The following is a 72089-nucleotide window of genomic DNA, read 5'->3' on the forward strand; positions in this document are numbered from 1 at the left end:
GTAAAGTTAGATCATGAGCTCATGTTTAGCTAAACAGCTGACCTTGTAAGACGCTTAGGTGTGAACGCTCGTACGCTTCAGCAGAAAGTCGGCAAAGATTTATTTGTGTCCCTGCAATGAGTTGCCCGCGAGAACCCCGTTTTCTACAAGTGTTGGTCCAATACTCCCTCAAGAGGCAGGGGAGTCCAACAGGGCTGCTTGGCGGCCCCCGGTCTGTGGCAGGGGCAGTGGGCGGCCTGTGTCCCAGGCAGGAGTCTATCTGCATGTGTCCCAGGGACCCATCTGCCTGCGAACTTCGGTCACCTGGCAGGAAGCTACGATGCCCAGACCTATGGTTATCTGTGCAGCGAGGTGTACTGCGCGGACAGTTTCCACACACACTTCAAGTAAGTGGTCGGCCTGAGTGGAAAGGTGAAGGTTTGGGCAGCTGTGCAGACAAAGAAGGCGCCCTTTGTTCTGGGCCTAAATGCTTGTGACACCCCACTGGGCCTGCCGGGCTCTGAGGGCCCTGCCCTGGGCCCCCTGCTCCCCTGCCCTTTGTTCAGTCACAGCAGAGATGGCCACACCCAATCCCTCAGTGAGGGCAGTGTTACAACCTCCCTCAGCCCCGCCCCCTCTCCGCAGGTTACCATGGACTACAGATGCTGCATTCTGAGGCCAGGGCGTTCCGAGAATGCCAAGGGCAGACATGATGACCTTAAATGATTTCCTCTTGTGTCAGGGTTGGTAAACTTTAGGAGCTAGGAAATGGTCCACTTTACAGAAATGTTCAAATTTACTGGCATTTCTTATATTATCTGCTATAACATTGTCCTGATTCTTTCTGAATATTCTTTACTTATGTTTTTGTTTTCCTTAATCAAAGTGTGTCTTTTCAATGTTTTCAAAGAAGATTCTTTGGACTTACTAAATCACCTCAATTTTATACGTTTTCTGTTCTATTAAGTTCTGCTCATATCTTTATTTATCTTTTTTCTATGTTCTCAGGGTTTATTGTTTTGATCTTCTGATGTCAATGAAAACACTTGGTTATTCATTTTAATAAATATTTTACTTATAAACATTTGAACTTTTGAAGATTCCAGCTTACTTGTACGTTTCTAAGGGTCAGGTCCTCTCCAATGTTGCTGGCCTAAGGTTTAGTTCACCATATAGCAATGTATATATTGACCTATTTTCCCCTCGACTTTCTGTGATTCCCTACATCTCACCTTTCTTTGCAGACAAGCCATTTGAAATACCCTTAACTTATTTCACAGCCAATAAGTCATTGAAATAATGTGTATTTTTTAGAGAAATCTTCTTCTATAATTAGGCAGAAAATCTCACCTGCCATAGTTTTCAAAACAGCATAATTTCACTCTTCTCAATGCTTAATCTGTTGTATTACACAACCTTTGAGTATTTAGCTTTATCAATGTCATGTACTTTAAAAATGTTTTAGAGATCCTACCAGTCTTTGAAAACATCCTTGTTCCTTGTTTCAGTTCCAGTTTTATGTATATTTTCTGCCTTGCACCTGATTATTCCAACAATTGATGGATGGCCTTGGGAATCTAATTCTGGTATTGATAGTTTTTGCTGATTGTCTCCCCTTGTAGCTGATTTCTTCATTATTGTGTAAATTTAGATCATGAGCTCATGTTTAGCTAAACAGCTGACCTTGTAAGACGCTTAGGTGTGAACGCTCGTAAGCTTCAGCAGAAAGTCGGCAAAGATTTATTTGTGTCCCTCCAATGAGTTGCCCGCGAGAACCCCGTTTTCTACAAGTGTTGGTCCAATACTCCCTCAAGAGGCAGGGGACTCCGACAGGGCTGCTTGGCGGCCCCCAGTCTGTGGCAGGGGCAGTGGGCGGCCTGTAGCCCAGGCAGGAGCCTCTCTGCATGTGTCCCAGGGACCCATCTGCCTGCGAACTTCGGTCGCCTGGCAGGAAGCTACGATGCCCAGACCTATGGTTAGCTGTGCAGTGAGGTGTACTGCGCGGACAGGTTCCACACACACTTCAAGTAAGCGGTCGGCCTGAATGGAAAGGTGAGAGTTTGGGCAGCTGTGCAGACAAAGATGGCGCCCTTTGGCCTGGATCTAAATGCTTGTGACACCCCACAGGACCTGCCGGGCTCTGAGGGCCCTGCCCTGGGCCCCCTGCTCCCCTGCCCTTTGTTCAGTCACAGCAGTGATGGCCACACCCACTACCTCAGTGAGGGCAGAGTTCCAACCTCCCTCAGCCCCGCCCCCTCTCCGCAGGTTACCATGGACTACAGATGCTGCATTCTGAGGCCAGGGCGTTCCGAGAATGCCAAGGGCAGACATGATGACCTTAAATGATTTCCTCTTGTGTCAGGTTTGGTAAACTTTAGGAGCTAGGAAATGGTCCACTTTACAGAAATGTTCAAATTTACTGGCATTTCATATATTCTCTGCGATAACATTGTCCTGATTCTTTCTGAATATTCTTTACTTATGTTTTTGTTTTCCTTAATCAAAGTGTGTCTTTTCAATGTTTTCAAAGAAGATTCTTTGGACTTACTAAATCACCTCAATTTTATACGTTTTCTGTTGTATTAAATTCTGCTCATATCTTTATTTATCTTTTTTCTATGTTCTCAGGGTTTATTGTTTTGATCTTCTGATGTCAATTAAAACACTTGGTTATTCATTTTAATAAATATTTTACTTATAAAGATTTGAACTTTTGAAGATTCCAGCTTACTTGTAAGTTTCTAAGGGTCAGGTCCTCTCCATTGTTGCTGGCCTAAGGTTTAGTTCACCATATAGCAATGTATATATTGACCTATTTTCCCCTCGACTTTCTGTGATTCCCTACATCTCACCTTTCTTTGCAGACAAGCCATTTGAAATACCCTTAACTTATTTCACAGCCAATAAGTCATTGAAATAATGTGTATTTTTTAGAGAAATCTTCTTATATAATTAGGCAGAAAATCTCACCTGCCATAGTTTTCAAAACTGCATAATTTCACTCTTCTCAATGCTTAATCTGTTGTATTACACAACCTTTGAGTATTTAGCTTTATCAATGACATGTACTTTAAAAATGTTTTAGAGATCCTACCAGTCTTTGAAAACATCCTTGTTCCTTGTTTCAGTTCCAGTTTTATGTATATTTTCTGCCTTGCACCTGATTATTCCAACAATTGATGGATGGCCTTGGGAATCTAATTCTGGTATTGATACTTTTTGCTGATTGTCTCCCCTTGTAGCTGATTTCTTCATTATTGTGTAAATTTAGATCATGAGCTCATGTTTGGCTAAACAGCTGACCTTGTAAGACGCTTAGGTGTGAACGCTCGTAAGCTTCAGCAAAAAGTCGGCAAAGATTTATTTGTGTACCTCCAATGAGTTGCCAACGAGAACCACATTTTCTACAAGAGATGGTCCAATACTCCCTCAAGAGGCAGGGGACTCCGACAGGTCTGCTTGGCGGCCCCCGATCTGGGGCAGGGGCAGTGGGCGGCCTGTGGCCCAGGCAGGAGCCTCTCTGCATGTGTCCCAGCGACCCATCTGCCGGCGAACTTCAGTCACCTGGCAGGAAGCTATGATGCCCAGACCTATGGTTAGCTGTGCAGCGAGGTGTACTGCGCAGACAGGTTCCACACACACTTCAAGTAAGCGGTCGGCCTGAATGGAAAGTTGAGAGTTTGGGCAGCTGTGCAGACAAAGAAGGCGCCCTTTGGCCTGGGCCTAAATGCTTGTGACACCCCACTGGACCTGCCGGGCTCTGAGGGCCCTGCCCTGGGCCCCCTCCTCCCCTGCCCTTTGTTCAGTCACAGCAGAAATGGCCACACCCACTACCTCAGTGAGGGCAGAGTTCCAACCTCCCTCAGCCCCGCCCCCTCTCCGCAGGTTACCATGGACTACAGAGGCTGCATTCTGAGGCCAGGGCGTTCCGAGAATGCCAAGGGCAGACATGTTGACCTTAAATGATTTCCTCTTGTGTCAGGTTTGGTAAACTTTAGGAGCTAGGAAATGGTCCACTTTACAGAAATGTTCAAATTTACTGGCATTTCATATATTCTCTGCTATAACATTGTCCTGATTCTTTCTGTATATTCTTACTTATGTTTTTGTTTTCCTTAATCAAAGTGTGTCTTTTCAATCTTTTCAAAGAAGATTCTTTGGACTTACTAAATCACTTCAATTTTATACGTTTTCTGTTGTACTAAGTTCTGCTCATATCTTTATTTATCTTTTTTCTATGTTCTCAGGGTTTATTGTTTTGATCTTCTGATGTCAATTAAAATACTTGGTTATTCATTTTAATAAATATTTTACTTATAAAGATTTGAACTTTTGAAGATTCCAGCTTACTTGTAAGATTCTAAGGGTCAGGTCCTCTCCATTGTTGCTGGCCTAAGGTTTAGTTCACCATATAGCAATGTATATATTGACCTATTTTCCCCTCGACTTTCTGTGATCCCCTACATCTCACCTTTCTTTGCAGACAAGCCATTTGAAATACCCTTAACTTATTTCAAGCAAATAAGTCATTGAAATACTGTGTATTTTTTAGAGAAATCTTCTTATATAATTAGGCAGAAAATCTCACATGCCATAGTTTTCAAAACAGCATAATTTCACTCTTCTCAATGCTTAATCTGTTGTATTACACAACCTTTGAGTATTTAGCTTTATCAATGACATGTACTTTAAAAATGTTTTAGAGATCCTACCAGTCTTTGAAAACATCCTTGTTCCTTGTTTCAGTTCCAGTTTTATGTATATTTTGTGCCTTGCACCTGATTATTCCAACAATTGATGGATGGCCTTGGGAATCTAATTCTGGTGTTGATAGTTTTTGCTGGTTGTCTCCCCTTGTAGCTGATTTCTTCATTATTGTGTAAATTGAGATCATGAGCTCATGTTTAGCTAAACAGCTGACCTTGTAAGACACTTAGGTGTGAACGCTCGTAAGCTTCAGCAGAAAGTCGGCAAAGATTTATTTGTTTCCCTCCAATGAGTTGCCCGCGAGAACGCCGTTTTCTACAAGAGATGGTCCAATACTCCCTCAAGAGGCAGGGGACTCCGACAGGGCTGCTTGGCGGCCCCAAGTCTGTGGCAGGGGCATTGGGCGGCCTGTAGCCCAGGCAGGAGCCTCTCTGCATGTGTCCCAGGGACCAATCTGCCTGTGAAGTTCGGTCACCTGGCAGGAAGCTACGATGCCCAGACCTATGCTTAGCTGTGCAGCGAGGTGTACTGCACTGACAGCTTCCACACACACTTCAAGTAAGAGGTCGGCCTGAATGGAAAGGTGAGAGTTTGGGCAGCTGTGCAGACAAAGAAGGCGCACTTTGGTCTGGGCCTAAATGCTTGTGACACCCCACTGGGCCTGCCGGGCTCTGAGGGCCCTGCCCTGGGCCCCCTGCTCCCCTGACCTTTGTTCAGTCACAGCAGAGATGGCCACACCCACTCCCTCAGTGAGGGCAGTGTTCCAACCTCCCTCAGCACCGCGCCCTCTCCGCAGGTTACCATGGACTACAGATGCTGCATTCTGAGGCCAGGGCGTTCCGAGAATGCCAAGGGCAGACATGATGACCTTAAATGATTTCCTCTTGTGTCAGGTTTGGTAAACTTTAGGAGCTAGGAAATGGTCCACTTTACAGAAATGTTCAAATTTACTGGCATTTCTTATATTATCTGCTATAACATTGTCCTGATTCTTTCTGAATATTCTTTACTTATGTTTTTGTTTTCATTAATCAAAGTGTGTCTTTTCAATGTTTTCAAAGAAGATTCTTTGGACTTTCTAAATCACCTCAATTTTATACGTTTTCTGTTCTATTAAGTTCTGCTCATATCTTTATTTATCTTTTTTCTATGTTCTCAGGGTTTATTGTTTTGATCTTCTGATGTCAATGAAAACACTTGGTTATTCATTTTAATAAATATTTTACTTATAAAGATTTGAACTTTTGAAGATTCCAGCTTACTTGTACGTTTCTAAGGGTCAGGTCCTCTCCATTGTTGCTGGCCTAAGGTTTAGTTCACCATATAGCAATGTATATATTGACCTATTTTCCCCTCGACTTTCTGTGATTCCCTACATCTCACCTTTCTTTGCAGACAAGCCATTTGAAATACCCTTAACTTATTTCACAGCCAATAAGTCATTGAAATAATGTGTAGTTTTTAGAGAAATCTTCTTATATAATTAGGCAGAAAATCTCACCTGCCATAGTTTTCAAAACAGCATAATTTCACTCTTCTCAATGCTTAATCTGTTGTATTACACAACCTTTGAGTATTTAGCTTTATCAATGACATGTCCTTTAAAAATGTTTTAGAGATCCTACCAGTCTTTGAAAACATCCTTGTTCCTTGTTTCAGTTCCAGTTTTATGTATATATTCTGCCTTGCACCTGATTATTCGAACAATTGATGGATGGCCTTGGGAATCTAATTCTGGTATTGATAATTTTTGCTGATTGTCTCACCTTGTAGCTGATTTCTTCATTATTGTGTAAATTTAGATCATGAGCTCATGTTTGGCTAAACAGCTGACCTTGTAAGACGCTTAGGTGTGAACGCTCGTAAGCTTCAGCAGAAAGTCGGCAAAGATTTATGTGTGTACCTCCAATGAGTTGCCAACGAGAACCACGTTTTCTACAAGAGATGGTCCAATACTCCCTCAAGAGGCAGGGGACTCCGACAGGGCTGCTTGGCGGCCCCCGATCTGGGGCATGGTCAGTGGGCGGCCAGTGGCCCAGGCAGGAGCGTCACTGCATGTGTCCCAGCGACCCATCTGCCTGCCAACTTCGGTCACCTGTCAGGAAGCTCCGATGCCCAGATCTATGGTTAGCTGTGCAGCGAGGTGTACTGCGCAGACAGGTTCCACACACACTTCAAGTAAGCGGTCGGCCTGAATGGAAAGGTGAGAGTTTGGGCAGCTCTGCAGACAAAGAAGGCGCCCTTTGGCCTGGGCCTAAATGCTTGTGACACCCCACTGGACCTGCCGGGCTATGAGGGCCCTGCCCTGGGCCCCCTGCTCCCCTGCCCTTTGTTCATTCACAGCAGAGATGGCCACACCCACTCCCTCAGTGAGGGCAGAGTTCCAACCTCCCTCAGCCCCGCCCCCTCTCCGCAGGTTACCATGGACTACAGATGCTGCATTCTGAGGCCAGGGCGTTCCGAGAATGCCAAGGGAAGACATGATGACCTTCAATGATTTCCTCTTGTGTCACGTTTGGTAAACTTTAGGAGCTAGGAAATGGTCCACTTTACAGAAATGTTCAAATTTACTGGCATTTCATATATTCTCTGCGATAACATTGTCCTGATTCTTTCTGTATATTCTTTACTTATGTTTTTGTTTTCCTTAATCAAAGTGTGTCTTTTCAATCTTTTCAAAGAAGATTCTTTGGACTTACTAAATCACCTCAATTTTATACGTTTTCTGTTGTATTAAATTCTGCTCATATCTTTATTTTTCTTTTTTCTATGTTCTCAGGGTTTATTGTTTTGATCTTCTGATGTCAATGAAAACACTTGGTTATTCATTTTAATAAATATTTTACTTATAATGATTTGAACTTTTGAAGATTCCTGCTTACTTGTAAGTTTCTAAGGGTCAGGTCCTCTCCATTGTTGCTGGCCTAAGGTTTAGTTCACCATATAGCAATGTATATATTGACCTATTTTCCCCTCGACTTTCTGTGATTCCCTACATCTCACCTTTCTCTGCAGACAAGCCATTTGAAATACCCTTAACTTATTTCACAGCCAATAAGTCATTGAAATAATGTGTAGTTTTTAGAGAAATCTTCTTATATAATTAGGCAGAAAATCTCACCTGCCATAGTTTTCAAAACAGCATAATTTCACTCTTCTCAATGCTTAATCTGTTGTATTACACAACCTTTGAGTATTTAGCTTTATCAATGACATGTACTTTAAAAATGTTTTAGAGATCCTACCAGTCTTTGAAAACATCCTTGTTCCTTGTTTCAGTTCCAGTTTTATGTATATTTTCTGCCTTGCACCTGATTATTCCAACAATTGATGGATGGCCTTGGGAATCTAATTCTTGTATTGATACTTTTTGCTGATTGTCTCCCCTTGTAGCTGATTTTTTCATTATTGTGTAAATTGAGATCATGAGCTCATGTTTAGCTAAACAGCTGACCTTGTAAGACGCTTAGGTGTGAACGCTCGTACGCTTCAGCAGAAAGTCGGCAAAGATTTATTTGTGTCCCTCCAATGAGTTGACCGCGAGAACGCCGTTTTCTACAAGTGTTGGTCCAATACTCCCTCAAGAGGCAGGGGACACCGACAGGGCTGCTTGGCGGCCCCCGGTCTGTGGCAGGGGCAGTGGGCGGCCTGTGGCCCAGGCAGGAGTCTATCTGCATGTGTCCCAGGTACCCATCTGCCTCCGAACTTCGGTCACCTGGCAGGAAGCTACGAAGCCCAGACCTATGGTTAGCTGTGCAGCGAGGTGTACTGCGCGGACAGCTTCCACACACTCTTCAAGTAAGAGGTCTGCCTGAATGGATAGCTGAGAGTTTGGGCAGCAGTGCAGACAAAGAATGCTCCCTTTAGTCTGGGCCTAAATGCTTGTGACACCCCACTGGACATGCCGGGCTCTGAGGGCCCTGCCCTGGGCCCCCTGCTCCCCTGCCCTTTGTTCAGTCACAGCAGAGATGGCCACTCCCACTCCCTCAGTGTGGGCAGTGTTCCAACCTCCCTCAGCCCCGCCCCCTCTCCGCAGGTTACCATGGACTACAGATGCTGCATTCTGAGGCCAGGGCGTTCCGAGAATGCCAAGGGCAGACATGATGACCTTAAATGATTTCCTCTTGTGTCAGGTTTGGTAAACTTTAGGAGCTAGGAAATGGTCCACTTTACAGAAATGTTCAAATTTACTGGCATTTCATATATTCTCTGCGATAACATTGTCCTGATTCTTTCTGTATATTCTTTACTTATGTTTTTGTTTTCCTTAATCAAAATGTGTCTTTTCAATCTTTTCAAAGAAGATTCTTTGGACTTACTAAATCACCTGAATTTTATACGTTTTCTGTTGTATTAAGTTCTGCTCATATCTTTATTTATCTTTTTTCTATGTTCTCAGGGTTTATTGTTTTGATCTTCTGATGTCAATGAAAACACTTGGTTATTCATTTTAATAAATATTTTACTTATAAAGATTTGAACTTTTGAAGATTCCAGCTTACTTGTAAGTTTCTAAGGGTCAGGTCCTCTCCATTGTTGCTGGCCTAAGGTTTAGTTCACCATATAGCAATGTATATATTGACCTATTTTCCCCTCGACTTTCTGTGATTCCTTACATCTCACATTTCTTTGCAGAGAAGCCATTTGAAATACCCTTAACTTATTTCACAGCCAATAAGTCATTGAAATAATGTGTATTTTTTAGAGAAATCTTCTTATATACTTAGGCAGAAAATCTCACCTGCCATAGTTTTCAAAACAGCATAATTTCTCTCTTCTCAATGCTTAATCTTTTGTATTACACAACCTTTGAGTATTTAGCTTTGTCAATGACATGTCTTTAAAAATGTTTTAGAGATCCTACCAGTCTTTGAAAACATCCTTGTTCCTTGTTTCAGTTCCAGTTTTATGTATATTTTCTGCCTTGCACCTGATTATTCCAACAATTGATGGATGGCCTTGGGAATTTAATTCTGGTATTGAAAGTCTTTACTGATTGTCTCCCCTCGTAGCTGATTTCTTCATTATTGTGTAAATTTAGATCATGAGATCATGTTTAGCTAAACAGCTGACCTTGTAAGACGCTTAGGTGTGAACGCTCGTAAGCTTCAACAGAAAGTCGGCAAAGATTTATTTGTGTCCCTCCAATGAGTTGCCCACGAGGACACCGTTTTCTACAAGTGTTGGTCCAATACTCCCTCTAGAGGCAGGGGACTCCGACAGGGCTGATTGGCGGTCCCCGATCTGGGGCAGGGGCAGTGGGCAGCCTGTGGCCCGGGCAGGAGCCTCTTTGCATGTGTCCCTGGGACACATCTGCCTGCGAACTTCGGTCACCTGGCAGGAAGCTACGATGCCCAGACCTATGGTTTGCTGTGCAGCGAGGTGTACTGTGAGGACAGGTTCCACACACACTTCAAGTAAGAGGTCGGCCTGAGTGGAAAGGTGAGTGTTTGGGCAGCTGTGCAGACAAAGAAGGCGCCCTTTGGCCTGGGCCTAAATGCTTGTGACACCCCACTGGACCTGCCGTGCTCTGAGGGCCCTGCCCTGGGCCCCCTGCTCCCCTGCCCTTTGTTCAGCCACAGCAGAGATGGCCACACCCACTCCTTCAGTGAGGGCAGAGTTCCAACCACCCTCAGCCCCGCCCCCTCTCCGCAGGTTACCATGGACTACACAGGCTGCATCCTGAGGCCAGGGCGTTCCGAGAATGCCAAGGGCAGACATGATGACCTTAAATGATTTCCTCTTGTGTCAGGTTTGGTAAACTTTAGGAGCTAGGAAATGGTCCACTTTACAGAAATGTTCAAATTTACTGACATTTCATATATTCTCTGCTATAACATTGTCCTGATTCTTTCTGTATATTCTTTACTTATGTTTTTGTTTTCCTTAATCAAAGTGTGTCTTTTCAATGTTTTCAAAGAAGATTCTTTGGACTTACTAAATCACCTCAATTTTATACGTTTTCTGTTGTATTAAGTTCTGCTCATATCTTTATTTATCTTTTTTCTATGTTCTCAGGGTTTATTGTTTTGATCTTCTGATGTCAATTAAAACACTTGGTTATTCATTTTAATAAATATTTTACTTATAAATATTTGAACTTTTGAAGATTCCAGCTTACTTGTAAGTTTCTAAGGGTCAGGTCCTCTCCATTGTTGCTGGCCTAAGGTTTAGTTCACCATATAGCAATGTATATATTGACCTATTTTCCCCTCGACTTTCTGTGATTCCCTACATCTCACCTTTCTTTGCAGACAAGCCATTTGAAATACCCTTAACTTATTTCACAGCCAATAAGTCATTGAAATAATGTGTATTTTTAGAGAAATCTTCTTCTATAATTAGGCAGAAAATCTCACCTGCCATAGTTTTCAAAACAGGATAATTTCACTCTTCTCAATGCTTAATCTGTTGTATTACACAACCTTTGAGTATTTAGCTTTATCAATGACATGTCCTTTAAAAATGTTTTAGAGATCCTACCAGTGTTTGAAAACATCCTTGTTCCTTGTTTCAGTTCCAGTTTTATGTATATATTCTGCCTTGCACCTGATTATTCCAACAATTGATGGATGGCCTTGGGAATCTAATTCTGGTATTGATAGTCTTTACTGATTGTCTCCCCTCATAGCTGATTTTTTCATTATTGTGTAAATTTAGATCATGAGCTCATGTTTAGCTAAACAGCTGACCTTGTAAGATGCTTAGGTGTGAATGCTCGTAAGCTTCAGCAGAAAGTCGGCAAAGATTTATTTGTGTCCCTCCAATGAGTTGCCCACGAGGACACCGTTTTCTACAAGTGTTGGTCCAATACTCCCTCTAGAGGCAGGGGACTCCGACAGGGCTGCTTTGCGGCCCCCGATCTGGGGCAGGGGCTGTGGGCAGCCTGTGGTCCGGGCTGGAGCCTCTTTGCATGTGTCCCTGGGACACATCTGCTTGCGAACTTCGGTCACCTGGCAGGAAGCTACGATGCCCAGACCTATGTTTAGCTGTGCAGCGAGGTGTACTGTGAGGACAGGTTCCACACACACTTCAAGTCATAGGTCGGCCTGAGTGGAAAGGTGAGAGTTTGGGCAGCTGTGCAGACAAAGAAGGCGCCCTTTGGCCTGGGCCTAAATGCTTGTGACACCCCACTGGACCTGCCGTGCTCTGAGGGCCCTGCCCTGGGCCCCCTGCTCCCCTGCCCTTTGTTCAGTCACAGCAGAGATGGCCACACCCACTCCTTCATTGAGGGCAGAGTTCCAACCACCCTCAGCCCCGCCCCTTCTCCGCAGGTTACCATGGACTACAGAGGCTGCATCCTGAGGCCAGGGCGTTCCGAGAATGCCAAGGGCAGACATGATGACCTTAAATGATTTCCTCTTGTGTCAGGTTTGGTAAACTTTAGGAGCTAGGAAATGGTCCACTTTACAGAAATGTTCAAATTATCTGGCATTTCTTATATTCTCTGCTCTAACATTGTCCTGATTCTTTCTGTATATTCTTTACTTATGTTTTTGTTTTCCTTAATCAAAGTGTGTCTTTTCAATCTTTTCAAAGAAGATTCTTTGGACTTACTAAATCACCTAAATTTTATACCTTTTCTGTTGTATTAAGTTCTGCTCATATCTTTATTTATCTTTTTTCTATGTTCTCAGGGTTTATTGTTTTGATCTTCTGATGTCAATGAAAACACTTGGTTATTCATTTTAATAAATATTTTACTTATAAAGATATGAACTTTTGAAGATTCCAGCTTACTTGTAAGTTTCTAAGGGTCAGGTCCTCTCCATTGTTGCTGGCCTAAGGTTTAGTTCACCATATAGCAATGTATATATTGACCTATTTTCCCCTCGACTTTCTGTGATTCCTTACATCTCACATTTCTTTGCAGAGAAGCCATTTGAAATACCCTTAACTTATTTCACAGCCAATAAGTCATTGAAATAATGTGTATTTTTTAGAGAAATCTTCTTATATACTTAGGCAGAAAATCTCACCTGCCATAGTTTTCAAAACAGCATAATTTCTCTCTTCTCAATGCTTAATCTTTTGTATTACACAACCTTTGAGTATTTAGCTTTGTCAATGACATGTCTTTAAAAATGTTTTAGAGATCCTACCAGTCTTTGAAAACATCCTTGTTCCTTGTTTCAGTTCCAGTTTTATGTATATTTTCTGCCTTGCACCTGATTATTCCAACAATTGATGGATGGCCTTGGGAATTTAATTCTGGTATTGAAAGTCTTTACTGATTGTCTCCCCTCGTAGCTGATTTCTTCATTATTGTGTAAATTTAGATCATGAGATCATGTTTAGCTAAAGAGCTGACCTTGTAAGACGCTTAGGTGTGAATGCTCGTAAGCTTCAACAGAAAGTCGGCAAAGATTTATTTGTGTCCCTCCAATGAGTTGCCCACGAGGACACCGTTTTCTACAAGTGTTGGTCCAATACTCCCTCTAGAGGCAGGGGACTCCGACAGGGCTGATTGGCGGTCCCCGATCTGGGGCAGGGGCAGTGGGCAGCCTGTGGCCCGGGCAGGAGCCTCTTTGCATGTGTCCCTGGGACACATCTGCCTGCGAACTTCGGTCACCTGGCAGGAAGCTACGATGCCCAGACCTATGGTTTGCTGTGCAGCGAGGTGTACTGTGAGGACAGGTTCCACACACACTTCAAGTAAGAGGTCGGCCTGAGTGGAAAGGTGAGTGTTTGGGCAGCTGTGCAGACAAAGAAGGCGCCCTTTGGCCTGGGCCTAAATGCTTGTGACACCCCACTGGACCTGCCGTGCTCTGAGGGCCCTGCCCTGGGCCCCCTGCTCCCCTGCCCTTTGTTCAGCCACAGCAGAGATGGCCACACACACTCCTTCAGTGAGGGCAGAGTTCCAACCACCCTCAGCCCCGCCCCCTCTCCGCAGGTTACCATGGACTACACAGGCTGCATCCTGAGGCCAGGGCGTTCCGAGAATGCCAAGGGCAGACATGATGACCTTAAATGATTTCCTCTTGTGTCAGGTTTGGTAAACTTTAGGAGCTAGGAAATGGTCCACTTTACAGAAATGTTCAAATTTACTGGCATTTCTTATATTCTCTGCTCTAACATTGTCCTGATTCTTTCTGTATATTCTTTACTTATGTTTTTGTTTTCCTTAATCAAAGTGTGTCTTTTCAATCTTTTCAAAGAAGATTCTTTGGACTTACTAAATCACCTCAATTTTATACCTTTTCTGTTGTATTAAGTTCTGCTCATATCTTTATTTATCTTTTTCTATGTTCTCAGGGTTTATTGTTTTGATCTTCTGATGTCAATGAAAACACTTGGTTATTCATTTTAATAAATATTTTACTTATAAAGATTTGAACTTTTGAAGATTCCAGCTTACTTGTAAGTTTCTAAGGGTCAGGTCCTCTCCATTGTTGCTGGCCTAAGGTTTAGTTCACCATATAGCAATGTATATATTGACCTATTTTCCCCTCGACTTTCTGTGATTCCTTACATCTCACATTTCTTTGCAGAGAAGCCATTTGAAATACCCTTAACTTATTTCACAGCCAATAAGTCATTGAAATAATGTGTATTTTTTAGAGAAATCTTCTTATATACTTAGGCAGAAAATCTCACCTGCCATAGTTTTCAAAACAGCATAATTTCTCTCTTCTCAATGCTTAATCTTTTGTATTACACAACCTTTGAGTATTTAGCTTTGTCAATGACATGTCTTTAAAAATGTTTTAGAGATCCTACCAGTCTTTGAAAACATCCTTGTTCCTTGTTTCAGTTCCAGTTTTATGTATATTTTCTGCCTTGCACCTGATTATTCCAACAATTGATGGATGGCCTTGGGAATTTAATTCTGTTATTGAAAGTCTTTACTGATTGTCTCCCCTCGTAGCTGATTTCTTCATTATTGTGTAAATTTAGATCATGAGATCATGTTTAGCTAAACAGCTGACCTTGTAAGACGCTTAGGTGTGAACGCTCGTAAGCTTCAACAGAAAGTCGGCAAAGATTTATTTGTGTCCCTCCAATGAGTTGCCCACGAGGACACCGTTTTCTACAAGTGTTGGTCCAATACTCCCTCTAGAGGCAGGGGACTCCGACAGGGCTGATTGGCGGTCCCCGATCTGGGGCAGGGGCAGTGGGCAGCCTGTGGCCCGGGCAGGAGCCTCTTTGCATGTGTCCCTGGGACACATCTGCCTGCGAACTTCGGTCACCTGGCAGGAAGCTACGATGCCCAGACCTATGGTTTGCTGTGCAGCGAGGTGTACTGTGAGGACAGGTTCCACACACACTTCAAGTAAGAGGTCGGCCTGAGTGGAAAGGTGAGTGTTTGGGCAGCTGTGCAGACAAAGAAGGCGCCCTTTGGCCTGGGCCTAAATGCTTGTGACACCCCACTGGACCTGCCGTGCTCTGAGGGCCCTGCCCTGGGCCCCCTGCTCCCCTGCCCTTTGTTCAGCCACAGCAGAGATGGCCACACCCACTCCTTCAGTGAGGGCAGAGTTCCAACCACCCTCAGCCCCGCCCCCTCTCCGCAGGTTACCATGGACTACACAGGCTGCATCCTGAGGCCAGGGCGTTCCGAGAATGCCAAGGGCAGACATGATGACCTTAAATGATTTCCTCTTGTGTCAGGTTTGGTAAACTTTAGGAGCTAGGAAATGGTCCACTTTACAGAAATGTTCAAATTTACTGACATTTCATATATTCTCTGCGATAACATTGTCCTGATTCTTTCTGTATATTCTTTACTTATGTTTTTGTTTTCCTTAATCAAAGTGTGTCTTTTCAATGTTTTCAAAGAAGATTCTTTGGACTTACTAAATCACCTCAATTTTATACGTTTTCTGTTGTATTAAGTTCTGCTCATATCTTTATTTATCTTTTTTCTATGTTCTCAGGGTTTATTGTTTTGATCTTCTGATGTCAATTAAAACACTTGGTTATTCATTTTAATAAATATTTTACTTATAAATATTTGAACTTTTGAAGATTCCAGCTTACTTGTAAGTTTCTAAGGGTCAGGTCCTCTCCATTGTTGCTGGCCTAAGGTTTAGTTCACCATATAGCAATGTATATATTGACCTATTTTCCCCTCGACTTTCTGTGATTCCCTACATCTCACCTTTCTTTGCAGACAAGCCATTTGAAATACCCTTAACTTATTTCACAGCCAATAAGTCATTGAAATAATGTGTATTTTTAGAGAAATCTTCTTCTATAATTAGGCAGAAAATCTCACCTGCCATAGTTTTCAAAACAGCATAATTTCACTCTTCTCAATGCTTAATCTGTTGTATTACACAACCTTTGAGTATTTAGCTTTATCAATGACATGTCCTTTAAAAATGTTTTAGAGATCCTACCAGTGTTTGAAAACATCCTTGTTCCTTGTTTCAGTTCCAGTTTTATGTATATATTCTGCCTTGCACCTGATTATTCCAACAATTGATGGATGGCCTTGGGAATCTAATTCTGGTATTGATAGTCTTTACTGATTGTCTCCCCTCATAGCTGATTTTTTCATTATTGTGTAAATTTAGATCATGAGCTCATGTTTAGCTAAACAGCTGACCTTGTAAGATGCTTAGGTGTGAACGCTCGTAAGCTTCAGCAGAAAGTCGGCAAAGATTTATTTGTGTCCCTCCAATGAGTTGCCCACGAGGACACCGTTTTCTACAAGTGTTGGTCCAATACTCCCTCTAGAGGCAGGGGACTCCGACAGGGCTGCTTTGCGGCCCCCGATCTGGGGCAGGGGCTGTGGGCAGCCTGTGGCCCGGGCTGGAGCCTCTTTGCATGTGTCCCTGGGACACATCTGCTTGCGAACTTCGGTCACCTGGAAGGAAGCTACGATGCCCAGACCTATGGTTAGCTGTGCAGCGAGGTGTACTGTGAGGACAGGTTCCACACACACTTCAAGTAATAGGTCGGCCTGAGTGGAAAGGTGAGAGTTTGGGCAGCTGTGCAGACAAAGAAGGCGCCCTTTGGCCTGGGCCTAAATGCTTGTGACACCCCACTGGACCTGCCGTGCTCTGAGGGCCCTGCCCTGGGCCCCCTGCTCCCCTGCCCTTTGTTCAGTCACAGCAGAGATGGCCACACCCACTCCTTCATTGAGGGCAGAGTTCCAACCACCCTCAGCCCCGCCCCTTCTCCGCAGATTACCATGGACTACAGAGGCTGCATCCTGAGGCCAGGGCGTTCCGAGAATGCCAAGGGCAGACATGATGACCTTAAATGATTTCCTCTTGTGTCAGGTTTGGTAAACTTTAGGAGCTAGGAAATGGTCCACTTTACAGAAATGTTCAAATTTACTGGCATTTCATATATTCTCTGCTATAACATTGTCCTGATTCTTTCTGTATATTCTTTACTTATGTTTTTGTTTTCCTTAATCAAAGTGTGTCTTTTCAATCTTTTCAAAGAAGATTCTTTGGACTTACTAAATCACCTCAATTTTATACGTTTTCTGTTGTATTAAGTTCTGCTCATATCTTTATTTATCTCTTTTCTATGTTCTCAGGGTTTATTGTTTTGATCTTCTGATGTCAATTAAAACACTTGGTTATTCATTTTAATAAATATTTTACTTATAAAGATTTGAACTTTTGAAGATTCCAGCTTACTTGTAAGTTTCTAAGGGTCAGGTCCTCTCCATTGTTGCTGGCCTAAGGTTTAGTTCACCATATAGCAATGTATATATTGACCTATTTTCCCCTCGACTTTCTGTGATTCCCTACATCTCACCTTTCTTTGCAGACAAGCCATTTGAAATACCCTTAACTTATTTCACAGCCAATAAGTCATTGAAATAATGTGTATTTTTAGAGAAATCTTCTTATATAATTAGGCAGAAAATCTCACCTGCCATAGTTTTCAAAACAGCATAATTTCACTCTTCTCAATGCTTAATCTGTTGTATTACACAACCTTTGAGTATTTAGCTTTATCAATGACATGTACTTTAAAAATGTTTTAGAGATCCTACCAGTGTTTGAAAACATCCTTGTTCCTTGTTTCAGGTCCAGTTTTATGTATATATTCTGCCTTGCACCTGATTATTCCAACAATTGATGGATGGCCTTGGGAATCTAATTCTGGTATTGATAGTCTTTACTGATTGTCTCCCCTCGTAGCTGATTTCTTCATTATTGTGTAAATTTAGATCATGAGCTCATGTTTAGCTAAACAGCTGACCTTGTAAGACGCTTAGGTGTGAACGGTCATAAGCTTCAGCAGAAAGTCGGCAAAGATTTATTTGTGTCCCTCCAATGAGTTGCCCGCGAGAACGCCGTTTTCTACAAGTGTTGGTCCAATACTCCCTCTAGAGGCAGGGGACTCCGACAGGGCTGATTGGCGGCCCCCGATCTGGGGCAGGGGCAGTGGGCAGCCTGTGGCCCGGGCAGGAGCCTCTTTGCATGTGTCCCTGGGACACATCTGCCTGCGAACTTCGGTCACCTGGCAGGAAGCTACGATGCCCAGACCTATGTTTAGCTGTGCAGTGAGGTGTACTGTGAGGACAGGTTCCACACACACTTCAAGTAAGAAGTCGGCCTGAGTGGAAAGGTGAGAGTTTGGGCAGCTGTGCAGACAAAGAAGGCGCCCATTGTTCTGGGCCTAAATGCTTGTGACACCCCACTGGACCTGCCGTGCTCTGAGGGCCCTGCCCTGGGCCCCCTGCTCCCCTGCCCTTTGTTCAGTCACAGCAGAGATGGCCACACCCACTCCTTCAGTGAGGGCAGAGTTCCAACCACCCTCAGCCCCGCCCCCTCTCCGCAGGTTACCATGGACTACAGATGCTGCATCCTGAGGCGAGGGCGTTCCGAGAATGCCAAGGGCAGACATGATGACCTTAAATGATTTCCTCTTGTGTCAGGTTTGGTAAACTTTAGGAGCTAGGAAATGGTCCACTTTACAGAAATGTTCAAATTTACTGGCATTTCATATATTCTCTGCTATAACTTTGTCCTGATTCTTTCTGTATATTCTTTACTTATGTTTTTGTTTTCCTTAATCAAAGTGTGTCTTTTCAATCTTTTCAAAGAAGATTCTTTGGACTTACTAAATCACCTCAATTTTATACGTTTTCTGTTGTATTAAGTTCTGCTCATATCTTTATTTATCTTTTTTCTATGTTCTCAGGGTTTATTGTTTTGATCTTCTGATGTCAATTAAAACACTTGGTTATTCATTTTAATAAATATTTTACTTATAAAGATTTGAACTTTTGAAGATTCCAGCTTACTTGTAAGTTTCTAAGGGTCAGGTCCTCTCCATTGTTGCTGGCCTAAGGTTTAGTTCACCATATAGAAATGTATATATTGACCTATTTTCCCCTCGACTTTCTGTGATTCCCTCCATCTCACCTTTCTTTGCAGACAACCCATTTGAAATACCCTTAACTTATTTCACAGCCAATAAGTCATTGAAATAATGTGTATTTTTTAGAGAAATCTTCTTATATAATTATGCAGAAAATCTCACCTGCCATAGTTTTCAAAACAGCATAATTTCACTGTTTTCAATGCTTAATCTGTTGTGTTACACAACCTTTGAGTATTTAGCTTTATCAATGACATGTATTTTAAAAATGTTTTAGAGATCCTACCAGACTTTGAAAAAATCCTTGTTGCTTGTTTCAGTTCCCGTTTTATGTATATTTTGTGCCTTGCACCTGATTATTCCAACAATTGATGGATGGCCTTGGGAATCTAATTCTGGTATTGATAGTCTTTACTGATTGTCTCCCCTCGTAGCTGATTTCTTCATTATTGTGTAAATTTAGATCATGAGCTCATGTTTAGCTAAACAGCTGACCTTGTAAGACGCTTAGGTGTGAACGCTCGTAAGCTTCAGCAGAAAGTTGGCAAAGATTTATTTGTGTCCCTCCAATGAGTTGCCCACGAGGACACCGGTTTCTACAAGTGTTGGTCCAATACTCCCTCTAGATGCAGGGGACTCCGACAGGGCTGATTGGCGGCCCCCGATCTGGGGCAGGGGCAGTGGGCAGTCTGTGGCCCGGGCAGGAGCCTCTTTGCATGTGTCCCTGGGACACATCTGCCTGCGAACTTCGGTCACCTGGCAGGAAGCTACGATGCCCAGACCTATGTTTAGCTGTGCAGCGAGGTGTACTGTGAGGACAGGTTCCACACACACTTCAAGTAAGAGGTCGGCCTGAGTGGAAAGGTGAGAGTTTGGGCAGCTGTGCAGACAAAGAAGGTGCCCTTTGGCCTGGACCTAAATGCTTGTGACACCCCACTGGACCTGCCGTACTCTGAGGGCCCTGCCCTGGGCCCCCTGCTCCCCTGCCCTTTGTTCAGTCACAGCAGAGATGGCCACACCCACTCCTTCAGTGAGGGCAGAGTTCCAACCACCCTCAGCCCCGCCCCTTCTCCGCAGGTTACCATGGACTAAAGAGGCTGCATCCTGAGGCCAGGGCGTTCCGAGAATGCCAAGGGCAGACATGATGACCTTAAATGATTTCCTCTTGTGTCAGGTTTGGTAAACTTTAGGAGCTAGGAAATGGTCCACTTTACAGAAATGTTCAACTTTACTGGCATTTCATATATTCTCTGCTATAACACTGTCCTGATTCTTTCTGTATATTCTTTACTTATGTTTTTGTTTTCCTTAATCAAAGTGTGTCTTTTCAATCTTTTCAAAGAAGATTCTTTGGACTTACTAAATCACCTCAATTTTATACGTTTTCTGTTGTATTAAGTTCTGCTCATATCTTTATTTATCTCTTTTCTATGTTCTCAGGGTTTATTGTTTTCATCTTCTGATGTCAATTAAAACACTTGTTTATTCATTTTAATAAATATTTTACTTATAAAGATTTGAACTTTTGAAGATTCAAGCTTACTTGTAAGTTTCTAAGGGTCAGGTCCTCTCCATTGTTGCTGGCGTAAGGTTTAGTTCACCATATAGCAATGTATATATTGACCTATTTACCCCTCGACTTTCTGTGATTCCCTACATCTCACCTTTCTTTGCAGACAACCCATTTGAAATACCCTTAACTTATTTCACAGCCAATAAGTCATTGAAATAATGTGTATTTTTAGAGAAATCTTCTTATATAATTAGGCAGAAAATCTCACCTGCCATAGTTTTCAAAACAGCATAATTTCACTCTTTTCAATGCTTAGTCTGTTGTATTACACAACCTTTGAGTATTTAGCTTTATCAATGACATGTCCTTTAAAAATGTTTTAGAGATCCTACCAGTCTTTGGAAACATCCTTGTTCCTTGTTTCAGTTCCAGTTTTATGTATATTTTGTGCCTTGCACCTGATTATTCCAACAATTGATGGATGGCCTTGGGAATCTAATTCTGGTATTGATAGTCTTTACTGATTGTCTCCCCTCGTAGCTGATTTCTTCATTATTGTGTAAATTTAGATCATGAGCTCATGTTTAGCTAAACAGCTGACCTTGTAAGACGCTTAGGTGTGAACGCTCGTAAGCTTCAGCAGAAAGTTGGCAAAGATTTAATTGTGTCCCTCCAATGAGTTGCCCACGAGGACACCGTTTTCTACAAGTGTTGGTCCAATACTCCCTCTAGATGCAGGGGACTCCGACAGGGCTGATTGGCGGCCCCCGATCTGGGGCAGGGGCAGTGGGCAGCCTGTGGCCCGGGCAGGAGCCTCTTTGCATGTGTCCCTGGGACACATCTGCCTGCGAACTTCGGTCACCTGGCAGGAAGCTACGATGCCCAGACCTATGTTTAGCTGTGCAGCGAGGTGTACTGTGAGGACAGGTTCCACACACACTTCAAGTAAGAGGTCGGCCTGAGTGGAAAGGTGAGAGTTTGGCCAGCTGTGCAGATAAAGAAGGCGCCCTTTGGCCTGGGCCTAAATGCTTGTGACACCCCACTGGACCTGCCGTGCTCTGAGGGCCCTGCCCTGGGCCCCCTGCTCCCCTGCCCTTTGTTCAGTCACAGCAGAGATGGCCACACCCACTCCTTCAGTGAGGGCAGAGTTCCAACCACCCTCAGCCCCGCCCCTTCTCCGCAGGTTACCATGGACTACAGAGGCTGCATCCTGAGGCCGGGGCGTTCCGAGAATGCCAAGGGCAGACATGATGACCTTAAATGATTTCCTCTTGTGTCAGGTTTGGTAAACTTTAGGAGCTAGGAAATGGTCCACTTTACAGAAATGTTCAACTTTACTGGCATTTCATATATTCTCTGCTATAACACTGTCCTGATTCTTTCTGTATATTCTTTACTTATGTTTTTGTTTTCCTTAATCAAAGTGTGTCTTTTCAATCTTTTCAAAGAAGATTCTTTGGACTTACTAAATCAACTCAATTTTATACGTTTTCTGTTGTATTAAGTTCTGCTCATATCTTTATTTATCTCTTTTCTATGTTCTCAGGGTTTATTGTTTTCATCTTCTGATGTCAATTAAAACACTTGTTTATTCATTTTAATAAATATTTTACTTATAAAGATTTGAACTTTTGAAGATTCAAGCTTACTTGTAAGTTTCTAAGGGTCCGGTCCTCTCCATTGTTGCTGGCGTAAGGTTTAGTTCACCATATAGCAATGTATATATTGACCTATTTACCCCTCGACTTTCTGTGATTCCCTACATCTCACCTTTCTTTGCAGACAAGCCATTTGAAATACCCTTAACCTATTTCACAGCCAATAAGTCATTGAAATAATGTGTATTTTTTAGAGAAATCTTCTTATATACTTAGGCAGAAAATCTCACCTGCCATAGTTTTCAAAACAGCATAATTTCACTCTTCTCAATGCTTAATCTGTTGTATTACACAACCTTTGAGTATTTAGCTTTGTCAATGACATGTCCTTTAAAAATGTTTTAGAGATCCTACCAGTCTTTGAAAACATCCTTGTTCCTTGTTTCAGTTCCAGTTTTATGTATATTTTCTGCCTTGCACCTGATTATTCCAACAATTGATGGATGGCCTTGGGAATCTAATTCTGGTATTGAAAGTCTTTACTGATTGTCTCCCCTCGTAGCTGATTTCTTCATTATTGTGTAAATTTACATCATGAGCTCATGTTTAGCTAAACAGCTGACCTTGTAAGACGCTTAGGTGTGAACGCTCGTAAGCTTCAGCAGAAAGTCGGCAAAGATTTATTTGTGTCCCTCCAATGAGTTGCCCACGAGGACACCGTTTTCTACAAGTGTTGGTCCAATACTCCCTCTAGAGGCAGGGGACTCCGACAGGGCTGATTGGCGGCACCCGATCTGGGGCAGGGGCAGAGGGCAGCCTGTGGCCCGGGCAGGAGCCTCTTTGCATGTGTCCCTGGGACACATCTGCCTGTGAACTTCGGTCACCTGGCAGGAAGCTACGATGCCCAGACCTATGGTTAGCTGTGCAGCGAGGTGTACTTTGAGGACAGGTCCCACACACACTTCAACTAAGAGGTCGGCCTGAGTGGAAAGGTGAGAGTTTGGGCAGCTGTGCAGACAAAGAAGGCGCCCTTTGGCCTGGGCCTAAATGCTTGTGACACCCCACTGGACCTGCCGTGCTCTGAGGGCCCTGCCCTGGGCCCCCTGCTCCCCTGACCTTTGTTCAGTCACAGCAGAGATTGCCACAACCACTCCCTCAGTGAGGGCAGAGTTCCAACCACCCTCAGCCCCGCACCCTCTCCGCAGGTTACCATGGACTACAGAGGCTGCATCCTGAGGCCAGGGCATTCCGAGAATGCCAAGGTCAGACATGATGACCTTAAATGATTTCCTCTTGTGTCAGGTTTGGTAAACTGTAGGACCTAGGAAATGTTCCACTTACAGAAATGTTCAAATTTACTGGCATTTCATATATTCTGTGCTATAACATTGCCCTGATTCTTTCTGTATATTCTTTACTTATGTTTTTGTTTTCCTTAATCAAACTGTGTCTTTTCAATCTTTTCAAAGAAGATTCTTTGGACTTACTAAATCACCTCAATTTTATACGTTTTCTGTTGTATTAAGTTCTGCTCATATCTTTATATTTCTTTTTTCTATGTTCTCAGGGTTTATTGTTTTGATCTTCTGATGTCAATTAAAACACTTGGTTATTCATTTTAATAAATATTTTACTTATAAAGATTTGAACTTTTGAAGATTCCAGCTTACTTGTAAGTTTCTAAGGGTCAGGTCCTCTCCATTGTTGCTGGCGTAATGTTTAGTTCACCATATAGCAATGTATATATTGACCTATTTTCCCCTCGACTTTCTGTGATTCCCTACATCTCACCTTTCTTTGCAGACAAGCCATTTGAAATACCCTTCACTTATTTCACTGCCAATAAGTCATTGAAATAATGTGTAGTTTTTAGAGAAATCTTCTTATATAATTAGGCAGAAAATCTCACCTGCCATAGTTTTCAAAACAGCATAATTTCACTCTTCTCAATGCTTAATCTGTTGTATTACACAACCTTTGAGTATTTAGCTTTATCAATGACATGTCCTTTAAAAATGTTTTAGAGATCCTACCAGTCTTTGAAAATATCCTTGTTCCTTGTTTCAGTTCCAGTTTTTTGGATATTTTCTGCCTTGCACCTGATTATTCCAACAATTGATGGATGGCCTTGGGAATCTAATTCTGGTATTGATAGTCTTTACTGATTTTCTGCCCTCGTAGCTGATTTCTTCATTATTGTGTAAATTTAGATCATGAGCTCATGTTTAGCTAAACAGCTGACCTTGTAAGACGCTTAGGTGTGAACGCTCGTAAGCTTCAGCAGAAAGTCGGCAAAGATTTATTTGTTTCCCTCCAATGAGTTGCCCACGAGGACACCGTTTTCTACAAGTGTTGGTCCAATACTCCCTCTAGAGGCAGGGGACTCCGACAGGGCTGATTGGCGGCCCCCGATCTGGTGCAGGGGCAGTGGGCAGCCTGTGGCCCGGTCAGGAGCCTCTTTGCATGTGTCCCTGGGACACATCTGCCTGCGAACTTCGGTCACATGGCAGGAAGCTACGATGCCCAGACCTATGGTTAGCTGTGCAGCGAGGTGTACTGTGAGGACAGGTTCCACACACACTTCAAGTAAGAGGTTGGCCTGAGTGGAAAGGTGAGAGTTTGGGCAGCTGTGCAGACAAAGAAGGCGCCCTTTGGCCTGGGCCTAAATGCTTGTGACACCCCACTGGACCTGCCGTGCTCTGAGGGCCCTGCCCTGGGCCCCCTGCTCCCCTCCCCTTTGTTCAGTCACAGCAGAGATGGCCACACCCACTCCTTCAGTGAGGGCAGAGTTCCAACCACCCTCAGCCCCGCCCCCTCTCTGCAGGTTACCATGGACTACAGAGGCTGCATCCTGAGGCCAGGGTGTTCCGAGAATGCCAAGGGCAGTCATGATGACCTTAAATGATTTCCTCTTGTGTCAGGTTTGGTAAACTTTAGGAGCTAGGAAATGGTCCACTTTACAGAAATGTTCAAATTTACTGGCATTTCATATATTCTCTGCTCTAACATTGTCCTGACTCTTTCTGTATATTCTTTACTTATGTTTTTCTTTTCCTTAATCAAAGTGTGTCTTTTAAATCTTTTCATAGAAGATTCTTTGGACTTACTAAATCACCTCAATTTTATACGTTTTCTGTTGTATTAAGTTCTGCTCATATCTTTATTTATCTTTTTTCTATGTTCTCAGGGTTTATTGTTTTGATCTTCTGATGTCAATTAAAACACTTGGTTATTCATTTTAATAAATATTTTACTTATAAAGATTTGAACTTTTGAAGATTCCAGCTTACTTGTAAGTTTCTAAGGGTCAGGTCCTCTCCATTGTTGCTGGCCTAAGGTTTAGTTCACCATATAGCAATGTATATATTGACCTATTTTCCCCTCGACTTTCTGTGATCCCCTACATCTCACCTTTCTTTGCAGACAAGCCATTTGAAATACCCTTAACTTATTTCACAGCCAATAAGTCATTGAAATAATGTGTAGTTTTTAGAGAAATCTTCTTATATAATTAGGCAGAGAATCTCACCTGCCATAGTTTTCAAAACAGCATAATTTCACTCTTCTCAATGCTTAATCTGTTGTATTACACAACCTTTGAGTATTTAGCTTTATCAATGGCATGTACTTTACAAATGTTTGAGAGATCCTACCAGTCTTTGAAAACATCCTTGTTCCTTGTTTCAGTTCCAGTTTTATGTATATATTCTGCCTTGCACCTGATTATTCCAACAATTGATGGATGGCCTTGGGAATCTAATTCTGGTATTGATAGTCTTTACTGATTGTCTCCCCTCGTAGCTGATTTCTTCATTATTGTGTAAATTTAGATCATGAGCTCATGTTTAGCTAAACAGCTGACCTTGTAAGACGCTTAGGTGTGAAGGCTCGTAAGCTTCAGGAGAAATTCGGCAAAATTTATTTGTTTCCCTCCAATGAGTTGCCCACGAGGACACCGTTTTCTACAAGTGTTGGTCCAATACTCCCTCTAGAGGAAGGGGACTCCGACAGGGCTGATTGGTGGCCCCGATCTGGGGCAGGGGCAGTGGGCAGCCTGTGGCCCGGGCTGGAGCCTCTTTGCATGTGTCCCTTGGACACATCTGCCTGCGAACTTCGGTCACATGGCAGGAAGCTATGATGCCCAGACCTATGGTTAGCTGTGCAGCGAGGTGTACTGTGAGGACAGGTTCCACACACACTTTAAGTAAGAGGTCGGCCTGAGTGGAAAGGTGAGAGTTTGGGCAGCTGTGCAGACAAAGAAGGCACACTTTGGCCTGGGCCTAAATGCTTGTGACACCCCACTGGACCTGCCGTGCTCTGAGGGCCCTGCCCTGGGCCCCCTGCTCCCCTGCCCTTTGTTCAGTCACAGCAGAGATGGCCACACCCACTCCCTCAGTGAGGGCAGTGTTCCAACCACCCTCAGCCCCGCACCCTCTCCGCAGGTTACCATGGACTACAGAGGCTGCATCCTGAGGCCAGGGCGTTTCGAGAATGCCAAGGTCAGACATGATGAACTTAAATGATTTCCTCTTGTGTCAGGTTTGGTAAACTTTAGGACCTAGGAAATGTTCCACTTACAGAAATGTTCAAATTTACTGGCATTTCATATATTCTGTGCTATAACATTGCCCTGATTCTTTCTGTATATTCTTTACTTATGTTTTTGTTTTCCTTAATCAAAGTGTGTCTTTTCAATCTTTTCAAAGAAGATTCTTTGGACTTACTAAATCACCTCAATTTTATACGTTTTCTGTTGTATTAAGTTCTGCTCATATCTTTATTTATCTTTTTTCTATGTTCTCAGGGTTTATTGTTTTGATCTTCTGATGTCAATTAAAACACTTGGTTATTCATTTTAATAAATATTTTACTTATAAAGATTTGAACTTTTGAAGATTCCAACTTACTTGTAAGTTTCTAAGGGTCAGGTCCTCTCCATTGTTGCTGGCGTAATGTTTAGTTCAACATATAGCAATGTATATATTGACCTATTTTCCCCTCGACTTTCTGTGATTCCCTACATCTCACCTTTCTTTGCAGACAAGCCATTTGAAATACCCTTAACTTATTTCACAGCCAATAAGTCATTGAAATAATGTGTAGTTTTTAGAGAAATCTTCTTATATAATTAGGCAGAAAATCTCACCTGCCATAGTTTTCAAAACAGCATAATTTCACTCTTCTCAATGCTTAATCTGTTGTATTACACAACCTTTGAGTATTTAGCTTTATCAATGACATGTCCTTTAAAAATGTTTTAGAGATCCTACCAGTCTTTGAAAATATCCTTGTTCCTTGTTTCAGTTCCAGTTTTATGGATATTTTCTGCCTTGCACCTGATTATTCCAACAATTGATGGATGGCCTTGGGAATCTAATTCTGGTATTGATAGTCTTTACTGATTTTCTGCCCTCGTAGCTGATTTCTTCATTATTGTGTAAATTTAGATCATGAGCTCATGTTTAGCTAAACAGCTGACCTTGTAAGACGCTTAGGTGTGAACGCTCGTAAGCTTCAGCAGAAAGTCGGCAAAGATATATATGTGTCCCTCCAATGAGTTGCCCACGAGGACACCGTTTTCTACAAGTGTTGTTCCAATACTCCCTCTAGAGGCAGGGGACTCCGACAGGGCTGATTGGTGGCCCCCGATCTGGGGCAGGGGCAGTGGGCAGACTGTGGCCCGGGCAGGAGCCTCTTTGCATGTGTCCCGGGACACATCTGCCTGCGAACTTCGTTCACCTAGCAGGAAGCTACGATGCCCAGACCTATGGTTAGCTGTGTAGCGTGGTGTACAGTGAGGACAAGTTCCACACACTCTTCAAGTAAGAGGTCGGCCTGAGTGGAAAGGTGAGAGTTTGGGCAGCTGTGCAGACAAAGAAGGCGCCCTTTGGTCTGGGCCTAAATGCTTGTGACACCCCACTGGTCCTGCCGTGCTCTGAGGGCCCTGCCCTGGGCCCCCTGCTCCCCTGCCCTTTGTTCAGTCACAGCAGAGATGGCCACACCCACTCCTTCAGTGAGGGCAGAGTTCCAACCACCCTCAACCCCGCCCCCTCTCCGCAGGTTACCATGGACTACAGAGGCTGCATCCTAAGGCCAGGGCGTTCCGAGAATGCCAAGGGCAGACATGATGACCTTAAATGATTTCCTCTTGTGTCAGGTTTGGTAAACTTTAGGAGCTAGGAAATGGTCCACTTTACAGAAATGTTCAAATTTACTGGCATTTCATATATTCTCTGCTATAACATTGTCCTGATTCTTTCTGTATATTCTTTACTTATGTTTTTGTTTTCCTTAATCAAAGTGTGTCTTTTCAATCTTTTCAAAGAAGATTCTTTGGACTTACTAAATCACCTCAATTTTATACGTTTTCTGTAGTATTAAGTTCTGCTCATATCTTTATCTTTTTTCTATGTTCTCAGGGTTTATTGTTTTGATCTTCTGATGTCAATTAAAACACTTGTTTATTCATTTTAATAAATATTTTACTTATAAAGATTTGAACTTTTGAAGATTCCAGCTTACTTGTAAGTTTCTAAGGGTCAGGTCCTCTCCATTGTTGCTGGCGTAAAGTTTACTTCACCATATAGCAATGTATATATTGACCTATTTTCCCCTCGACTTTCTGTGATTCCCTATATCTCACCTTTCTTTGCAGACAAGCCATTTGAAATACCCTTAACTTATTTCACAGCCAATAAGTCATTGAAATAATGTGTAGTTTTTAGAGAAATCTTCTTATATAATTAGGCAGAAAATCTCACCTGCCATAGTTTTCAAAACAGCATAATTTCACTCTTCTCAATGCTTAATCTGTTGTATTACACAACCTTTGAGTATTTAGCTTTATCAATGACATGTCCTTTAAAAATGTTTTAGAGATCCTACCAGTCTTTGAAAACATCCTTGTTCCTTGTTTCAGTTCCAGTTTTATGTATATATTCTGCCTTGCACCTGATTATTCCAACAATTGATGGATGGCCTTGGGAATTTAATTCTGGTATTGATAGTCTTTACTGATTGTCTCCCCTCGTAGCTGATTTGTTCATTATTGTGTAAATTTAGATCATGAGCTCATGTTTAGCTAAACAGCTGACCTTGTAAGACGCTTAGGTGTGAACGCTCGTAAGCTTCAGCAGAAAGACGGCAAAGATTTATTTGTGTCCCTCCAATGACTTGCCCACGAGGACACCTTTTTCTACAAGTGTTGGTCCAATACTCACTCTAGAGGCATGGGACTCTGATAGGGCTGATTGGCGGCCCCCGATCTGGTGCAGGTGCAGTGGGCAGCCTGTGGCCCGGTCAGGAGCCTCTTTGCATGTGTCCCTGGGACACATCTGCCTGCGAACTTCGGTCACCTGGCAGGAAGCTACGATGCCCAGACCTATGGTTAGCTGTGCAGCGAGGTGTACTGTGAGGACAGGTTCCACACACACTTCAAGTAAGGGGTTGGCCTGAGTGGAAAGGTGAGAGTTTGGGCAGCTGTGCAGACAAAGAAGGCGCCCTTTGTCCTGGGCCTAAATGCTTGTGACACCCCACTGGACCTGCCGTGCTCTGAGGGCCCTGCCCTGGGCCCCCTGCTCCCCTGCCCTTTGTTCAGTCACAGCAGAGATGGCCACACCCACTCCTTCAGTGAGGGCAGAGTTCCAACCACCCTCAGCCCCGCCCCTTCTCCGCAGGTTACCATGGACTACAGAGGCTGCATCCTGAGGCCAGGGCGTTCCGAGAATGCCAAGGGCAGACATGATGACCTTAAATGATTTCCTCTTGTGTCAGGTTTGGTAAACTTTAGGAGCTAGGAAATGGTCCACTTTACAGAAATGTTCAAATTTACTGGCATTTCATATATTCTCTGCTATAACATTGTCCTGATTCTTTCTGTATATTCTTTACTTATGTTTTTGTTTTCCTTAATCAAAGTGTGTCTTTTCAATCTTTTCAAAGAAGATTCTTTGGACTTACTAAATCACCTCAATTTTATACGTTTTCTGTTGTATTAAGTTCTGCTCATATCTTTATTTTTCTCTTTTCTATGTTCTCAGGGTTTATTGTTTTCATCTTCTGATGTCAATTAAAACACTTGTTTATTCATTTTAATAAATATTTTACTTATAAAGATTTGACTTTTGAAGATTCCAGCTTACTTGTTAGTTTCTAAGGGTCAGGTCCTCTCCATTGTTGCTGGCCTAAGGTTTAGTTCACCATATAGCAATGTATATATTGACCTATTTTCCCCTCGACTTTCTGTGATTCCCTACATCTCACCTTTCTTTGCAGACAAGCCATTTGAAATACCCTTAACTTATTTCACAGCCAATAAGTCATTGAAATAATGTGTAGTTATTAGAGAAATCTTCTTATATAATTAGGCAGAAAATCTCACCTGCCATAGTTTTCAAAACAGCATAATTTCACTCTTCTCAATGCTTAATCTGTTGTATTACACATCCTTTTAGTATTTAGCTTTATCAATGACATGTCCTTTAAAAATGTTTTAGAGATCCTACCAGTCTTTGAAAATATCATTGTTCCTTGTTTCAGTTCCAGTTTTATGGATATTTTCTGCCTTGCACCTGATTATTCCAACAATTGATGGATGGCCTTGGGAATCTAATTCTGGTATTGATAGTCTTTACTGATTTTCTGCCCTCGTAGCTGATTTCTTCATTATTGTGTAAATTTAGATCATGAGCTCATGTTTAGCTAAACAGCTGACCTTGTAAGACGCTTAGGTGTGAACGCTCGTAAGCTTCAGCAGAAAGTCGGCAAAGATATATTTGTGTCCCTCCAATGAGTTGCCCACGAGGACACCGTTTTCTACAAGTGTTGTTCCAATACTCCCTCTAGAGGCAGGGGACTCCGACAGGGCTGATTGGTGGCCCCCGATCTGGGGCAGGGGCAGTGGGCAGCCTGTGGCCCGGGCAGGAGCCTCTTTGCATGTGTCCCGGGACACATCTGCCTGCGAACTTCGGTCACCTAGCAGGAAGCTACGATGCCCAGACCTATGGTTAGCTGTGTAGCGAGGTGTACTGTTAGGACAGGTTCCACACACACTTCAAGTAAGGGGTCGGCCTGAGTGGAAAGGTGAGAGTTTGGGCAGCTGTGCAGACAAAGAAGGCGCCCTTTGGCCTGGGCCTAAATGCTTGTGACACCCCACTGGACCTGCCGTGCTCTGAGGGCCCTGCCCTGGGCCCCCTGCTCCCCTGCCCTTTGTTCAGTCACAGCAGAGATGGCCACACCCACTCCTTCAGTGAGGGCAGAGTTCCAACCACCCTCAGCCCCGCCCCCTCTCCGCAGGTTACCATGGACTACAGAGGCTGCATCCTGAGGCCAGGGCGTTCCGAGAATGCCAAGGGCAGACATGATGACCTTAAATGATTTCCTCTTGTGTCAGGTTTGGTAAACTTTAGGAGCTAGGAAATGGTCCACTTTACAGAAATGTTCAAATTTACTGGCATTTCATATATTCTCTGCTATAACATTGTCCTGATTCTTTCTGTATATTCTTTACTTATGTTTATGTTTTCCTTAATCAAAGTGTGTCTTTTCAATCTTTTCAAAGAAGATTCTTTGGACTTACTAAATCACTTCAATTTTATACGTTTTCTGTTGTATTAAGTTCTGCTCATATCTTTATCTTTTTTCTATGTTCTCAGGGTTTATTGTTTTGATCTTCTGATGTCAATTAAAACACTTGTTTATTCATTTTAATAAATATTTTACTTATAATGATATGAACTTTTGAAGATTCCAGCTTACTTGTAAGTTTCTAAGGGTCAGGTCCTCTCCACTGTTGCTGGCGTAAAGTTTACTTCACCATATAGCAATGTATATATTGACCTATTTTCCCCTCGACTTTCTGTGATTCCCTACATCTCACCTTTCTTTGCAGACAAGCCATTTGAAATACCCTTAACTTATTTCACAGCCAATAAGTCATTGAAATAATGTGTAGTTTTTAGAGAAATCTTCTTATATAATTAGGCAGAAAATCTCACCTGCCATAGTTTTCAAAACAGCATAATTTCACTCTTCTCAATGCTTAATCTGTTGTATTACACAACCTTTGAGTATTTAGCTTTATCAATGACATGTCCTTTAAAAATGTTTTAGAGATCCTACCAGTCTTTGAAAACATCCTTGTTCCTTGTTTCAGTTCCAGTTTTATGTATATATTCTGCCTTGCACCTGATTATTCCAACAATTGATGGATGGCCTTGGGAATTTAATTCTGGTATTGATAGTCTTTACTGATTGTCTCCCCTCGTAGATGATTTCTTCATTATTGTGTAAATTTAGATCATGAGCTCATGTTTAGGTAAACAGCTGACCTTGTAACACGCTTAGGTGTGAACGCTCGTAAGCTTCAGCAGAAAGACGGCAAAGATTTATTTGTGTCCCTCCAATGACTTGCCCACGAGGACACCGTTTTCTACAAGTGTTGGTCCATTACTCACTCTAGAGGCAGGGGACTATGATAGGGCTGATTGGCGGCCCCCGATCTGGTGCAGGTGCAGTGGGCAGCCTGTGGCCCGGTCAGGAGCCTCTTTGCATGTGTCCCTGGGACACATCTGCCTGCGAACTTCGGTCACCTGGCAGGAAGCTACGATGCCCAGACCTATGGTTAGCTGTGCAGCGAGGTGTACTGTGAGGACAGGTTCCACACACACTTCAAGTAAGAGGTTGGCCTGAGTGGAAAGGTGAGAGTTTGGGCAGCTGTGCAGACAAAGAAAGCGCCCTTTGTCCTGGGCCTAAATGCTTGTGACACCCCACTGGACCTGCCGTGCTCTGAGGGCCCTGCCCTGGGCCCCCTGCTCCCCTGCCCTTTGTTCAGTCACAGCAGAGATGGCCACACCCACTCCTTCAATGAGGGCAGAGTTCCAACCACCCTCAGCCCCGCCCCCTCTCCGCAGGTTACCATGGACTACAGAGGCTGCATCCTGAGGCCAGGGCCTTCCGAGAATGCCAAGGGCAGTCATGATGACCTTAAATGATTTCCTCTTGTGTCAGGTTTGGTAAACTTTAGGAGCTAGGAAATGGTCCACTTTACAGAAATGTTCAAATTTACTGGCATTTCATATATTCTCTGCTATAACATTGTCCTGATTCTTTCTGTATATTCTTTACTTATGTTTTTGTTTTCCTTAATCAAAATGTGTCTTTTCAATCTTTTCAAAGAAGATTCTTTGGACTTACTAAATCACCTCAATTTTATACGTTTTCTGTTGTTTTAAGTTCTGCTCATATCTTTATTGATCTTTTTTCTATGTTCTCAGGGTTTATTGTTTTGATCTTCTGATGTCAATTAAAACACTTGGTTATTCATTTTAATAAATATTTTACTTATAAAGATTTGAACTTTTGAAGATTCCAGCTTACTTGTAAGTTTCTAAGGGTCAGGTCCACACCTTTGTTGCTGGCGTAAGGTTTAGTTCACCAAATAGCAATGTATATATTGACCTATTTTCCCCTCGACTTTCTGTGATTCCCTACATCTCACCTTTCTTTGCAGACAAGCCATTTGAAATACCCTTCACTTATTTCACAGCCAATAAGTCATTGAAATAATGTGTAGTTATTAGAGAAATCTTCTTATATAATTAGGCAGAAAATCTCATCTGCCATAGTTTTCAAAACAGCATAATTTCACTCTTCTCAATGCTTAATCTGTTGTATTACACAACCTTGAGTATTTAGCTTTATAAATGACATGTCCTTTAAAAATGTTTTAGAGATCCTACCAGTCTTTGAAAACACCCTTGTTCCTTGTTTCAGGTCCAGTTTTATGTATATATTCTGCCTTGCACCTGATTATTCCAACAATTGAAGGATGGCCTTGGGAATCTAATTCTGGTATTGATAGTCTTTACTGATTGTCTCCCCTCATAGCTGATTTCTTCATTATTGTGTAAATTTAGATCATGAGCTCATGTTTAGCTAAACAGCTGACCTTGTAAGACGCTTAGGTGTGAACGCTCGTAAGCTTCAGCAGAAAGTCGGCAAAGATTTATTTGTGTCCCTCCAATGAGTTGCCCACGAGGACACCGTTTTGTACAAGTGTTGGTCCAATACTCCCTCTAGAGGCAGGGGACTCCGACAGGGCTGATTGGCGGCCCCCGATCTGGGGCAGGGGCAGTGGGCAGCCTGTGGCCCGGGCTGGAGCCTCTTTGCATGTGTCCCTGGGACACATCTGCCTGCGAACTTCAGTCACCTGGCAGGAAGCTACGATGCCCAGACCTATGTTTAGCTGTGCAGTGAGGTGTATTGTGAGGACAGGTTCCACACACACTTCAAGTAAGAGGTCGGCCTGAGTGGAAAGGTGAGAGTTTGGGCAGCTGTGCAGAGAAAGAAGGCGCCCTTTGGACTGGGCCTAAATGCTTCTGACAGCCCACTGGACCTGCCGAGCTCTGAGGGCCCTGCCCTGGGCCCCCTGCTCCCCTGCCCTTTGTTCAGTCACAGCAGAGATGGCCACACCCACTCCTTCAGTGAGGGCAGAGTTCCAACCACCCTCAGCCCCGCCCCTTCTCCGCAGGTTACCATGGACTACAGAGGCTGCATCCTGAGGCCAGGGCGTTCCGAGAATGCCAAGGGCAGACATGATGACCTTAAATGATTTCCTCTTGTGTCAGGTTTGGTAAACTTTAGGAGCTAGGAAATGGTCCACTTTACAGAAATGTTCAAATTTACTGGCATTTCATATATTCTCTGCTATAACATTGTCCTGATTCTTTCTGTATATTCTTTACTTATGTTTTTGTTTTCCTTAATCAAAGTGTGTCTTTTCAATCTTTTCAAAGAAGATTCTTTGGACTTACTAAATCACCTCAATTTTATACGTTTTCTGTTGTATTAAGTTCTGCTCATATCTTTATTTATCTCTTTTCTATGTTCTCAGTGTTTATTGTTTTCATCTTCTGATGTCAATTAAAACACTTGTTTATTCATTTTAATAAATATTTTACTTATAAAGATTTGACTTTTGAAGATTCCAGCTTACTTGTAAGTTTCTAAGGGTCAGGTCCTCTCCATTGTTGCTGGCCTAAGGTTTAGTTCACCATATAGCAATGTATATATTGACCTATTTACCCCTCGACTTTCTGTGATTCCCTACATCTCACCTTTCTTTGCAGACAAGCCATTTGAAATACCCTTAACTTATTTCACAGCCAATAAGTCATTGAAATAATGTGTATTTTTAGAGAAATCTTCTTATATAATTAGGCAGAAAATCTCACCTGCCATAGTTTTCAAAACAGCATAATTTCACTCTTCTCAATGCTTAATCTGTAGTATTACACAACCTTTGAGTATTTAGCTTTGTCAATGACATGTCCTTTAAAAATGTTTTAGAGATCCTACCAGTCTTTGAAAACATCCTTGTTCCTTGTTTCAGTAACAGTTTTATGTATATTTTCTGCCTTGCACCTGATTATTCCAACAATTGATGGATGGCCTTGGGAATCTAATTCTGGTATTGAAAGTCTTTACTGATTGTCTCCCCTCGTAGCTGATTTCTTCATTATTGTGTAAATTTAGATCAAAAGCCCATGTTTAGCTAAACAGCTGACCTTTTAAGACGCTTAGGTGTGAACGCTCGTAAGCTTCAGCAGAAAGTCGGCAAAGATTTATTTGTGTCCCTCCAATGAGTTGCCCACGAGGACACCGTTTTCTACAAGTGTTGGTCCAATACTCCCTCTAGAGGCAGGGGACTCCGAAAGGGCTGATTGGCGGCCCCCGATCTGGGGCAGGGACAGTGGGCAGCCTGTGGCCCGGGCAGGAGCCTCTTTGCATGTGTCCCTGGGACACATTTGCCTGTGAACTTCGGTCACCTAGAAGGAAGCTACGATGCCCAGACCTATGGTTAGCTGTGCAGCGAGGTGTACTGTGAGGACAGGTTCCACACACACTTCAAGTAAGAGGTCGGCCTGAGTGGAAAGGTGAGAGTTTGGGCAGCTGTGCAGAGAAAGAAGGCGCCCTTTGTCCTGGGCCTAAATGCTTGTGACAGCCCACTGGACCTGCCGTGCTCTGAGAGCCCTGCCCTGGGCCCCCTGCTCCCCTGCCCTTTGTTCAGTCACAGCAGAGATGGCCACACCCACTCCTTCAGTGAGGGCAGAGTTCCAACCACCCTCAGCCCCGCCCCCTCTCCGCAGGTTACCATGGACTACAGAGGCTGCATCCTGAGGCCAGGGCGTTCCGAGAATGCCACTGGCAGACATGATGACCTTAAATGATTTCCTCTTGTGTCAGGTTTGGTAAACTTTAAGAGCTAGGAAATGTTCGACTTTACAGAAATGTTCAAATTTACTGGCATTTCATATATTCTTTGCTATAACATTGCCCTGATTCTTTCTGTATATTCTTTACTTATGTTTTTGTTTTCCTTAATCAAAGTGTGTCTTTTCAATCTTTTCAAAGAAGATTCTTTGGACTTACTAAATCACCTCATTTTATACGTTTTCTGTTGTATTAAGTTCTGCTCATATCTTTATTTATCTTTTTTCTATGTTCTCAGGGTTTATTGTTTTGATCTTCTGATGTCAATTAAAACACTTGGTTATTCATTTTAATAAATATTTTACTTATAAAGATTTGAACTTTTGAAGATTCCAGCTTACTTGTAAGTTTCTAAGGGTCAAGTCCTCTCCATTGTTGCTGGCCTAAGGTTTAGTTCACCATATAGCAATGTATATATTGACCTATTTTCCCCTCGACTTTCTGTGATTCCCTACATCTCACCTTTCTTTGCAGACAAGCCATTTGAAATACCCTTAACTTATTTCACTGCCAATAAGTCATTGAAATAATGTGTAGTTTTTAGAGAAATCTTCTTATATAATTAGGCAGAAAATCTCACCTGCCATAGTTTTCAAAACAGCATAATTTCACTCTTCTCAATGCTTAATCTGTTGTATTACACAACCTTTGAGTATTTAGCTTTATCAATGACATGTCCTTTAAAAATGTTTTAGAGATCCTACCAGTCTTTGAAAACATCCTTGTTCCTTGTTTCAGTTCCAGTTTTATGTATATATTCTGCCTTGCACCTGATTATTCCAACAATTGATGGATGGGTTGGGAATCTAATTCTGGTATTGAAAGTCTTTGCTGATTGTCTCCCCTTGTAGCTGATTTCTTCATTATTGTGTAAATTTAGATCATGAGCTCATGTTTAGCTAAACAGCTGACCTTGTAAGACGCTTAGGTGTGAACGCTCGTAAGCTTCAGCAGAAAGTCGGCAATGATTTATTTGTGTCCCTCCAATGAGTTGCCCACGAGGACACCGTTTTGTACAAGTGTTGGTCCAATACTCCCTCTAGAGGCAGGGGATTCCGACAGGGCTGATTGGCGGCCCCCGATCTGGGGCAGGGGCAGTGGGCAGCCTGTGGCCCGGGCAGGAGCCTCTTTGCATGTGTCCCTGGGACACATTTGCCTGCGAACTTCGGTCACCTGGGAGGAAGCTACGATGCCCAGACCTATGGTTAGCTGTGCAGCGAGGTGTACTGTGAGGACAGGTTCCACACACACTTCAAGTAAGAGGACGGCCTGAGTGGAAAGGTGAGAGTTTGGGCAGCTGTGCAGACAAAGAAGGCGCCCTTTGGCCTGGGCCTAAATGATTGTGACACCCCACTGGACCTACCGTGCTCTGAGGGCCCTGCCCTGGGCCCCCTGCTCCCCTGCCCTTTGTTCAGTCACAGCAGAGATTGCCACACCCTCTCCCTCAGTGAGGGCAGAGTTCCAACCATCCTCAGTCCCGCACCCTCTCTGCAGGTTACCATGGACTACAGATGCTGCATCCTGAGGCCAGGGCGTTCCGAGAATGCCAAGGTCAGACATGATGACCTTAAATGATTTCCTCTTGTGTCAGGTTTGGTAAACTTTAGGAGCTAGGAAATGTTCCACTTACAGAAATGTTCAAATTTACTGGCATTTCTTATATTCTGTGCTATAATATTGCCCTGATTCTTTCTGTATATTCTTTACTTATGTTTTTGTTTTCCTTAATCAAAGTGTGTCTTTTCAATCTTTTCAAAGAAGATTCTTTGGACTTACTAAATCACCTCAATTTTATACATTTTCTGTTGTATTAAGTTCTGCTCATATCTTTATTTATCTTTTTTCTATGTTCTCAGGGTTTATTGTTTTGATCTTCTGATGTCAATTAAAACACTTGGTTATTCATTTTAATAAATATTTTACTTATAAAGATTTATACTTTTGAAGATTCCAGCTTACTTGTAAGTTTCTAAGGGTCAGGTCCTCTCCATTGTTGCTGGCCTAAGGTTTAGTTCACCATATAGCAATGTATATATTGACCTATTTTCCCCTCGACTTTCTGTGATTCCCTACATCTCACCTTTCTTTGCAGACAAGCCATTTGAAATACCCTTAACTTATTTCACAGCCAATAAGTCATGGAAATAATGTGTATTTTTTAGAGAAATCTTCTTATAGAATTAGGCAGAACATCTCACCTGCCATAGTTTTCAAAACAGCATAATTTCACTCTTCTCAATGCTTAATCTGTTGTATTACACAACCTTGGAGTATTTAGCTTTATCAATGACATGTACTTTAAAAATGTTTTAGAGATCCTACCAGTCTTTGAAAACATCCTTGTTCCTTGTTTCAGTTCCAGTTTTATGTATATTTTCTGCCTTGCACCTGATTATTCCAACAATTGATGGATGGCCTTGGGAATCTAATTCTGGTATTGATAGTTTTTGCTGGTTGTCTCCCCTTGTAGCTGATTTCTTCATTATTGTGTAAATTGAGATCATGAGCTCATGTTTAGCTAAACAGCTGACCTTGTAAGACACTTAGGTGTGAACGCTCGTAAGCTTCAGCAGAAAGTCGGCAAAGATTTATTTGTGTCCCTCCAATGAGTTGCCCGCGAGAACCCCGTTTTCTACAAGTATTGGTCCAATACTCCCTCAAGAGGCAGGGGAGTCCAACAGGGCTGCTTGGCGGCCCCCGGTCGGTGGCAGGGGCTGTGGGCGGCCTGTGGCCCAGGCAGGAGTCTATCTGCATGTGTCCCAGGGACCCATCTGCCTGCGAACTTCGGTCACCTGGCAGGAAGCTACGATGCCCAGACCTATGGTTATTTGTGCAGCGAGGTGTACTGCGCGGACAGGTTCCACACACACTTCAAGTAAGTGGTCGTCCTGAGTGGAAAGGTGAAGGTTTGGGCAGCTGTGCAGACAAAGAAAGCGCCCTTTGGCCTGGGCCTAAATGCCTGTGACACCCCAGTGGACCTGCCGGGCTCTGAGGGCCCTGCCCTGGGCCCCCTCCTCCCCTACCCTTTGTTCAGTCACAGCAGAGATGGCCACACCCACTCCCTCAGTGAGGGCAGTGTTCCAACCTCCCTCAGCCCCGCCCCCTCTCTGCAGGTTACCATGGACTACAGAGGCTGCATTCTGTGGCCAGGGCCTTCCGAGAATGCCAAGGGCAGACATGATGACCTTAAATGATTTCCTCTTGTGTCAGGTTTGGTAAACTTTAGGAGCTAGGAAATGGTCCACTTTACAGAAATGTTCAAATTTACTGGCATTTCTTATATTCTCTGCTCTAACATTGTCCTGATTCTTTCTGTATATTCTTTACTTATGTTTTTGTTTTCCTTAATCAAAGTGTGTCTTTTCAATCTTTTCAAAGAAGATTCTTTGGACTTACTAAATCACCTAAATTTTATATGTTTTCTGTTGTATTAAGTTCTGCTCATATCTTTATTTATCTTTTTTCTATGTTCTCAGGGTTTATTGTTTTGATCTTCTGATGTCAATTAAAACACTTGGTTATTCATTTTAATAAATATTTTACTTATAAAGATTTGAACTTTTGAAGATTCCACTTTACTTGTATGTTTCTAAGGGTCCGGTCCTCTCCATTGTTGCTGGCCTAAGGTTTAGTTCACCATATAGCAATGTATATATTGACCTATTTTCCCCTCGACTTTCTGTGATTCCCTACATCTCACCTTTCTTTGCAGACAAGTCATTTGAAATACCCTTAACTTATTTCACAGCCAATAAGTCATTGGAATAATGTGTATTTTTTAGAGGAATCTTCTTCTATAATTAGGCAGAAAATCTGACCTGCCATAGTTTTCAAAACAGCATAATTTCACTCTTCTCAATGCTTAATCTGTTGTATTACACAACCTTTGAGTATTTAGCTTTATCAATGACATATACTTTAAAAATGTTTTAGAGATCCTACCAGTCTTGGAAAACATCCTTGTTCCTTGTTTCAGTTCCAGTTTTATGTATATTTTCTGCCTTGCACCTGATTATTCCAACAATTGATGGATGGCCTTGGGAATCTAATTCTGGTATTGATAGTTTTTGCTGATTGTCTCACCTTGTAGCTGATTTTTTCATTATTGTGTAAATTGAGATCATGAGCTCATGTTTAGCTAAACAGCTGACCTTGTAAGACGCTTAGGTGTGAACGTTCGTACGCTTCAGCAGAAAGTCGGCAAAGATTTATTTGTGTCCCTCCAATGAGTTGCCCGCGAGAACCCCGTTTTCTACAAGTGTTGGTCCAATACTCCCTCAAGAGGCAGGGGACTCCGACAGGGCTGCTTGGCGGCCCCCGGTCTGTGGCAGGGGCAGTGGGCGGCCTGTGTCCCAGGCAGGAGTCTATCTGCATGTGTCCCCGGGACCCATCTGCCTGCGAACTTCGGTCACCTGGCAGGAAGCTACGATGCCCAGACCTATGGTTATCTGTGCAGCGAGGTGTACTGCGCGGACAGCTTCCACACACTCTTCAAGTAAGAGGTCTGCCTGAATGGATAGGTGAGAGTTTGGGCAGCAGTGCAGACAAAGAATGCTCCCTTTGGTCTGGGCCTAAATGCTTGTGACACCCCACTGGACATGCCGGGCTCTGAGGGCCCTGCCCTGGGCCCCCTGCTCCCCTGCCCTTTGTTCAGTCACAGCAGAGATGGCCACACCCACTCCCTCAGTGTGGGCAGTGTTCCAACCTCCCTCAGCCCCGCCCCCTCTCCGCAGGTTACCATGGACTACAGATGCTGCATTCTGAGGCCAGGGCGTTCCGAGAATGCCAAGGGCAGACATGATGACCTTAAATGATTTCCTCTTGTGTCAGGTTTGGTAAACTTTAGGAGCTAGGAAATGGTCCACTTGACAGAAATGTTCAAATTTACTGGCATTTCATATATTCTCTGCGATAACATTGTCCTGATTCTTTCTGTATATTCTTTACTTATGTTTTTGTTTTCCTTAATCAAAGTGTGTCTTTTCAATCTTTTCAAAGAAGATTCTTTGGACTTACTAAATCACCTCAATTTTACACGTTTTCTGTTGTATTAAGTTCTGCTCATATCTTTATTTATCTTTTTTCTATGTTCTCAGGGTTTATTGTTTTGATCTTGTGATGTCAATTAAAACACTTGGTTATTCATTTTAATAAATATTTTACTTATAAAGATTTGAACTTTTGAAGATTCCAGCTTACTTGTAAGTTTCTAAGGGTCAGGTCCTCTCCATTGTTGCTGGCCTAAGGTTTAGTTCACCATATAGCAATGTATATATTGACCTATTTTCCCCTCGACTTTCTGTGATTCCCTACATCTCACCTTTCTTTGCGGACAAGCCATTTGAAATACCCTTAACTTATTTCACAGCCAATAAGTCATTGAAATAATGTGTATTTTTTAGAGAAATCTTCTTATATAATTAGGCAGAAAATCTCACCTGCCATAGTTTTCAAAACAGCATAATTTCACTCTTCTCAATGCTTAATCTGTTGTATTACACAACCTTTGAGTATTTAGCTTTATCAATGACATGTACTTTAAAAATGTTTTAGAGATCCTACCAGTCTTGGAAAACATCCTTGTTCCTTGTTTCAGTTCCACTTTTATGTATATTTTCTGCCTTGCACCTGATTATTCCAACAATTGATGGATGGCCTTGGGAATCTAATTCTGGTATTGATACTTTTTGCTGATTGTCTCCCCTTGTAGCTGATTTCTTCATTATTGTGTAAATTTAGATCATGAGCTCATGTTTGGCTAAACAGCTGACCTTGTAAGACGCTTAGGTGTGAACGCTCGTAAGCTTCAGCAGAAAGTCGGCAAAGATTTATTTGTGTACCTCCAATGAGTTGCCAACGAGAACCACGTTTTCTACAAGAGATGGTCCAATACTCCCTCAAGAGGCAGGGGACTCCGACAGGTCTGTTTGGCGGCCCCCGATCTGGGGCAGGGGCAGTGGGCGGCCTGTGGCCCAGGCAGGAGCCTCTCTGCATGTGTCCCAGCGACCCGTCTCCCGGCGAACTTCAGTCACCTGGCAGGAAGCTACGATGCCCAGACCTATGGTTAGCTGTGCAGCGAGGTGTACTGCGCAGACAGGTTCCACACACACTTCAAGTAAGCGGTCGGCCTGAATGGAAAGTTGAGAGTTTGGGCAGCTGTGCAGACAAAGAAGGCGCCCTTTGGCCTGGGCCTAAATGCTTGTGACACCCCACTGGACCTGCCGGGCTCTGAGGGCCCTGCCCTGGGCCCCCTGCTCCCCTGACCTTTGTTCAGTCACAGCAGAAATGGCCACACCCACTACCTCAGTGAGGGCAGAGTTCCAACCTCCCTCAGCCCCGCCCCCTCTCCGCAGGTTACCATGGACTACAGAGGCTGCATTCTGAGGCCAGGGCGTTCCGAGAATGCCAAGGGCAGACATGATGACCTTAAATGATTTCCTCTTCTGTCACGTTTGGTAAACTTTAGGAGCTAGGAAATGGTCCACTTTACAGAAATGTTCAAATTTACTGGCATTTCATATATTCTCTGCTATAATATTGTCCTGATTCTTTTTGTATATTCTTACTTATGTTTTTGTTTTCCTTAATCAAAGTGTGTCTTTTCAATCTTTTCAAAGAAGATTCTTTGGACTTACTAAATCACTTCAATTTTATACGTTTTCTGTTGTACTAAGTTCTGCTCATATCTTTATTTATCTTTTTTCTATGTTCTCAGGGTTTATTGTTTTGATCTTCTGATGTCAATTAAAACACTTGGTTATTCATTTTAAGAAATATTTTACTTATAAAGATTTGAACTTTTGAAGATTCCAGCTTACTTGTAAGTTTCTAAGGGTCAGGTCCTCTCCATTGTTGCTGGCCTAAGGTTTAGTTCACCATATAGCAATGTATATATTGACCTATTTTCCCCTCGACTTTCTGTGTTCCCCTACATCTCACCTTTCTTTGCAGACAAGCCATTTGAAATACCCTTAACTTATTTCACAGCCAATAAGTCATTGAAATAATGTGTAGTTTTTAGAGAAATCTTCTTATATAATTAGGCAGAAAATCTCACCTGCCATAGTTTTCAAAACAGCATAATTTCACTCTTCTCAATGCTTAATCTGTTGTATTACACAACCTTTGAGTATTTAGCTTTATCAATGACATTACTTTAAAAATGTTTTAGAGATCCTACCAGTCTTGGAAAACATCCTTGTTCCTTGTTTCAGTTCCAGTTTTATGTATATTTTCTGCCTTGCACCTGATTATTCCAACAATTGATGGATGGCCTTGGGAATTTAATTCTGGTATTGATAGTCTTTACTGAATGTCTCCCCTCGTAGCTGATTTCTTCATTATTGTGTAAATTTAGATCATGAGCTCATGTTTAGCTAAACAGCTGACCTTGTAAGACGCTTAGGTGTGAACGCTCGTAAGCTTCAGCAGAAAGACGGCAAAGATTTATTTGTGTCCCTCCAATGAGTTGCCCCAGAGGACACCGTTTTCTACAAGTGTTGGTCCAATACTCCCTCTAGAGGCAGGGGACTCCGATAGGGCTGATTGGCGGCCCCCGATCTGGGGCAGGGGCAGTGGGCAGCCTGTGGCCCGGGCAGGAGCCTCTTTGCATGTGTCCCTGGGACACATCTGCCTGCGAACTTCGGTCACCTGGCAGGAAGCTACGATGCCCAGACCTATGGTTAGCTGTGAAGCGAGGTGTACTGTGAGGACAGGTTCCACACACACTTCAAGTAAGAGTTTGGCCTGAGTGGAAAGGTGAGAGTTTGGGCAGCTGTGCAGACAAAGAAGGCGCCCTTTGGCCTGGGCCTAAATGCTTGTGACACCCCACTGGACCTGCCGTGCTCTGAGGGCCCTGCCCTGGGCCCCCTGCTCCCCTGCCCTTTGTTCAGTCACAGCAGAGATGGCCACACCCACTCCTTCAGTGAGGGCAGAGTTCCAACCACCCTCAACCCCGCCCCCTCTCCGCAGCTTACCATGGACTACAGAGGCTGCATCCTGAGGCCAGGGCGTTCCGAGAATGCCAAGGGCAGACATGATGACCTTAAATGATTTCCTCTTGTGTCAGGTTTGGTAAACTTTAGGAGCTAGGAAATGGTCCACTTTACAGAAATGTTCAAATTTACTGGCATTTCATATATTCTCTGCTATAACATTGTCCTGATTCTTTCTGTATATTCTTTACTTATGTTTTTGTTTTCCTTAATCAAAGTGTGTCTTTTCAATCTTTTCAAAGAAGATTCTTTGGACTTACTAAATCACCTCAATTTTATATGTTTTCTGTTGTATTAAGTTCTGCTCATATCTTTATTTATCTTTTTTCTATGTTCTCAGGGTTTATTGTTTTGATCTTCTGATGTCAATTAAAACACTTGGTTATTCATTTTAATAAATATTTTAGTTATAAAGATTTGAACTTTTGAAGATTCCAGCTTACTTGTAAGTTTCTAAGGGTCAGGTCCACAACTTTGTTGCTGGCGTAAGGTTTAGTTCACCAAATAGCAATGTATATATTGACCTATTTTCCCCTCGACTTTCTGTGATTCCCTACATCTCACCTTTCTTTGCAGACAAGCCATTTGAAATACCCTTAACTTATTTCACAGCCAATAAGTCATTGAAATAATGTGTAGTTATTAGAGAAATCTTCTTATATAATTAGGCAGAAAATCTCACCTGCCATAGTTTTCAAAACAGCATAATTTCACTCTTCTCAATGCTTAATCTGTTGTATTACACAACCTTTGAGTATTTAGCTTTATCAATGACATGTCCTTTAAAAATGTTGTAGAAATCCTACCAGTCTTTGAAAACATCCTTGTTCCTTGTTTCAGTTCCAGTTTTATGTATATATTCTGCCTTGCACCTGATTATTCCAACAATTGATGGATGGCCTTGGGAATCTAATTCTGGTATTGATAGTCTTTACTGATTGTCTCCCCTCGTAGCTGATTTCCTCATTATTGTGTAAATTTAGATCATGAGCTCATGTTTAGCTAAACAGCTGACCTTGTAAGACGCTTAGGTGTGAACGCTTGTAAGCTTCAGGAGAAAGTCGGCAAAGATTTATTTGTGTCCCTCCAATGAGTTGCCCACGAGGACACCGTTTTCTACAAGTGTTGGTCCAATACTCCCTCTAGAGGAAGGGGACTCCGACAGGCTGATTGGCGGCCCCCGATCTGGGGCAGGGGCAGTGGGCAGCCTGTGGCCCTGGCAGGAGCCTCTTTGCATGTGTCCCTTGGACACATCTGCCTGCGAACTTCAGTCACCTGGCAGGAAGCTACGATGCGCAGACCTATGGTTAGCTGTGCAGCGAGGTGTACTGTGAGGACAGGTTCCACACACACTTCAAGTAAGAGGTCGGCCTGAGTGGAAAGGTGAGAGTTTGGGCAGCTGTGCAGACAAAGAAGGCGCCCTTTGGCCTGGGCCTAAATGCTTGTGACACCCCACTGGACCTGCCGTGCTCTGAGGGCCCTGCCCTGGGCCCCCTGCTCCCCTGCCCTTTGTTAAGTCACAGCAGAGATGGCCACACCCACTCCTTCAGTGAAGGCTGAGTTCCAAACACTCTCAGCCCTGCACCGTCTCCGCAGGTTACCATAGACTACAGAGGCTGCATTCTGAGGCCAGTGCGTTCCGAGAATGCCAGGGGCAGACATGATGACCTTAAATGATTTCCTCTTGTGTCAGTGTTGGTAAACTTTAGGAGCTAGGAAATGGTCCACTTTACAGAAATGTTCAAATTTACTGGCATTTCATATATTCTCTGCTATAACATTGTCCTGATTCTTTCTCTATATTCTTTACTTATGTTTTTGTTTTCCTTAATCAAAGTGTGTCTTTTCAATCTTTTCAAAGAAGATTCTTTGGACTTACTAAATCACCTCAATTTTATACGTTTTCTGTTGTATTAAGTTCTGCTCATATCTTTATTTATCTTTTTTCTATGTTCTCAGGGTTTATTGTTTTGATCTTCTGATGTCAATTAAAACACATGTTTATTCATTTTAATAAATATTTTACTTATAAAGATTTGAACTTTTGAAGATTCCAGCTTACTTGTAAGTTTCTAAGGGTCAGGTCCTCTCCATTGTTGCTGGCGTAAGGTTTACTTCACCATATAGCAATGTATATATTGACCTATTTTCCCCTCGACTTTCTGTGATTCCCTACATCTCACCTTTCTTTGCAGACAAGCCATTTGAAATACCCTTAACTTATTTCACAGCCAATAAGTCATTGAAATAATGTGTATTTTTTAGAGAAATCTTCTTATATAATTAGGCAGAAAATCTCACCTGCCATAGTTTTCAAAACAGCATAATTTCACTCTTCTCAATGCTTAATCTGTTGTATTACACAACCTTTGAGTATTTAGCTTTATCAATGACATGTCCTTTAAAAATGTTTTAGAGATCCTACCAGTCTTTGAAAACATCCTTGTGCCTTGTTTCAGTTCCAGTTTTATGTATATATTCTGCCTTGCACCTGATTATTCCAACAATTGATGGATGGCCTTGGGAATTTAATTCTGGTATTGATAGTCTTTACTGATTGTCTCCCCTCGTAGCTGATTTCTTCATTATTGTGTAAATTTAGATCATGAGCTCATGTTTAGCTAAACAGCTGACCTTGTAAGACGCTTAGGTGTGAACGCTCGTAAGCTTCAGCAGAAAGACGGCAAAGATTTATTTGTGTCCCTCCAATGAGTTGCCCACGAGGACACCATTTTCTACAAGTGTTGGTCCAATACTCACTCTAGAGGCAGGGGACTCCGATAGGGCTGATTGGCGGCCCCCGATCTGGGGCAGGGGCAGTGGGCAGCCTGTGGCCCGGGCAGGAGCCTCTTTGCATGTGTCCCTGGGACACATCTGCCTGCGAACTTCGGTCACCTGGCAGGAAGCTACGATGCGCAGACCTATGGTTAGCTGTGCAGCGAGGTGTACTGTGAGGACAGGTTCCACACACACTTCAAGTAAGAGGTTGGCCTGAGTGGAAAGGTGAGAGTTTGGGCAGCTGTGCAGACAAAGAAGGCGCCCTTTGGCCTGAATCTAAATGCTTGTGACACCCCACAGGACCTGCCGGGCTCTGAGGGCCCTTCCCTGGGCCCCCTGCTCCCCTGCCCTTTGTTCAGTCACAGCAGTGATGGCCACACCCACTCCCTCAGTGAGGGCAGAGTTCCAACCTCCCTCAGCCCCGGCCCCTCTCTGCAGGTTACCATGGACTACAGATGCTGCATTCTGAGGCCAGGGCGTTCCGAGAATGCCAAGGGCCGACATGATGACCTTAAATGATTTCCTCTTGTGTCAGGTTTGGTAAACTTTAGGAGCTAGGAAATGGTCCACTTTACAGAAATGTTCAAATTTACTGGCATTTCATATATTCTCTGCGATAACATTGTCCTGATTTTTTCTGTATATTCTTTACTTATGTTTTTGTTTTCCTTAATCAAAGTGTGTCTTTTCAATCTTTTCAAAGAAGATTCTTTGGACTTACTAAATCACCTCAATTTTATACATTTTCTGTTGTATTAAGTTCTGCTCATATCTTTATTTATCTTTTTTCTATGTTCTCAGGGTTTATTGTTTTGATCTTCTGATGTCAATTAAAACACTTGGTTATTCATTTTAATAAATATTTTACTTATAAAGATTTGAACTTTTGAAGATTCCAGCTTACTTGTAAGTTTCTAAGGGTCAGGTCCTCTCCATTGTTGCTGGCCTAAGGTTTAGTTCACCATATAGCAATGTATATATTGACCTATTTTCCCCTCGACTTTCTGTGATTCCCTACATCTCACCTTTCTTTGCAGACAAGCCATTTGAAATACCCTTAACTTATTTCACAGCCAATAAGTCATGGAAATAATGTGTATTTTTTAGAGAAATCTTCTTATAGAATTAGGCAGAACATCTCACCTGCCATAGTTTTCAAAACAGCATAATTTCACTCTTCTCAATGCTTAATCTGTTGTATTACACAACCTTGGAGTATTTAGCTATATCAATGACATGTACTTTAAAAATGTTTTAGAGATCCTACCAGTCTTGGAAAACATCCTTGTTCCTTGTTTCAGTTCCAGTTTTATGTATATTTTCTGCCTTGCACCTGATTATTCCAACAATTGATGGATGGCCTTGGGAATCTAATTCTGGTATTGATACTTTTTGCTGATTGTCTCCCCTTGTAGCTGATTTCTTCATTATTGTGTAAATTTAGATCATGAGCTCATGTTTGGCTAAACAGCTGACCTTGTAAGACGCTTAGGTGTGAACGCTCGTAAGCTTCAGCAGAAAGTCGGCAAAGATTTATTTGTGTACCTCCAATGAGTTGCCAACGAGAACCACGTTTTCTACAAGAGATGGTCCAGTACTCCCTAAAGAGGCAGGGGACTCCGACAGGTCTGCTTGGCGGCCCCCGATCTGGGGCAGGGGCAGTGGGCGGCCTGTGGCCCAGGCAGGAGCCTCTCTGCATGTGTCCCTGCGACCCATCTGCCGGCGAACTTCAGTCACCTGGCAGGAAGCTACGATGCCCAGACCTATGGTTAGCTGTGCAGCGAGGTGTACTGCGCAGACAGGTTCCACACACACTTCAAGTAAGTGGTCGGCCTGAATGGAAAGTTGAGAGTTTGGGCAGCTGTGCAGACAAAGAAGGCGCCCTTTGGCCTGGGCCTAAATGCTTGTGACACCCCACTGGACCTGCCGGGCTCTGAGGGCCCTGCCCTGGGCCCCCTGCTCCCCTGCCCTTTGTTCAGTCACAGCAGAAATGGCCACACCCACTACCTCAGTGAGGGCAGAGTTCCAACCTCCCTCAGCCCCGCCCCCTCTCCGCAGGTTACCATGGACTACAGAGGCTGCATTCTGAGGCCAGGGCGTTCCGAGAATGCCAAGGGCAGACATGATGACCTTAAATGATTTCCTCTTCTGTCACGTTTGGTAAACTTTAGGAGCTAGGAAATGGTCCACTTTACAGAAATGTTCAAATTTACTGGCATTTCATATATTCTCTGCTATAACATTGTTCTTATTCTTTCTGTATATTCTTACTTATGTTTTTGTTTTCCTTAATCAAAGTGTGTCTTTTCAATCTTTTCAAAGAAGATTCTTTGGACTTACTAAATCACTTCAATTTTATATGTTTTCTGTTGTATTAAGTTCTACTCATATCTTTATTTATCTTTTTTCTATGTTCTCAGGGTTTATTGTTTTGATCTTCTGATGTCAATTAAAACACTTGGTTATTCATTTTAATAAATATTTTACTTATAAAGATTTGAACTTTTGAAGATTCCAGCTTACTTGTAAGTTTCTAAGGGTCAGGTCCTCTCCATTGTTGCTGGCCTAAGGTTTAGTTCACCATATAGCAATGTATATATTGACCTATTTTCCCCTCGGCTTTCTGTGATCCCCTACATCTCACCTTTCTTTGCAGACAAGCCATTTGAAATACCCTTAACTTATTTCACAGCCAATAAGTCATTGAAATAATGTGTATTTTTTAGAGAAATCTTCTTATATAATTAGGCAGAAAATCTCACCTGCCATAGTTTTCAAAACAGCATAATTTCACTCTTCTCAATGCTTAATCTGTTGTATTACACAACATTTGAGTATTTAGCTTTATCAATGACATGTACTTTAAAAATGTTTTAGAGATCCTACCAGTCTTTGAAAACATCCTTGTTCCTTGTTTCAGTTCCAGTTTTATGTATATTTTCTGCCTTGCACCTGATTATTCCAACAATTGATGGATGGCCTTGGGAATCTAATTCTGGTATTGATAGTTTTTGCTGGTTGTCTCCCCTTGTAGCTGATTTCTTCATTATTGTGTAAATTGAGATCATGAGCTCATGTTTAGCTAAACAGCTGACCTTGTAAGACACTTAGGTGTGAACGCTCGTAAGCTTCAGCAGAAAGTCGGCAAAGATTTATTTGTGTCCCTCCAATGAGTTGCCCGCGAGAACCCCGTTTTCTACAAGTATTGGTCCAATACTCCCTCAAGAGGCAGGGGAGTCCAACAGGGCTGCTTGGCGGCCCCCGGTCTGTGGCAGGGGCTGTGGGCGGCCTGTGGCCCAGGCAGGAGTCTATCTGCATGTGTCCCAGGGACCAATCTGCCTGCGAACTTCGGTCACCTGGCAGGAAGCTACGATGCCCAGACCTATGGTTATTTGTGCAGCGAGGTGTACTGCGCGGACAGGTTCCACACACACTTCAAGTAAGTGGTCGTCCTGAGTGGAAAGGTGAAGGTTTGGGCAGCTGTGCAGACAAAGAAAGCGCCCTTTGGCCTGGGCCTAAATGCCTGTGACACCCCACTGGACCTGCCGGGCTCTGAGGGCCCTGCCCTGGGCCCCCTCCTCCCCTACCCTTTGTTCAGTCACAGCAGAGATGGCCACACCCACTCCCTCAGTGAGGGCAGTGTTCCAACCTCCCTCAGCCCCGCCCCCTCTCTGCAGGTTACCATGGACTACAGAGGCTGCATTCTGTGGCCAGGGCCTTCCGAGAATGCCAAGGGCAGACATGATGACCTTAAATGATTTCCTCTTGTGTCAGGTTTGGTAAACTTTAGGAGCTAGGAAATGCTCCACTTTACAGAAATGTTCAAATTTACTGGCATTTCTTATATTCTCTGCTCTAACATTGTCCTGATTCTTTCTGTATATTCTTTACTTATGTTTTTGTTTTCCTTAATCAAAGTGTGTCTTTTCAATCTTTTCAAAGAAGATTCTTTGGACTTACTAAATCACCTCAATTTTATATGTTTTCTGTTGTATTAAGTTCTGCTCATATCTTTATTTATCTTTTTTCTATGTTCTCAGGGTTTATTGTTTTGATCTTGTGATGTCAATTAAAACACTTGGTTATTCATTTTAATAAATATTTTACTTATAAAGATTTGAACTTTTGAAGATTCCACTTTACTTGTATGTTTCTAAGGGTCCGGTCCTCTCCATTGTTGCTGGCCTAAGGTTTAGTTCACCATATAGCAATGTATATATTGACCTATTTTCCCCTCGACTTTCTGTGATTCCCTACATCTCACCTTTCTTTGCAGATAAGCCATTTGAAATACCCTTAACTTATTTCACAGCCAATAAGTCATTGGAATAATGTGTATTTTTTAGAGAAATCTTCTTCTATAATTAGGCAGAAAATCTGACCTGCCATAGTTTTCAAAACAGCATAATTTCACTCTTCTCAATGCTTAATCTGTTGTATTACACAACCTTTGAGTATTTAGCTTTATCAATGACATGTACTTTAAAAATGTTTTAGAGATCCTACCAGTCTTGGAAAACATCCTTGTTCCTTGTTTCAGTTCCAGTTTTATGTATATTTTCTGCCTTGCACCTGATTATTCCAACAATTGATGGATGGCCTTGGGAATCTAATTCTGGTATTGATACTTTTTGCTGATTGTCTCCCCTTGTAGCTGATTTCTTCATTATTGTGTAAATTTAGATCATGAGCTCATGTTTGGCTAAACAGCTGACCTTGTAAGACGCTTAGGTGTGAACGCTCGTAAGCTTCAGCAGAAAGTCGGCAAAGATTTATTTGTGTACCTCCAATGAGTTGCCAACGAGAACCACGTTTTCTACAAGAGATGGTCCAATACTCCCTAAAGAGGCAGGGGACTCTGACAGGTCTGCTTGGCGGCCCCCGATCTGGGGCAGGGGCAGTGGGCGGCCTGTGGCCCAGGCAGGAGCCTCTCTGCATGTGTCCCTGCGACCCATCTGCCGGCGAACTTCAGTCACCTGGCAGGAAGCTACGATGCCCAGACCTATGGTTAGCTGTGCAGCGAGGTGTACTGCGCAGACAGGTTCCACACACACTTCAAGTAAGCGGTCGGCCTGAATGGAAAGTTGAGAGTTTGGGCAGCTGTGCAGACAAAGAAGGCGCCCTTTGGCCTGGGCCTAAATGCTTGTGACACCCCACTGGACCTGCCGGGCTCTGAGGGCCCTGCCCTGGGCCCCCTGCTCCCCTGAAATTTGTTCAGTCACAGCAGAAATGGCCACACCCACTACCTCAGTGAGGGCAGAGTTCCAACCTCCCTCAGCCCCGCCCCCTCTCCGCAGGTTACCATGGACTACAGAGGCTGCATTCTGAGGCCAGGGCGTTCCGAGAATGCCAAGGGCAGACATGATGACCTTAAATGATTTCCTCTTCTGTCACGTTTGGTAAACTTTAGGAGCTAGGAAATGGTCCACTTTACAGAAATGTTCAAATTTACTGGCATTTCATATATTCTCTGCTATAACATTGTTCTTATTCTTTCTGTATATTCTTACTTATGTTTTTGTTTTCCTTAATCAAAGTGTGTCTTTTCAATCTTTTCAAAGAAGATTCTTTGGACTTACTAAATCACTTCAATTTTATATGTTTTCTGTTGTATTAAGTTCTGCTCATATCTTTATTTATCTTTTTTCTATGTTCTCAGGGTTTATTGTTTTGATCTTCTGATGTCAATTAAAACACTTGGTTATTCATTTTAAGAAATATTTTACTTATAAAGATTTGAACTTTTGAAGATTCCAGCTTACTTGTAAGTTTCTAAGGGTCAGGTCCTCTCCATTGTTGCTGGCCTAAGGTTTAGTTCACCATATAGCAATGTATATATTGACCTATTTTCCCCTTGGCTTTCTGTGATCCCCTACATCTCACCTTTCTTTGCAGACAAGCCATTTGAAATACCCTTAACTTATTTCACAGCCAATAAGTCATTGAAATAATGTGTATTTTTTAGAGAAATCTTCTTATATAATTAGGCAGAAAATCTCACCTGCCATAGTTTTCAAAACAGCATAATTTCACTCTTCTCAATGCTTAATCTGTTGTATTACACAACCTTTGAGTATTTAGCTTTATCAATGACATGTACTTTAAAAATGTTTTAGAGATCCTACCAGTCTTTGAAAACATCCTTGTTCCTTGTTTCAGTTCCAGTTTTATGTATATTTTCTGCCTTGCACCTGATTATTCCAACAATTGATGGATGTCCTTGGGAATCTAATTCTGGTATTGATAGTTTTTGCTGGTTGTCTCCCCTTGTAGCTGATTTCTTCATTATTGTGTAAATTTAGATCATGAGCTCATGTTTAGCTAAACAGCTGACCTTGTAAGACACTTAGGTGTGAACGCTCGTAAGCTTCAGCAGAAAGTCGGCAAAGATTTATTTGTGTCCCTCCAATGAGTTGCCCGCGAGAACCCCGTTTTCTACAAGTATTGGTCCAATACTCCCTCAAGAGGCAGGGGAGTCCAACAGGGCTGCTTGGCGGCCCCCGGTCTGTGGCAGGGGCTGTGGGCGGCCTGTGGCCCAGGCAGGAGCCTCTCTGCATGTGTCCCAGGGACCCATCTGCCTGCGAACTTCGGTCACCTGGCAGGAAGCTACGATGCCCAGACCTATGGTTATCTGTGCAGCGAGGTGTACTGCGCGGACAGGTTCCACACACACTTCAAGTAAGTGGTCTTCCTGAGTGGAAAGGTGAAGGTTTGGGCAGCTGTGCAGACAAAGAAAGCGCCCTTTGGCCTGGGCCTAAATGCCTGTGACACCCCACTGGACCTGCCGGGCTCTGAGGGCCCTGCCCTGGGCCCCCTCCTCCCCTACCCTTTGTTCAGTCACAGCAGAGATGGCCACACCCACTCCCTCAGTGAGGGCAGTGTTCCAACCTCCCTCAGCCCCGCCCCCTCTCTGCAGGTTACCATGGACTACAGAGGCTGCATTCTGTGGCCAGGGCCTTCCGAGAATGCCAAGGGCAGACATGATGACCTTAAATGATTTCCTCTTGTGTCAGGTTTGGTAAACTTTAGGAGCTAGGAAATGGTCCACTTTACAGAAATGTTCAAATTTACTGGCATTTCTTATATTCTCTGCTCTAACATTGTCCTGATTCTTTCTGTATATTCTCTACTTATGTTTTTGTTTTCCTTAATCAAAGTGTGTCTTTTCAATCTTTTCAAAGAAGATTCTTTGGACTTACTAAATCACCTCAATTTTATATGTTTTCTGTTGTATTAAGTTCTGCTCATATCTTTATTTATCTTTTTTCTATGTTCTCAGGGTTTATTGTTTTGATCTTCTGATGTCAATTAAAACACTTGGTTATTCATTTTAATAAATATTTTACTTATAAAGATTTGAACTTTTGAAGATTCCACTTTACTTGTATGTTTCTAAGGGTCCGGTCCTCTCCATTGTTGCTGGCCTAAGGTTTAGTTCACCATATAGCAATGTATATATTGACCTAATTTCCCCTCGACTTTCTGTGATTCCTTACATCTCACCTTTCTTTGCAGACAAGCCATTTGAAATACCCTTAACTTATTTCACAGCCAATAAGTCATTGGAATAATGTGTATTTTTTAGAGAAATCTTCTTCTATAATTAGGCAGAAAATCTCACCTGCCATAGTTTTCAAAACAGCATAATTTCACTCTTCTCAATGCTTAATCTGTTGTATTACACAACCTTTGAGTATTTAGCTTTATCAATGACATGTACTTTAAAAATGTTTTAGAGATCCTACCAGTCTTGGAAAACATCCTTGTTCCTTGTTTCAGTTCCAGTTTTATGTATATTTTCTGCCTTGCACCTGATTATTCCAACAATTGATGGATGGCCTTGGGAATCTAATTCTGGTATTGATAGTTTTTGCTGATTGTCTCACCTTGTAGCTGATTTTTTCATTATTGTGTAAATTGAGATCATGAGCTCATGTTTAGCTAAACAGCTGACCTTGTAAGACGCTTAGGTGTGAACGTTCGTACGCTTCAGCAGAAAGTCGGCAAAGATTTATTTGTGTCCCTCCAATGAGTTGCCCGCGAGAACCCCGTTTTCTACAAGTGTTGGTCCAATACTCCCTCAAGAGGCAGGGGACTCCGACAGGGCTGCTTGGCGGCCCCCGGTCTGTGGCAGGGGCAGTGGGCGGCCTGTGTCCCAGGCAGGAGTCTATCTGCATGTGTCCCAGGGACCCATCTGCCTGCGAACTTTGGTCACCTGGCAGGAAGCTACGATGCCCAGACCTATGGTTATCTGTGCAGCGAGGTGTACTGCGCGGACAGCTTCCACACACTCTTCAAGTAAGAGGTCTGCCTGAATGGATAGGTGAGAGTTTGGGCAGCAGTGCAGACAAAGAATGCTCCCTTTGGTCTGGGCCTAAATGCTTGTGACACCCCACTGGACATGCCGGGCTCTGAGGGCCCTGCCCTGGGCCCCCTGCTCCCCTGGCCTTTGTTCAGTCACAGCAGAGATGGCCACACCCACTCCCTCAGTGTGGGCAGTGTTCCAACCTCCCTCAGCCCCGCCCCCTCTCCGCAGGTTACCATGGACTACAGATGCTGCATTCTGAGGCCAGGGCGTTCCGAGAATGCCAAGGGCAGACATGATGACCTTAAATGATTTCCTCTTGTGTCAGGTTTGGTAAACTTTAGGAGCTAGGAAATGGTCCACTTTACAGAAATGTTCAAATTTACTGGCATTTCATATATTCTCTGCGATAACATTGTCCTGATTCTTTCTGTATATTCTTTACTTATGTTTTTGTTTTCCTTAATCAAAGTGTGTCTTTTCAATCTTTTCAAAGAAGATTCTTTGGACTTACTAAATCACCTCAATTTTACACGTTTTCTGTTGTATTAAGTTCTGCTCATATCTTTATTTATCTTTTTTCTATGTTCTCAGGGTTTATTGTTTTGATCTTGTGATGTCAATTAAAACACTTGGTTATTCATTTTAATAAATATTTTACTTATAAAGATTTGAACTTTTGAAGATTCCAGCTTACTTGTAAGTTTCTAAGGGTCAGGTCCTCTCCATTGTTGCTGGCCTAAGGTTTAGTTCACCATATAGCAATGTATATATTGACCTATTTTCCCCTCGACTTTCTGTGATTCCCTACATCTCACCTTTCTTTGCGGACAAGCCATTTGAAATACCCTTAACTTATTTCACAGCCAATAAGTCATTGAAATAATGTGTATTTTTTAGAGAAATCTTCTTATATAATTAGGCAGAAAATCTCACCTGCCATAGTTTTCAAAACAGCATAATTTCACTCTTCTCAATGCTTAATCTGTTGTATTACACAACCTTTGAGTATTTAGCTTTATCAATGACATGTACTTTAAAAATGTTTTAGAGATCCTACCAGTCTTGGAAAACATCCTTGTTCCTTGTTTCAGTTCCACTTTTATGTATATTTTCTGCCTTGCACCTGATTATTCCAACAATTGATGGATGGCCTTGGGAATCTAATTCTGGTATTGATACTTTTTGCTGATTGTCTCCCCTTGTAGCTGATTTCTTCATTATTGTGTAAATTTAGATCATGAGCTCATGTTTGGCTAAACAGCTGACCTTGTAAGACGCTTAGGTGTGAACGCTCGTAATCTTCAGCAGAAAGTCGGCAAAGATTTATTTGTGTACCTCCAATGAGTTGCCAACGAGAACCACGTTTTCTACAAGAGATGGTCCAATACTCCCTCAAGAGGCAGGGGACTCCGACAGGTCTGTTTGGCGGCCCCCGATCTGGGGCAGGGGCAGTGGGCGGCCTGTGGCCCAGGCAGGAGCCTCTCTGCATGTGTCCCAGCGACCCGTCTGCCGGCGAACTTCAGTCATCTGGCAGGAAGCTACGATGCCCAGACCTATGGTTAGCTGTGCAGCGAGGTGTACTGCGCAGACAGGTTCCACACACACTTCAAGTAAGCGGTCGGCCTGAATGGAAAGTTGAGAGTTTGCGCAGCTGTGCAGACAAAGAAGGCGCCCTTTGGCCTGGGCCTAAATGCTTGCGACACCCCACTGGACCTGCCGGGCTCTGAGGGCCCTGCCCTGGGCCCCCTGCTCCCCTGACCTTTGTTCAGTCACAGCAGAAATGGCCACACCCACTACCTCAGTGAGGGCAGAGTTCCAACCTCCCTCAGCCCCGCCCCCTCTCCGCAGGTTACCATGGACTACAGAGGCTGCATTCTGAGGCCAGGGCGTTCCGAGAATGCCAAGGGCAGACATGATGACCTTAAATGATTTCCTCTTCTGTCACGTTTGGTAAACCTTAGGAGCTAGGAAATGGTCCACTTTACAGAAATGTTCAAATTTACTGGCATTTCATATATTCTCTGCTATAACATTGTCCTGATTCTTTCTGTATATTCTTACTTATGTTTTTGTTTTCCTTAATCAAAGTGTGTCTTTTCAATCTTTTCAAAGAAGATTCTTTGGACTTACTAAATCACTTCAATTTTATACGTTTTCTGTTGTACTAAGTTCTGCTCATATCTTTATTTATCTTTTTTCTATGTTCTCAGGGTTTATTGTTTTGATCTTCTGATGTCAATTAAAACACTTGGTTATTCATTTTAATAAATATTTTACTTATAAAGATTTGAACTTTTGAAGATTCCAGCTTACTTGTAAGTTTCTAAGGGTCAGGTCCTCTCCATTGTTGCTGGCCTAAGGTTTAGTTCACCATATAGCAATGTATATATTGACCTATTTTCCCCTCGACTTTCTGTGATCCCCTACATCTCACCTTTCTTTGCAGACAAGCCATTTGAAATACCCTTAACTTATTTCACAGCCAATAAGTCTTTGAAATAATGGGTATTTTTTAGAGAAATCTTCTTATATAATTAGGCAGAAAATCTCACCTGCCATAGTTTTCAAAACAGCATAATTTCACTCTTCTCAATGCTTAATCTGTTGTATTACACAACCTTTGAGTATTTAGCTTTATCAATGACATGTACTTTAAAAATGTTTTAGAGATCCTACCAGTCTTGGAAAACATCCTTGTTCCTTGTTTCAGTTCCACTTTTATGTATATTTTCTGCCATGCACCTGATTATTCCAACAATTGATGGATGGCCTTGGGAATCTAATTCTGGTATTGATAGTTTTTGCTGGTTGTCTCCCCTTGTAGCTGATTTCTTCATTATTGTGTAAATTTAGATCATGAGCTCATGTTTAGCTAAACAGCTGACCTTGTAAGACACTTAGGTGTGAACGCTCGTAAGCTTCAGCAGAAAGTCGGCAAAGATTTATTTGTGTCCCTCCAATGAGTTGCCCGCGAGAACGCCGTTTTCTACAAGAGATGGTCCAATACTCCCTCAAGAGGCAGGGGACTCCGACAGGGCTGCTTGGCGGCCCCCAGTCTGTGGCAGGGGCAGTGGGCGGCCTGTGGCCCAGGCAGGAGCCTCTCTGCATGTGTCCCAGGGACCCATCTGCCTGCGAAGTTCGGTCACCTGGCAGGAAGCTACGATGCCCAGACCTATGGTTAGCTGTGCAGTGAGGTGTACTGCACTGACAGCTTCCACACACACTTCAAGTAAGAGGTCGGCCTGAATGGAAAGGTGAGAGTTTGGGCAGCTGTGCAGACAAAGAAGTCGCCCTTTGGTCTGGGCCTAAATGCTTGTGACACCCCACTGGCCCTGCCGGGCTCTGAGGGCCCTGCACTGGGCCCCCTGCTCCCCTGCCATTTGTTCAGACACAGCAGAGATGGCAACACCCACTCCCTCAGTGAGGGCAGTGTTCCAACCTCCCTCAGCCCCGCCCCCTCTCCGCAGGTTACCATGGACTACAGATGCTGCATTCTGAGGCCAGGGCGTTCCGAGAATGCCAAGGGCAGACATGATGACCTTAAATGATTTCCTCTTGTGTCAGGTTTGGTAAACTTTAGGAGCTAGGAAATGGTCCACTTTACAGAAATGTTCAAATTTACTGGCATTTCATATATTCTCTGCGATAACATTGTCCTGATTCTTTCTGTATATTCTTTACTTATGTTTTTGTTTTCCTTAATCAAAGTGTGTCTTTTCAATCTTTTCAAAGAAGATTCTTTGGACTTACTAAATCACCTCAATTTTATACGTTTTCTGTTGTATTAAGTTCTGCTCATATCTTTATTTATCTTTTTTCTATGTTCTCAGGGTTTATTGTTTTGATCTTCTGATGTCAATTAAAACACTTGGTTATTCATTTTAATAAATATTTTACTTAAAAAGATTTGAACTTTTGAAGATTCCAGCTTACTTGTAAGTTTCTAAGGGTCAGGTCCTCTCCATTGTTGCTGGCCTAAGGTTTAGTTCACCATATAGCAATGTATATATTGACCTATTTTCCCCTCGACTCTCTGTGATTCCCTACATCTCACCTTTCTTTGCAGACAAGCCATTTGAAATACCCTTAACTTATTTCACAGCCAATAAGTCACTGAAATAATGTGTATTTTTTAGAGAAATCTTCTTATATAATTAGGCAGAAAATCTCACCTGCCATAGTTTTCAAAACAGCATAATTTCACTCTTCTCAATGCTTAATCTGTTGTATTACACAACCTTTGAGTATTTAGCTTTATCAATGACATGTACTTTAAAAATGTTTTAGAGATCCTACCAGTCTTGGAAAACATCCTTGTTCCTTGTTTCAGTTCCAGTTTTATGTATATTTTCTGCCTTGCACCTGATTATTCCAACAATTGATGGATGGCCTTGGGAATCTAATTCTGGTATTGATAGTTTTTGCTGATTGTCTCCCCTTGTAGCTGATTTTTTCATTATTGTGTAAATTTAGATCATGAGCTCATGTTTAGCTAAACAGCTGACCTTGTAAGACGCTTAGGTGTGAACGCTCGTACGCTTCAGCAGAAAGTCGACAAAGATTTATTTGTGTCCCTCCAATGAGTTGCCCGTGAGAACCCCGTTTTCTACAAGTGTTGGTCCAATACTCCCTCAAGAGGCAGGGGAGTCCAACAGGGCTGCTTGGCGGCCCCCGGTCTGTGGCAGGGGCAGTGGGCGGCCTGTGTCCCAGGCAGGAGTCTATCTGCATGTGTCCCAGGGACCCATCTGCCTGCGAACTTCGGTCACCTAGCAGGAAGCTACGATGCCCAGACCTATGGTTATCTGTGCAGCGAGGTGTACTGCGCGGACAGCTTCCACACACTCTTCAAGTAAGAGGTCTGCCTGAATGGATAGGTGAGAGTTTGGGCAGCAGTGCAGACAAAGAATGCTCCCTTTGGTCTGGGCCTAAATGCTTGTGACACCCCACTGGACATGCCAGGCTCTGAGGGCCCTGCCCTGGGCCCCCTGCTCCCCTGCCCTTTGTTCAGTCACAGCAGAGATGGCCACACCCACTCCCTCAGTGTGGGCAGTGTTCCAACCTCCCTCAGCCCCGCCCCCTCTCCGCAGGTTACCATGGACTACAGATGCTGCATTCTGAGGCCAGGGCGTTCCGAGAATGCCAAGGGTAGACATGATGACCTTAAATGATTTCCTCTTGTGTCAGGTTTGGTAAACTTTAGGAGCTAAGAAATGGTCCACTTTACAGAAATGTTCAAATTTACAGGCATTTCATATATTCTCTGCGATAACATTGTCCTGATTCTTTCTGTATATTCTTTACTTATGTTTTTGTTTTCCTTAATCAAAGTGTGTCTTTTCAATCTTTTCAAAGAAGATTCTTTGGACTTACTAAATCACCTCAATTTTATACGTTTTCTGTTGTATTAAGTTCTGCTCATATCTTTATTTATCTTTTTTCTATGTTCTCAGGGTTTATTGTTTTGATCTTCTGATGTCAATTAAAACACTTGGTTATTCATTTTAAGAAATATTTTACTTATAAAGATTTGAACTTTTGAAGATTCCAGCTTACTTGTAAGTTTCTAAGGGTCAGGTCCTCTCCATTGTTGCTGGCCTAAGGTTTAGTTCACCATATAGCAATGTATATATTGACCTATTTTCCCCTCGACTTTCTGTGATTCCCTACATCTCACCTTTCTTTGCAGACAAGCCATTTGAAATACCCTTAACTTATTTCACAGCCAATAAGTCATTGAAATAATGTGTATTTTTTAGAGAAATCTTCTTATATAATTAGGCAGAAAATCTCACCTGCCATAGTTTTCAAAACAGCATAATTTCACTCTTCTCAATGCTTAATCTGTTGTATTACACAACCTTTGAGTATTTAGCTTTATCAATGACATGTACTTTAAAAATGTTTTAGAGATCCTACCAGTCTTGGAAAACATCCTTGTTCCTTGTTTCAGTTCCAGTTTTATGTATATTTTCTGCCTTGCACCTGATTATTCCAACAATTGATGGATGGCCTTGGGAATCTAATTCTGGTATTGATACTTTTTGCTGATTGTCTCCCCTTGTAGCTGATTTCTTCATTATTGTATAAATTTAGATCATGAGCTCATGTTTGGCTAAACAGCTGACCTTGTAAGACGCTTAGGTGTGAACGCTCATAAGCTTCAGCAGAAAGTCGGCAAAGATTTATTTGTGTACCTCCAATGAGTTGCCAACGAGAACCACGTATTCTACAAGAGATGGTCCAATACTCCCTCAAGAGGCAGGGGACTCCGACAGGTCTGCTTGGCGGCCCCCGATCTGGGGCAGGGGCAGTGGGCGGCCTGTGGCCCAGGCAGGAGCCTCTCTGCATGTGTCCCAGCGACCCATCTGCCGGCGAACTTCAGTCACCTGGCAGGAAGCTACGATGCCCAGACCTATGGTTAGCTGTGCAGCGAGGTGTACTGCGCAGACAGGTTCCACACACACTTCAAGTAAGCGGTCGGCCTGAATGGAAAGTTGAGAGTTTGGGCAGCTGTGCAGACAAAGAAGGCGCCCTTTGGCCTGGGCCTAAATGCTTGTGACACTCCACTGGGCCTGCCGGGCTCTGAGGGCCCTGCCCTGGGCCCCCTGCTCCCCTGCCCTTTGTTCAGTCACAGCAGAAATGGCCACACCCACTACCTCAGTGAGGGCAGAGTTCCAACCTCCCTCAGCCCCGCCCCCTCTCCGCAGGTTACCATGGACTACAGAGGCTGCATTCTGAGGCCAGGGCGTTCCGAGAATGCCAAGGGCAGACATGATGACGTTAAATGATTTCCTCTTGTGTCAGGTTTGGTAAACTTTAGGAGCTAGGAAATGGTCCACTTTACAGAAATGTTCAAATTTACTGGCATTTCATATATTCTCTGCGATAACATTGTCCTGATTCTTTCTGTATATTCTTACTTATGTTTTTGTTTTCCTTAATCAAAGTGTGTCTTTTCAATCTTTTCAAAGAAGATTCTTTGGACTTACTAAATCACCTCAATTTTATACGTTTTCTGTTCTATTAAGTTCTGCTCATATCTTTATTTATCTTTTTTCTATGTTCTCAGGGTTTATTGTTTTGATCTTCTGATGTCAATTAAAACACTTGGTTATTCATTTTAAGAAATATTTTACTTAAAAAGATTTGAACTTTTGAAGATTCCAGCTTACTTGTAAGTTTCTAAGGGTCAGGTCCTCTCCATTGTTGCTGGCCTAAGGTTTAGTTCACCATATAGCAATGTATATATTGACCTATTTTCCCCTCGACTTTCTGTAATCCCCTACATCTCACCTTTCTTTGCAGACAAGCCATTTGAAATACCCTTAACTTATTTCACAGCCAATAAGTCATTGAAATAATGTGTATTTTTTTAGAGAAATCTTCTTATATAATTAGGCAGAAAATCTCACCTGCCATAGTTTTCAAAACAGCATAATTTCACTCTTCTCAATGCTTAATCTGTTGTATTACACAACCTTTGAGTATTTAGCTTTATCAATGACATGTACTTTAAAAATGTTTTAGAGATCCTACCAGTCTTGGAAAACATCCTTGTTCCTTGTTTCAGTTCCAGTTTTATGTATATTTTCTGCCTTGCACCTGATTATTCCAACAATTGATGGATGGCCTTGGGAATCTAATCCTGGTATTGATAGTTTTTGCTGGTTGTCTCCCCTTGTAGCTGATTTCTTCATTATTGTGTAAATTGAGATCATGAGCTCATGTTTAGCTAAACAGCTGACCTTGTAAGACACTTAGTTGTGAACGCTCGTAAGCTTCAGCAGAAAGTCGGCAAAGATTTATTTGTGTCCCTCCAATGAGTTGCCCGCGAGAACGCCGTTTTCTACAAGAGATGGTCCAATACTCCCTCAAGAGGCAGGGGACTCCGACAGGGCTGCTTGGCGGCCCCCAGTCTGTGGCAGGGGCAGTGTGCGGCCTGTGGCCCAGGCAAGAGCCTCTCTGCATGTGTCCCAGGGACCCATCTGCCTGCGAAGTTCGGTCACCTGGCAGGAAGCTACGATGCCCAGACCTATGGTTATCTGTGCAGCGAGGTGTACTGCGCGGACAGGTTCCACACACACTTCAAGTAAGTGGTCGGCCTGAGTGGAAAGGTGAAGGTTTGGGCAGCTGTGCAGACAAAGAAGGCGCCCTTTGGCTTGGGCCTAAATGCCTGTGACACCCCACTGGACCTGCCGGGCTCTGAGGGCCCTGCCCTGGGACCCCTCCTCCCCTACCCTTTGTTCAGTCACAGCAGAGATGGCCACACCCACTCCCTCAGTGAGGGCAGTGTTCCAACCTCCCTCAGCCCCGCCCCCTCTCCTCAGGTTACCATGGACTACAGAGGCTGCATTCTGAGGCCAGGGCCTTCCGAGAATGCCAGGGGCAGACATGATGACCTTAAATGATTTCCTCTTGTGTCAGGTTTGGTAAACTTTAGGAGCTAGGAAATGGTCCACTTTACAGAAATGTTCAAATTTACTGGCATTTCTTATATTCTCTGCTCTAACATTGTCCTGATTCTTTCTGTATATTCTTTACTTATGTTTTTGTTTTCCTTAATCAAAGTGTGTCTTTTCAATCTTTTCAAAGAAGATTCTTTGGACTTACTAAATCACCTCAATTTTATATGTTTTCTGTTGTATTAAGTTCTGCTCATATCTTTATTTATCTTTTTTCTATGTTCTCAGGGTTTATTGTTTTGATCTTCTGATGTCAATTAAAACACTTGGTTATTCATTTTAATAAATATTTTACTTATAAAGATTTGAACTTTTGAAGATTCCACTTTACTTGTATGTTTCTAAGGGTCAGGTCCTCTCCATTGTTGCTGGCTTAAGGTTTAGTTCACCATATAGCAATGTATATATTGACCTATTTTCCCCTCGACTTTCTGTGATTCCCTACATCTCACCTTTCTTTGCAGACAAGCCATTTGAAATACCCTTAACTTATTTCACAGCCAATAAGTCATTGAAATAATGTGTATTTTTTAGAGAAATCTTCTTCTATAATTAGGCAGAAAATCTCACCTGCCATAGTTTTCAAAACAGCATAATTTCACTCTTCTCAATGCTTAATCTGTTGTATTACACAACCTTTGAGTATTTAGCTTTATCAATGACATGTACTTTAAAAATGTTTTAGAGATCCTACCAGTCTTGGAAAACATCCTTGTTCCTTGTTTCAGTTCCAGTTTTATGTATATTTTCTGCATTGCACCTGATTATTCCAACAATTGATGGATGGCCTTGGGAATCTAATTCTGGTATTGATAGTTTTTGCTGATTGTCTCCCCTTGTAGCTGATTTTTTCATTATTGTGTAAATTTAGATCATGAGCTCATGTTTAGCTAAACAGCTGACCTTGTAAGACGCTTAAGTGTGAACGCTCGTACGCTTCAGCAGAAAGTCGGCAAAGATTTATTTGTGTCCCTCCAATGAGTTGCCCGTGAGAACCCCGTTTTCTACAAGTGTTGGTCCAATACTCCCTCAAGAGGCAGGGGAGTCCAACAGGGCTGCTTGGCGGCCCCCGGTCTGTGGCAGGGGCAGTGGGCGGCCTGTGTCCCAGGCAGGAGTCTATCTGCATGTGTCCCAGGGACCCATCTGCCTGCGAACTTCGGTCACCTGGCAGGAAGCTACGATGCCCAGACCTATGGTTATCTGTGCAGCGAGGTGTACTGCGCGGACAGCTTCCACACACTCTTCAAGTAAGAGGTCTGCCGGAATGGATAGGTGAGAGTTTGGGCAGCAGTGCAGACAAAGAATGCTCCCTTTGGTCTGGGCCTAAATGCTTGTGACACCCCACTGGACATGCCAGGCTCTGAGGGCCCTGCCCTGGGCCCCCTGCTCCCCTGCCCTTTGTTCAGTCACAGCAGAGATGGCCACACCCACTCCCTCAGTGTGGGCAGTGTTCCAACCTCCCTCAGCCCCGCCCCCTCTCCGCAGTTTACCATGGACTACAGATGCTGCATTCTGAGGCCAGGGCGTTCCGAGAATGCCAAGGGTAGACATGATGACCTTAAATGATTTCCTCTTGTGTCAGGTTTGGTAAACTTTAGGAGCTAAGAAATGGTCCACTTTACAGAAATGTTCAAATTTACTGGCATTTCATATATTCTCTGCGATAACATTGTCCTGATTCTTTCTGTATATTCTTTACTTATGTTTTTGTTTTCCTTAATCAAAGTGTGTCTTTTCAATCTTTTCAAAGAAGATTCTTTGGACTTACTAAATCACCTCAATTTTATACGTTTTCTGTTGTATTAAGTTCTGCTCATATCTTTATTTATCTTTTTTCTATGTTCTCAGGGTTTATTGTTTTGATCTTCTGATGTCAATTAAAACACTTGGTTATTCATTTTAAGAAATATTTTACTTAAAAAGATTTGAACTTTTGAAGATTCCAGCTTACTTGTAAGTTTCTAAGGGTCAGGTCCTCTCCATTGTTGCTGGCCTAAGGTTTAGTTCACCATATAGCAATGTATATATTGACCTATTTTCCCCTCGACTTTCTGTGATTCCCTACATCTCACCTTTCTTTGCAGACAAGCCATTTGAAATACCCTTAACTTATTTCACAGCCAATAAGTCATTGAAATAATGTGTATTTTTTAGAGAAATCTTCTTATATAATTAGGCAGAAAATCTCACCTGCCATAGTTTTCAAAACAGCATAATTTCACTCTTCTCAATGCTTAATCTGTTGTATTACACAACCTTTGAGTATTTAGCTTTATCAATAACATGTACTTTAAAAATGTTTTAGAGATCCTACCAGTCTTGGAAAACATCCTTGTTCCTTGTTTCAGTTCCAGTTTTATGTATATTTTCTGCCTTGCACCTGATTATTCCAACAATTGATGGATGGCCTTGGGAATCTAATTCTGGTATTGATACTTTTTGCTGATTGTCTCCCCTTGTAGCTGATTTCTTCATTATTGTGTAAATTTAGATCATGAGCTCATGTTTGGCTAAACAGCTGACCTTGTAAGACGCTTAGGTGTGAACGCTCGTAAGCTTCAGCAGAAAGTCGGCAAGATTTATTTGTGTACCTCCAATGAGTTGCCAACGAGAACCACGTATTCTACAAGAGATGGTCCAATACTCCCTCAAGAGGCAGGGGACTCCGACAGGTCTGCTTGGCGGCCCCCGATCTGGGGCAGGGGCAGTGGGCGGCCTGTGGCCCAGGCAGGAGCCTCTCTGCATGTGTCCCAGCGACCCATCTGCCGGCGAACTTCAGTCACCTGGCAGGAAGCTACGATGCCCAGACCTATGGTTAGCTGTGCAGCGAGGTGTACTGCGCAGACAGGTTCCACACACACTTCAAGTAAGCGGTCGGCCTGAATGGAAAGTTGAGAGTTTGGGCAGCTGTGCAGACAAAGAAGGCGCCCTTTGGCCTGGGCCTAAATGCTTGTGACACTCCACTGGGCCTGCCGGGCTCTGAGGGCCCTGCCCTGGGCCCCCTGCTCCCCTGCCCTTTGTTCAGTCACAGCAGAAATGGCCACACCCACTACCTCAGTGAGGGCAGAGTTCCAACCTCCCTCAGCCCCGCCCCCTCTCCGCAGGTTACCATGGACTACAGAGGCTGCATTCTGAGGCCAGGGCGTTCCGAGAATGCCAAGGGCAGACATGATGACCTTAAATGATTTCCTCTTGTGTCAGGTTTGGTAAACTTTAGGAGCTAGGAAATGGTCCACTTTACAGAAATGTTCAAATTTACTGGCATTTCATATATTCTCTGCGATAACATTGTCCTGATTCTTTCTGTATATTCTTACTTATGTTTTTGTTTTCCTTAATCAAAGTGTGTCTTTTCAATCTTTTCAAAGAAGATTCTTTGGACTTACTAAATCACCTCAATTTTATACGTTTTCTGTTCTATTAAGTTCTGCTCATATCTTTATTTATCTTTTTTCTATGTTCTCAGGGTTTATTGTTTTGATCTTCTGATGTCAATTAAAACACTTGGTTATTCATTTTAAGAAATATTTTACTTAAAAAGATTTGAACTTTTGAAGATTCCAGCTTACTTGTAAGTTTCTAAGGGTCAGGTCCTCTCCATTGTTGCTGGCCTAAGGTTTAGTTCACCATATAGCAATGTATATATTGACCTATTTTCCCCTCGACTTTCTGTAATCCCCTACATCTCACCTTTCTTTGCAGACAAGCCATTTGAAATACCCTTAACTTATTTCACAGCCAATAAGTCATTGAAATAATGTGTATTTTTTTAGAGAAATCTTCTTATATAATTAGGCAGAAAATCTCACCTGCCATAGTTTTCAAAACAGCATAATTTCACTCTTCTCAATGCTTAATCTGTTGTATTACACAACCTTTGAGTATTTAGCTTTATCAATGACATGTACTTTAAAAATGTTTTAGAGATCCTACCAGTCTTGGAAAACATCCTTGTTCCTTGTTTCAGTTCCAGTTTTATGTATATTTTCTGCCTTGCACCTGATTATTCCAACAATTGATGGATGGCCTTGGGAATCTAATCCTGGTATTGATAGTTTTTGCTGGTTGTCTCCCCTTGTAGCTGATTTCTTCATTATTGTGTAAATTGAGATCATGAGCTCATGTTTAGCTAAACAGCTGACCTTGTAAGACACTTAGTTGTGAACGCTCGTAAGCTTCAGCAGAAAGTCGGCAAAGATTTATTTGTGTCCCTCCAATGAGTTGCCCGCGAGAACGCCGTTTTCTACAAGAGATGGTCCAATACTCCCTCAAGAGGCAGGGGACTCCGACAGGGCTGCTTGGCGGCCCCCAGTCTGTGGCAGGGGCAGTGTGCGGCCTGTGGCCCAGGCAAGAGCCTCTCTGCATGTGTCCCAGGGACCCATCTGCCTGCGAAGTTCGGTCACCTGGCAGGAAGCTACGATGCCCAGACCTATGGTTATCTGTGCAGCGAGGTGTACTGCGCGGACAGGTTCCACACACACTTCAAGTAAGTGGTCGGCCTGAGTGGAAAGGTGAAGGTTTGGGCAGCTGTGCAGACAAAGAAGGCGCCCTTTGGCTTGGGCCTAAATGCCTGTGACACCCCACTGGACCTGCCGGGCTCTGAGGGCCCTGCCCTGGGACCCCTCCTCCCCTACCCTTTGTTCAGTCACAGCAGAGATGGCCACACCCACTCCCTCAGTGAGGGCAGTGTTCCAACCTCCCTCAGCCCCGCCCCCTCTCCTCAGGTTACCATGGACTACAGAGGCTGCATTCTGAGGCCAGGGCCTTCCGAGAATGCCAGGGGCAGACATGATGACCTTAAATGATTTCCTCTTGTGTCAGGTTTGGTAAACTTTAGGAGCTAGGAAATGGTCCACTTTACAGAAATGTTCAAATTTACTGGCATTTCTTATATTCTCTGCTCTAACATTGTCCTGATTCTTTCTGTATATTCTTTACTTATGTTTTTGTTTTCCTTAATCAAAGTGTGTCTTTTCAATCTTTTCAAAGAAGATTCTTTGGACTTACTAAATCACCTCAATTTTATATGTTTTCTGTTGTATTAAGTTCTGCTCATATCTTTATTTATCTTTTTTCTATGTTCTCAGGGTTTATTGTTTTGATCTTCTGATGTCAATTAAAACACTTGGTTATTCATTTTAATAAATATTTTACTTATAAAGATTTGAACTTTTGAAGATTCCACTTTACTTGTATGTTTCTAAGGGTCAGGTCCTCTCCATTGTTGCTGGCTTAAGGTTTAGTTCACCATATAGCAATGTATATATTGACCTATTTTCCCCTCGACTTTCTGTGATTCCCTACATCTCACCTTTCTTTGCAGACAAGCCATTTGAAATACCCTTAACTTATTTCACAGCCAATAAGTCATTGAAATAATGTGTATTTTTTAGAGAAATCTTCTTCTATAATTAGGCAGAAAATCTCACCTGCCATAGTTTTCAAAACAGCATAATTTCACTCTTCTCAATGCTTAATCTGTTGTATTACACAACCTTTGAGTATTTAGCTTTATCAATGACATGTACTTTAAAAATGTTTTAGAGATCCTACCAGTCTTGGAAAACATCCTTGTTCCTTGTTTCAGTTCCAGTTTTATGTATATTTTCTGCATTGCACCTGATTATTCCAACAATTGATGGATGGCCTTGGGAATCTAATTCTGGTATTGATAGTTTTTGCTGATTGTCTCCCCTTGTAGCTGATTTTTTCATTATTGTGTAAATTTAGATCATGAGCTCATGTTTAGCTAAACAGCTGACCTTGTAAGACGCTTAAGTGTGAACGCTCGTACGCTTCAGCAGAAAGTCGGCAAAGATTTATTTGTGTCCCTCCAATGAGTTGCCCGTGAGAACCCCGTTTTCTACAAGTGTTGGTCCAATACTCCCTCAAGAGGCAGGGGAGTCCAACAGGGCTGCTTGGCGGCCCCCGGTCTGTGGCAGGGGCAGTGGGCGGCCTGTGTCCCAGGCAGGAGTCTATCTGCATGTGTCCCAGGGACCCATCTGCCTGCGAACTTCGGTCACCTGGCAGGAAGCTACGATGCCCAGACCTATGGTTATCTGTGCAGCGAGGTGTACTGCGCGGACAGCTTCCACACACTCTTCAAGTAAGAGGTCTGCCGGAATGGATAGGTGAGAGTTTGGGCAGCAGTGCAGACAAAGAATGCTCCCTTTGGTCTGGGCCTAAATGCTTGTGACACCCCACTGGACATGCCAGGCTCTGAGGGCCCTGCCCTGGGCCCCCTGCTCCCCTGCCCTTTGTTCAGTCACAGCAGAGATGGCCACACCCACTCCCTCAGTGTGGGCAGTGTTCCAACCTCCCTCAGCCCCGCCCCCTCTCCGCAGTTTACCATGGACTACAGATGCTGCATTCTGAGGCCAGGGCGTTCCGAGAATGCCAAGGGTAGACATGATGACCTTAAATGATTTCCTCTTGTGTCAGGTTTGGTAAACTTTAGGAGCTAAGAAATGGTCCACTTTACAGAAATGTTCAAATTTACTGGCATTTCATATATTCTCTGCGATAACATTGTCCTGATTCTTTCTGTATATTCTTTACTTATGTTTTTGTTTTCCTTAATCAAAGTGTGTCTTTTCAATCTTTTCAAAGAAGATTCTTTGGACTTACTAAATCACCTCAATTTTATACGTTTTCTGTTGTATTAAGTTCTGCTCATATCTTTATTTATCTTTTTTCTATGTTCTCAGGGTTTATTGTTTTGATCTTCTGATGTCAATTAAAACACTTGGTTATTCATTTTAATAAATATTTTACTTAAAAAGATTTGAACTTTTGAAGATTCCAGCTTACTTGTAAGTTTCTAAGGGTCAGGTCCTCTCCATTGTTGCTGGCCTAAGGTTTAGTTCACCATATAGCAATGTATATATTGACCTATTTTCCCCTCGACTTTCTGTGATTCCCTACATCTCACCTTTCTTTGCAGACAAGCCATTTGAAATACCCTTAACTTATTTCACAGCCAATAAGTCATTGAAATAATGTGTATTTTTTAGAGAAATCTTCTTATATAATTAGGCAGAAAATCTCACCTGCCATAGTTTTCAAAACAGCATAATTTCACTCTTCTCAATGCTTAATCTGTTGTATTACACAACCTTTGAGTATTTAGCTTTATCAATAACATGTACTTTAAAAATGTTTTAGAGATCCTACCAGTCTTGGAAAACATCCTTGTTCCTTGTTTCAGTTCCAGTTTTATGTATATTTTCTGCCTTGCACCTGATTATTCCAACAATTGATGGATGGCCTTGGGAATCTAATTCTGGTATTGATACTTTTTGCTGATTGTCTCCCCTTGTAGCTGATTTCTTCATTATTGTGTAAATTTAGATCATGAGCTCATGTTTGGCTAAACAGCTGACCTTGTAAGACGCTTAGGTGTGAACGCTCGTAAGCTTCAGCAGAAAGTCGGCAAGATTTATTTGTGTACCTCCAATGAGTTGCCAACGAGAACCACGTATTCTACAAGAGATGGTCCAATACTCCCTCAAGAGGCAGGGGACTCCGACAGGTCTGCTTGGCGGCCCCCGATCTGGGGCAGGGGCAGTGGGCGGCCTGTGGCCCAGGCAGGAGCCTCTCTGCATGTGTCCCAGCGACCCATCTGCCGGCGAACTTCAGTCACCTGGCAGGAAGCTACGATGCCCAGACCTATGGTTAGCTGTGCAGCGAGGTGTACTGCGCAGACAGGTTCCACACACACTTCAAGTAAGCGGTCGGCCTGAATGGAAAGTTGAGAGTTTGGGCAGCTGTGCAGACAAAGAAGGCGCCCTTTGGCCTGGGCCTAAATGCTTGTGACACTCCACTGGGCCTGCCGGGCTCTGAGGGCCCTGCCCTGGGCCCCCTGCTCCCCTGCCCTTTGTTCAGTCACAGCAGAAATGGCCACACCCACTACCTCAGTGAGGGCAGAGTTCCAACCTCCCTCAGCCCCGCCCCCTCTCCGCAGGTTACCATGGACTACAGAGGCTGCATTCTGAGGCCAGGGCGTTCCGAGAATGCCAAGGGCAGACATGATGACCTTAAATGATTTCCTCTTGTGTCAGGTTTGGTAAACTTTAGGAGCTAGGAAATGGTCCACTTTACAGAAATGTTCAAATTTACTGGCATTTCATATATTCTCTGCGATAACATTGTCCTGATTCTTTCTGTATATTCTTACTTATGTTTTTG

The sequence above is a fragment of the Mesoplodon mirus genome (assembly GCF_964341445.2).
Source record: "Mesoplodon mirus genome assembly, chromosome: 1".
In the NCBI taxonomy this organism is placed as follows: domain Eukaryota; kingdom Metazoa; phylum Chordata; class Mammalia; order Artiodactyla; family Ziphiidae; genus Mesoplodon; species Mesoplodon mirus.